Source organism: Phragmites australis, chromosome 12 (genome assembly GCF_958298935.1).
Source record: "Phragmites australis chromosome 12, lpPhrAust1.1, whole genome shotgun sequence".
Lineage (NCBI taxonomy): Eukaryota > Viridiplantae > Streptophyta > Magnoliopsida > Poales > Poaceae > Phragmites > Phragmites australis.
Genome location: NC_084932.1, coordinates 1,575,498 through 1,646,482, shown reverse-complemented (window position 1 = coordinate 1,646,482; position 70,985 = coordinate 1,575,498). Strand labels below are relative to the sequence as shown.

At 44.1% G+C, this 70,985-nt stretch overlaps 5 protein-coding genes across 11 annotated transcripts; 2 read left to right on the top strand and 3 right to left on the bottom strand.

Annotated features, from left to right (window-relative positions):
* Positions 1 to 14,397: 14,397 nt before the first annotated feature.
* Positions 14,398 to 17,435, bottom strand: LOC133886036 (BTB/POZ domain and ankyrin repeat-containing protein NH5.2-like). The gene is made up of 2 exons (XM_062325757.1): positions 16,786 to 17,435; positions 14,398 to 15,977 (listed from the first exon to the last, which is right to left on the bottom strand). The coding sequence occupies exons 1-2, from the start codon at positions 17,245 to 17,247 to the stop codon at positions 15,030 to 15,032; spliced, it is 1,410 nt and encodes a 469-aa protein (XP_062181741.1). The 5' UTR covers positions 17,248 to 17,435; the 3' UTR covers positions 14,398 to 15,029.
* Positions 17,436 to 36,701: 19,266 nt separating this feature from the next.
* LOC133887253 (scarecrow-like protein 3) lies at positions 36,702 to 48,266 on the top strand. Its single transcript, XM_062327195.1, has 5 exons — positions 36,702 to 37,094; positions 41,514 to 41,914; positions 41,981 to 42,534; positions 47,251 to 47,322; positions 48,082 to 48,266. The coding sequence occupies exons 1-5, from the start codon at positions 36,702 to 36,704 to the stop codon at positions 48,264 to 48,266; spliced, it is 1,605 nt and encodes a 534-aa protein (XP_062183179.1).
* A 481-nt stretch (positions 48,267 to 48,747) lies between these two features.
* On the bottom strand, positions 48,748 to 49,730 carry LOC133886852 (probable calcium-binding protein CML36). Its single transcript, XM_062326740.1, has one exon. It carries the CDS (start codon positions 49,667 to 49,669, stop codon positions 48,923 to 48,925), a length of 747 nt encoding a protein of 248 aa, XP_062182724.1. The 5' UTR covers positions 49,670 to 49,730; the 3' UTR covers positions 48,748 to 48,922.
* Positions 49,731 to 52,088: 2,358 nt separating this feature from the next.
* On the bottom strand, positions 52,089 to 55,921 carry LOC133887039 (uncharacterized). 6 transcript variants are annotated; one of them, XR_009903499.1, is made up of 4 exons: positions 55,520 to 55,919; positions 55,350 to 55,441; positions 53,252 to 54,977; positions 52,089 to 52,653 (listed from the first exon to the last, which is right to left on the bottom strand). XR_009903499.1 is itself a non-coding variant. In XM_062326947.1 (3 exons), exons 1-3 carry the CDS (start codon positions 55,783 to 55,785, stop codon positions 54,913 to 54,915), a joined length of 423 nt encoding a protein of 140 aa, XP_062182931.1. In that variant the 5' UTR covers positions 55,786 to 55,914; the 3' UTR covers positions 54,592 to 54,912. The 6 variants fall into 6 exon arrangements, 2 of the variants coding, with proteins under 2 accessions (XP_062182931.1, XP_062182932.1); XR_009903498.1 differs by having other exon boundaries at positions 54,837 to 54,977; positions 55,520 to 55,914; XR_009903501.1 differs by lacking the exon at positions 52,089 to 52,653 and having other exon boundaries at positions 52,660 to 53,746; positions 54,837 to 54,977; positions 55,520 to 55,914.
* Positions 55,922 to 60,475: 4,554 nt separating this feature from the next.
* Positions 60,476 to 64,478, top strand: LOC133886225 (calcium-binding protein CBP-like). 2 transcript variants are annotated; one of them, XM_062325952.1, is made up of 6 exons: positions 60,476 to 60,861; positions 60,928 to 61,439; positions 62,893 to 62,939; positions 63,067 to 63,242; positions 63,924 to 63,942; positions 64,059 to 64,390. In XM_062325952.1, the coding sequence occupies exons 1-6, from the start codon at positions 60,722 to 60,724 to the stop codon at positions 64,161 to 64,163; spliced, it is 999 nt and encodes a 332-aa protein (XP_062181936.1). In that variant the 5' UTR covers positions 60,476 to 60,721; the 3' UTR covers positions 64,164 to 64,390. The 2 variants fall into 2 exon arrangements, with proteins under 2 accessions (XP_062181936.1, XP_062181935.1); XM_062325951.1 differs by having other exon boundaries at positions 60,564 to 61,439; positions 64,059 to 64,478.
* The last annotated feature ends 6,507 nt before the right edge of the window (positions 64,479 to 70,985 follow it).

Sequence of the window (70,985 nt, the reverse complement as noted above, 5' to 3'; positions counted from 1 at the left end):
AAGTGCTCGGGAGAGAGTGCTCGGGGCTGCACGTGGCAGCCCCCGAGGACTCGGAGCCCCGAAGGTCCCACCGAAGTGCTCGGGAGAGAGTGCTCGGGGCTGCACGTGGCAGCCCCCGAGGACTCGGTGCCCCGAAGGTCCCACCGAAGTGCTCGGGAGAGAGTGCTCGGGGCTGCACGTGGCAGCCCCCGAGGACTCGGAGCCCCGAAGGTCCCACCGAAGTGCTCGGGAGAGAGTGCTCGGGGCTGCACGTGGCAGCCCCCGAGGACTCGGTGCCCCGAAGGTCCCACCGAAGTGCTCGGGAGAGAGTGCTCGGGGCTGCACGTGGCAGCCCCCGAGGACTCGGTGCCCCGAAGGTCCCACCGAAGTGCTCGGGAGAGAGTGCTCGGGGCTGCACGTGGCAGCCCCCGAGGACTCGGTTCCCCGAAGGTTCGCGCAAGATCATTCAAAGACCCGAAGGGTCCCGTCGTCAGGGTGTCATCCAGTCAAAGGCCCGAGGCCGCATTTAATAGGCACGCGTGGTCCGACATTCTGACATCCTGACATTCTCGGTTGCCCACGCCCCAGTGTCAGACCCTGCCATGCACTGGCAGGGGGGCGTGGGTCCATTAAATGCACGGGTCCCGTCCCGTTTCATCCAGGTGCCTCGGGATAACGTTGCCAGAATCGAAGCGCTCGGCCTGCCACCCTGCCCTGGCAGGAGAGCGAGACAGGGTGGGCGCACCGGGCACCTCTGAGGCTGCCCGGTGGGCCCCTTTTATGGCGCCCGGAGGCTTCCACAGCGGCTAGTGGTCGAATACGCGCCGCATTTCTCCACCGCCCCTGTCATTTCGCCAAGATGAAATGATTACGCCTTTCTCCGTGGCACCTAAGCATTCGCGTCCCCTCTTTCCCATTCAGGATATGTTGAGGTCGGCGCACCTATAAAAGGAAAGGATGGAGAACACTAAGGTAAGGTCGAAAAACAAGAGAACAACAGCCCCCGACCACAAGACAACCAAGAGACCAGATAGCCAACAATCTCCGGTGAGCCAGGCGAAAGATAGATCGACGGACACTCGAACCAGCTCAAGTTAAGTTAGAGCATAAGAGCCTCCAGCTCTTTGTAAACAGTTCTCCTCTTAGAACCAGATATGTCCTTGAAGAATCCCCTTCAAGGATAAATATAGCACTCATACAGGAGTAGGGTGTTACGCCTCCGTGCGGCCCGAACCTGTCTAAAAACCCGGTGTACCCGCCAGCCATCGCATTTATTTCCGTTCCCGCTCATTTCCCACACAAGCTTTTCCAGGATCATCCCCCCGGCCGAATCTCTAAAAAGGGGTCTCTCGGGATCCCTGCGACAGGAGTTCACTCTCCGACACAGTGGATATGCATTTGCACCTTGTAGTTATTAAATTGAAGTATCACATATCACTGAAGTTATTGAAAAATATCCGTTGCTTCTGTGGATATGAAGTTGTGGTTATTCTAGCGTATTCGATATTGAAGTTAAACTTGCTATCTACATAATATCGATGCTCTCATTCTTAAAATAATACTTAATGAAATTGTAGTTAAACTAGCTGGTTAAAGCAGTTTGTTTGCTGAGATTTATTCTCACCCCCATTTACAATCTTTCTAGGTGGTTGAAGATTTCTTTGCTTGGAGGGATGGGAGTAGCAGCACTTCTCATATGTTATGATCATATTTAATTAATAAGTAGTGGTGATGTAATAATAATGCTAGTTTAGAGTTGTTCTTGTTGCTTAGCGTTGCGAAACTTATATTTTGGTTTACTATGTTTTAAGCAGAAGTTTAAAGCCTTAATATGTTGGTTAAATTGCTAAGATAATTATATGTTACTGTGTTATTTTTTTCTTTATGCATTCTTTATGTTTTTTATGTTGCTTCCGCTATACCATGTTTTAAAGAGATGCTATCAAATTTTTTAGTTGTACGGCCGGTTTGCGAAACTTATATTTAGGAGATCTTGAAGGTTGCGGGCTCAGCCCGAACGACGGAGTCGGGGACGACCTCAATGCCGCTCAGCTTCACTGGGTAGTCCCGCCCCTTTGTCTGCTAAAACCACACAAAATCACCATCACAATCCCGTGAAAACAAACTCCCAATGGAGCACGGTTGTGGGCCGCAAGGCAAGGGCTCCAAAGAGCGCTTATTGCAGTACTCGACGGTGGTGATGGAGGTGAGGAGAAGGAGCGCCGCAACGGCGAGGAGGAGGAGGTGGTGGTTGGTCCGTGGGGTGGGTCGGTGGTTGGCAGAGCCGCGGAGTAGGTCGAGGCCGAGAGCGGAGGAGCCGAGGAGGCGAGGAGCAGAACGAGAGGAGGAGGCGAGGAGCAGAAAGGGAGGAGGAGGCGTGGAGCGGTCAAGGCCAAGAGTGGCCCGGCGACCGGCGACCGGCGATGATAGCGTGGCGTAACGCGCTGGAGCCTGGACTCCCTGGAGGCATCGTCGTTGTGCGGAAGCTGGCAGTGCGGCACTAGGGCCATGGGGTGGTGGGGGTGTGGCGGCCCGTTGGCCGATGGAGCTGCGGAGGTGGAGCAGGTTGAGGCCGAGAGCGGAGGAGCCGAGGAGACGAGGATGGCAAGGAGAAGAATGGGAGGCGCCGAACAATCGAGGCTGAGAGCGGCCCGGTGGCCGACGTGACGGTGTGGCGTGACGTCATTGTAGGCCTGGAGCCTGGAAGCACCGTGCCTCCACAGAGGCTGGGGCCTAGTGCGAGTGGGCGACGAATTCGGGTAGTTATCGGGCGTCGGACGAGTGAGGACCTTGGAGTTGTGGGGAACGAACAAGTTGGGCTGGGCCAGTCAGCCAAAAAACACTGTAGGATCAGTACTACAGCAGTATTGTAACTGATTTGTCCGTCTCAAATCTAACGGTTTACGTAAATTTGAAGTCACTTGACTTTACCAGTTGGTGAAATCAAAGATCTCATTCCGGTCAGGAAGAGAATAAGATCCTCTGACTTCACTAACTAGCGAAGTTAGGTGACTTTAAGTCAACGTGAACCATTGGATTTGAGTGATCGGATCAGATATGATGCTACAGTACTGTTACAATACGATGCTACAGTGTCCTCATTTACAGTATCTGTTGCAGTGCATTTCACTATAATATTTAAAATTACAGGACTGTTCATTTTCTTATATTTTACTGTTCATCGGTAAGTTCACCGGGACAAGGAAGAGAATTTCGATCCGTCAGAAAACGAGGTACCTCAAAAATTTTTTATGATATGCCCCAGTCCACCAGGTGACTCCCTGTTGATGTGGCACCTCCTCCTGACCGGCCTGCCTCCCTGCGGCTATCAGCTCAGGCTTGAGGCTACCTGGTGGCTGCTGCAACCTCTGCCCCATATTATTGGTTCGTTAATCTACCAGAGCTGCGAGTTTAGCAGCTTTACAGAAACTCATGATGAGTGTGTGTTATGAATAAAGTGTAGTATTTCCACACTTCCATATGGCCCTCAAAGTCTCCTGAAATAGTATCATCTTTTGGTGAAATTTGAATTAAAATTAACTTGACAGTCTTTTCATTTGGACAATTGATTTTCAAGTAATTAAAGTGCAAAATCCTGCTGTAGGCTAGACGCTAACGGCTGGCCGAGAAAAAAGATCCCTCATATACTGTACACGGTATATATGAGGATGGCATGTGTTTACACATGTATACATGAGTAAAATACTAGTAGCAGTTCAGTGGTCACTATAGTTTACAATTTTCAGCCATCCGAGTAATTCTATTAGGAAATTTTTTAAAATAAATTAGATACTAAGAATTGAAAAAAATCAAAATTTTCTAATTCATTTCCTCCCTATAATCACTTTCTTCGTAGAATTTATATTAAAAATGACTTTCAACTATAGAATCGTTTTTTCTGAAAAAATCATTTCAAAAAAAAATTTGAATCAAGAGAGTTCTACCCAACCAACCGTAAGATACCCCTCCATTGCTCGAAATGAAAACACAGCATGCGTGCATACATGGTCCATTTTGTGCGCACCCGTGCCCATGAAAACACTTGACATGCGAGCATGTTTTAGTGTTCTTTTCCGTTCCTGTTCTCCCGTTGCTAGCTTTATGGCCCATGCATGGGTAGTCGGGTCAAAGGCTTCAAAACGCCAAAAAAGTTGGATAACTATACCGGCATGGCACGCAGTGTTACTCATATATATGCCTTTCCCATGCTTGAACAGAAGAGGCACCCGTGCCATTCGTTCCTGTTTTGTAAAGTCCACACACGTAATAAACAAAGGAGATGGGAGCATTTGAGTTTTCGAGAATTGAAATAGCACTGTACGCCTCCATCCCCTTGGGGCCTTGGCAACTCACTACTGCATGCACGGGAGACACATGCAAAGATAAAACACTACTCCCTCTGCCCTAAAATGTATTATAATTTGAAAAAGTCAAATTTCATAAATTTTAATCAACAATTAGTTAAATTATATGTATGTTTTAATATACAAAAGTTGTATCTATAGATTTGTATTTCATAAATCTTTTAATATGTTATTAATTTTATAATAATTGATAATATATTATAAAATAAATTAATAGCCAACTATACTTTCAAAAACTTTTATAAATTTCAATGCGCCTTGTATTTTTAGAACAGAATATAAACGGAGGGAGTACCATCCGCGCCATCAGACAGGCCGGAAGGACTGAAGGAGCACCGTTCAACTGATGGGACGTTGGATCACTGTAAAGATTCTCGGCGTGCATGGAGACAGCATGCACGTACTACTATAACCAGCTGCAACCTGCAAATGAATCAAAAGAAATAAACGGAAAAAAAGATGCGCATTGATGAAAAAAAGGAGCTGTATATGCAGCTACTTATGAAAAAAGTCATGCCAACGAACTAACTAGTCGATGGATCATCAAGTTGCATCTAGCTAGTTGTGGCGCCAACATATAAAGGGAAAGTGACAAAAAAGAAGAAGATAGCATCGATGGATTAATTTATCATGTCCACATATACAGGATTCATCGATGCTACTAACTACTGATTAATCTAGAAAAGTATTGTTCCGACTGTGCATCAAATAAAGAGAGTAACTAGCTGCAGGCGGGTTCTTAATTATTAAGATTCAGCCGAGAACACAGTATTACTCATGCAGTTTCGCCAATAATATCGATGGAGAGGCCGGGGAGGGAGCTGAAGGTAGAGGACATCGCTGGCCAAACCATGCAATCCAAGCGCAAGAACAGTTGGAGAGGAGCCCACACCCGGCCGACCGGGGAGGGAGACCACGCCTTTATTGTGAGATGTTTTCAACAGTCGCGAGAGCATAGTGCTATAGTACCGCGGGCCTCGCGTGCACAGGGACGATCAGCTGTACGTCTACTTAGCCACAGTCCAGAGCCCAGCTAGCTAGCGAGCGAGCTGCATATGTGTTGGTCATATATATGCATGGTTATCCACCACGTCGTACTGGTGGTGGTGCAATGTGTGTCACAGCTACGGACGCCACATTGCCATGGCCATGCTCGCTTGCCGATCTCCTTGTTGGAATCTACTGCAGTAACAGAAACAGAGATGGAGGAAGAGATAGCTAGGCGCTCTTATGGTACTGGCATGGGTGAAAGCAAAAATAATTCACGTAATAGATTAATTTGAGGTTATATTAAGTCACTATAATAGAATTGGTTACTCGTGCTAGGTTATGAGTGCCAGCTAGGTTATAATCAATATTAATGAAGTATCAGTACCGATTTGTAACATCTTGTGCTCGATCAATGATTGAGCTAGAGTGAACCGATACTTATACTCAGTATAAGTACCAACTCTTAGCATAAAACAGTACTGAAGTATGCTGGGTCATCAGTGTCAGGTAGGCTAGAACTGACAATGATGAAGTATAAGTGTCGGTTCGTAACATCCCGTGCTCGATTAATGATTGAGCTGGAGTGAACCGACACTGATACTCAGTATTAGTGCTGGATCTTGACATAAACCGGCACTGATACTTCAGTGCCAGTTGGTAACCATGAACCGACACTGATATTTTTTATCAGTGCAGGTTCGTGTTACAAGCCAGCACTGAATATTGGATTGGACCCAGAATTTGGATTCACTCTGGTTTTAGCTCATGTGTTGAGGTCCGGCTCGATCGATCTCTCTCCCTAATCTTTTCCGCACGGTTCCTCTCTCTCTCTCTCTCTCTCTCTCTCTCTCTCTCTCTCTCTCTCTCTCTCTCTCTCTCTTCATTTGCTCCCTCCATCTCTTCAGCTAGCGCATTGCAATGGCGTCTCCCTTTCCCCTCCCCTTCAAAACCGCGTCCTTTCCCTCCCCCTCCCAGTAGTCCTGTAGTAGTAGTTGTAGTTGTAGTTCGCAAACGAAGGTAGGGGCATATCCCATTGGTTTACTACCCAGAGAGACGAATCTGTGACGGGAGTGCAGGGAAGCAAGCAATGAAGGGAGTGTGTAGGGAAGTAAGCAATGAAGTGGGTGTGGAGGAAGGCCAAGAAAGCGCTGGGCATCGACCTATGCATGCACCTCCCTGTCATCCAGTGACTAGGAGGACGGCGCCACCAAGTGTTGTGCCTCAAATGTGCTCTCCTTGGATGCACCGGTAGTGCTCGCGTCAACGCTGAACACGCTGGTGGCGATGGCCAATACTGACTTCGGTGCATTTTGGAGGTCAAAGTCTGTCGATGGACCATGGTGAAGCTAGAGGCCATGGTCAAGTGTGCCAAAATGATATCAGTGGATGCATTTCATAGCAACAATGTGCGGCTCCCAAGGAACGTTCATATAGAGGCAAACCTGCTGCACAACATAGGCAATATCCGAACTGGTGAAGGTGAGGTAATGCAAGGCACCAGCGAGGCTGCAATATTGTGTTGAATTGCGCACAGGGGCACTGGAAGTCAATTAGACCATGGAGTGCATGTCGACTGGTGTGTTGCAAGGCTTGCAGTTGGTCATGTTGGCACGCTCCAAGATATCCAATATGTACTAACGCTGAGAGAGGAACAAGCTGCTAGCTCGGCGATGCACAGACACACCGAAGAAGTGATGCAACTGACCAAGATCCTTCATAGAGAATTCCCGCTGAAGTGCAGAGATCATTCGATGAAGCACATCTTCAAAAGAGGCCATCAGAACGATGTTGTCAACATAAAGAAGCAAGTTGATAGTGTCACCATTCCGATGATAGACTAAAAGAGAGGTGTCTAACTTGACTTCCACAAATCCAAGAGATAATAAGTAGGAGGCAAAATAGTTGTACTAAGCCCGGGGTGCCTGCTTAAGTCCATACAAAGATTTGTTGAGGTGTCACACAAAGTCGGGGCAGGACGATTCCACAAAACCGATCAGCTACGAGCAATAGATTGTATCAAACAAGGTGCCATGGAGAAATGCATTATTGGCATCTAGCTGATGTATGGGACAGTCTCAAGAAAGTGCCAATGTCATAATAGTGCAAACAAAGCCAGCTTCACAACATAATTGAAAGTCTCATAAAAATCAACTCTGGAGTGCTTTATAAAACCACGAAGGACCCAACAAGCCTTGTATCAATCAAGAGTTCCATTCGAGTTGAGTTTGTATCAGAAAATCCACTTGCTAGTGACAATGTTAGCATTAGAGGGCCACTATACAAGATCCCATGTGTGGTTGCCCAAGAGGGTGGTGCATTCTTCCATGGCGTTGTGCCAATTGGGATCGATGAGAGCAAAATGATAATTCTTTGGCATCAGAGATAGGGAAGCGGCATGAATATTCATGCATTGCACGAGTAACCATGTCATGAGAGTTATCAACCAGCGGGATGGGCACCGCACCGACCGGTATGACAATGATTCGAGGATCGCGACTAGGGAGGGAAGAGCCTTATTGGCCACAGCTATAGGTGGAGCAGTAGTGGGAGCCATGGTCGAGGGTGCCGGGGCGAGGAGCACGACAGGCGACATGGCCGATGCCGTGGGAGCAGCTTTGATAAGTGCACCCGTAGGTGGTGCATCGGGCGTGAAGCGGGTGACTCCAGGGGACGGGCTTGCGGGCGCTGGTGCAGGTGCGACATGGGGGGTCACGACGAGTACGTTGGGAGTGGCATCAGGCAACCTAACGATGGCCTTAGACACGTGCGCAGTAGCACCAGAACATGCACCTAAAACAAACCGGGGCAGTCCAATGGGCATCATCATGAACTCAAACTCTGACAAAAAACAAAGTAATTAGTCTAGAGAGGTGGCATTATCTTGGCAAACGGGAATGATGACTCGTCGAATGTGACATGACAAGACACGATGATCCAATTTGATGAGTGATCAAGGCACCGGTAGCCCTTGTGCTCAGAAGAGTAAACACGGTGGAGTGAGGAGAAAGCATATGTGGAGCTATGGCAGAAATGTTAGGGTAACACTTACAACCAAAGACACGAAGTTGAGAATAGGTGTGTGTGTGTGTGTGTTGAGGGGGGGGGGGCACCATGGAGTGCAAAGATGATGTGGAAAAATTTAGGATTCTGTGGGGTGGTAATTTAAATGATATATGGTGGCGTGAAGGGCCTCAACCCAATAGGAGGGATGACTACCCTGAAACATAAGAGAGGATGATGCATTCAGTCCTGCCATTTTGTTGAGAGATATATGGACACAACATGCGGATGCAACGCCTTGTGAGAGGAAGAAGGTGCGTGTGGTGGAGTTGTCGAACTCACACCCATTATCGCACCGAAGGCTCTTAATGGTGGTGCTGAACTGGGTAGCAACAAAAGCAAAAAAGTGAGTGAGAGAGAGAGAGAGAGAGAGAGAGAGAGAGAGAGAGAGAGAGAGAGAGAGAGAGAGTAGGGAATGTGTTGGACTTGAGGCACAAGAGAAAAGTCCACAAAAATTATGACCATCCGGTGAAGTAAATTCTCCTAGGACTTCTCCAATTCAATCAATTTTTGTCCCATCTGCGGTGGCTTCTTGATGTATTGCATTAATGAGACCTACTAACATATATATTCTTGATAAATATATTAGTCCCAATGACTATATTGTCATTAATCACCGAAATCATAATTATAGTCTAATAGGGTCATTTTTGCTATGCATGGCTATTGTTGCAGCTGTCCATTAATGACATCAAGGCCTCCTAGAGGGTTGGGGAGACCCGAGAACGCACTAGGTGTCCCGACGTCGGGATGGCGATGGGCATGCCAGGGGTGTCGGTGTAACCAGTGGTGAGGCCCTGAGTGGCACACACGGGGGCTAATGTGGGTTGGTGCTCCATGGAGGCTGTCCCGCACCCTGGAGCTAGAACTGCACCATGGTCGTCCATGGGTTGAAGAAGGATGACCAGCCTATTTGCCTACCATTGCTACCACTGGGATTGGCACCAGCACTACCCTGGCTACTATTTGCATCTTTGCTGTCGCCATTGGTGTTACGACCACCATGATGATGATTGTTGCCATGATTGTTGTTACGATTACCAAAGTTGTTGGAGCTAGAAGGCGAGCTGTACCCGGTGTTGCCACCATCGCCAAAACTCATGGGTTTACTATTACTGGATGGGGCGATGGAGACGAGAGCCATGGATGAGGAGCCTGGACATGAGGTCATTGTAATCTCAAGGATAAGACATGGTTCGATCAAGGAGGGAAGCAACTTCTGCTGCTTTCAGAGAGGACATGAATGGAGAGGACATACTTGCCCAATGTGGTGAGGTGAAGACCCCACCACTTAGAGTAGCTCAGCGAGCAGAGGTCGAGGATAACAGGAACGAGGGCACAAATGTTAGGGATGACGACTACCTGCACGTGTAGTGTAGCAACAACGGTCTGTGCACAACAATGTTAGGTTCCTCAGCATGGTGGGCGGCATCGGCGTCTTCTATGGCCATAGCATCATCAGGGGACGAGAAGGGGTGGGGTAGTAGCAACAGGCGAGAGGCCAACGGCTAGGGTTTGTGGAAGGGTGTGATCGTAAGAGTGATGATATTTGATAGCATGAAGGTGGAAATAATTCACATGATAGATTAATTTGAGACGTACATGTCATATATAAGCCAAGCTAGTCATATCCTGCCATCTTTAATTTATAAGAGCAACTCCAATCCATTCTCTATTTCTGATTCCCTATTCCCCTGAATAGAGAATTCCCTATTCAGATTTTCTTCCCTACTTTTCAGCGCGCTCCAACCGGTTCCCTAAATTTGCATCCATATAATCCACTGACCTCTATTTTATTAATATCTTGTAACTAACAAATAACCATTTTATATTTAAATGATGTTATTTTCAATGACTATGTTTCTAACTGCTCTTACAGCGTATGTGCTTATGTGGTAATCACTCTTACAAATTCTTACAATGTGTGTACTTATGTGATAACTGTTCTTACAACGTATGTGCTTGTGTGATAACTGCTCTTACAACATGTATATTTATGTGGCAACTGCTCTTATAAATTCTTACAACGCGTGTGCTTATGTGATAACTGCTCTTACAACACGTGTGCTTGTGTGGTAACTGCTCTTATAATGCGTGTGCTTGTGTGGCAACTGCTCTTACAAATTCTTACAACACATGTGCTTGTAAGTTAACTGCTCTTATAACATGTATGCTTATGTGGTAACTACTCTTTCAATATGTGTTCACTTGTCAGCCCTCAGCTGCTCTCTCTCTCCCCTCTTATCTCCTTACCTGTGCAAGGGTAGCAACATGTGGATATGTAACCTCTCTCATTTGTTAGATGTGGGGAGCAAGAGAGGGTATAAACTAAAAATATGGAGTTTGATAGAGAAACTGTTGAAGAGATTTTTTTTTACTATTTTTGCTAAAATTTAGAATAAGGAGTGGAGTAGATAATTCATTGGAGTTGCTCTAAAAATAAGGATTCGAGGGAGGATATTTGGGTGACTAGTACGTAGGCACGTGATCCGTGGGAGGGCCGGTACGGCTGAGTCCAAGTGGAGGAAAATCAGGCGCCGTGATTACCTGTCTAACAATGAGAATGTAGAGATAACTGTGTTATGTGCGTATACATGTTCATGATTAAGGACAATCTGACAGTCGCTACCTAGCTGGAACCTTGGACTACCATTGTTACAAGTTTTCGCAACATGCATGTAGCTTATAAAGCGCTTGAATTGGTCGCAGAACGACGAACAACAGCATAAACAAAAAATAAGAAGGGCGGCCTTTCATGCGACACGAAACAAGATCACTAGCTAGCCTGTGAGTATAAGATAATATAAAGGGACAAATTAGTGACGCAGAGTAAAATGTTTTCATGTGCATGTGACAGGTACAGGTCCTGCTTGGTGACATAATTGTATGTGTACTTGTACAGTATACTAGTCATCTACATAACTATACATGACATTAATTCATATCATCTGGCTCAGTTTATGACATTCATATCATCTAGCTCAGTTTAGTTGGTCGAGAGTGACACGTATGTCTAGACCATTTAAATTAGGGTTCTCTTAGATGCAAATTTAAGTAATTATTTAAAAAAAATAGTTGTATGCATCCATAACGTTTTAGCATCTTATTTGTTCAAGAGTTGCACTTCTATTATCTTAAACAAATATATGGCATTCATATCATCTCTACAGACACGAGATTGAGGGGTACAGCAAAAAAAAAAAGGGGGAATGTGCTTTTATACTATTCGAACAAAAAAAAACTTGTAAGTAGCTACATTTAGACAAGTGATGCTGCTTCAACGGTTTAACTTTGTACAGTACATGTTTTGATAAAACAAACCTTTACCTGTTTCATTTCATTTAGAGATCGTAAGTGTGTGGAAAGATAAAAAAAAATGATCTGCATAATGTGTACTATGCACCTCCAGTCATATATCAAGCCACCTTAAATTTGTTCTTTGACACGTACGGTCTTAAAAAAAAAACAATTTTGACCATCGATTTGCATTGTAACATATTTGTAAAACATAAACAATCTATTATATTGTGAATTATTTTTTATCCAAATTTACTTGCACATTATTTTCTCATTGTAAGATTAATTCTTAAAAATATTTTCGGACAAAGTTCAAATGCATGGATTATATCACACACATCACTTTTTTGTCAAAGGAAGGACAAGGGGTTTCTTGAACCTTTATTTTATATTAGGGAGGCACATCTATGATCTATATGTATGTGAGTACGTATATGTTTAAGTCCACTGTACTATACTCTTGGATGAGTAAACATTTATATATGTTGTATGAATGTCACAAAATATGAAATATATAGTAGGATATATTAAAATACCATCGAGGACTAGTCATATGTCACTAAGTCGTCGAAGTTATTATAATGTATGAATTATTTCCTGATCAGATATTTTATTACCCTGGTATTAAGATTAGACCACTTTAATTACCCTACAAATTAAAAAAAGCGATTTGGGGATATTTTGTTGACTGTATTATTGTGATAAAAAAATTCATGATGAAATGTTGCATGATCATTTATACTTTTCAATGGAACGAGTAGGTGCATGCGTAATCAATTAATCACTACAATATATAGGAAAAACGTATGCTTAATCAAATTAATTTTAAGACATTAAACTTCGGCATATAATTATTTTGACAAGATTTATCTATCAGAAAGCTCACCGATTGTTCTAGTATTGTTTTATTTGAAAATTTATCCTTATCATTTCCTCAAAAGATAAAAGATCTAGTGCTCCAAAATTTGTACCAAACAATAAATCAAAGTACCGCATATATCGTATCAGGACGGTTTTCATACTTTTAATTTACGCATAGGCAATATTCGAAGAGAATTTAATATGGATGGCTGCCATTACAATTTTTCTCTAATTACGGCACCATTCAAACAATTTTATTGATAAATTTGTAAGTATGACGAACAGCCGCAAGATTAGCTACTTACAAACACTACCACATATCACACTATTGTAGACGGTTTTTAACGGATATTACAGACGGAAAATGAAACCGTTATTGCGAAATTGTCTATGATATCGAGCTTGTAACAAACGGATAACCATCCTCTGTAATATGATATGGCACATATGGTTTTCAATAAAAACCGCATGTGTGATGTTATTTTTAGAAAAAAATAATATTTTCAGTGTAGAAAAAATAATAAAATTATTATTGCACCCCAAGCCATCCCACGATTTTTTAATAAGTCACAAGTCACGCGATTTTAGCATGTGCGCAGTTTGTAGGCGTCGAACCTATGACCTAATACCTCGCGCATAGCTTCCTTGCCATCTCACATGTACATCATTGCTAATAGTGATAGGATATTTTATTCTTTTGATGATCGTTGTTGTCTAAATTTTTTTACAATTATTTGTGAACCTAAATAACTTCAAATTAAAAAGTTATAACTACAAAGCTGTAGATCTTGTCGAAAACTACAATTTTCATATAAAAAGTTTCTTCATCCTACTTTGTATGAATATTTTATAAATTTTCAAATATATACTATAGACGGATATTTATAAAACTCCTCTATGTTGATCATCTAGATAAAAATGGATATTTAAAAAAAAACCATCTGTATCTAGAAGAGAAAGAACACACAGACATGTTTACTAAAAAACCGTCTGTGTGTAAACAACTATTAGGCACTGATGGTTTTTCATACAAAGCATTCGACAATACACATATAATTTTTCAGGAAAATCGTCTGTGTCTTGAAGCCATCAATACACAAATGGAATTTTAGTAAAATCATTTGTGTGTTCTCGCTCTCCTAGATGGCTAGGAATATCACACACTTTTTACTGTCAACCGTCTGTGCGTAATTTATCAGTGACGGCTTTTAAGTCATCATCTGTGATGTCTGTCTGCTATTGATGTTTATGTGATAGTGAAAATATATTGTGCATGCAATAGGTACATACAAATTAAGGGTTATATTGGGAATTATTTGTGAGTGATGGATAGCTCTAACCTATGACATACTAAGGTCCTATTTGACATAACTTTAACAGAGAAAAAGTAAAAGCGATGTAAAATGGTAAGATTCTGCAATAGCTTATCTATTAGCAAAAGCTACTTCCCACCAGCTTCGGCAACAAGCTAGATTCTGACAAACAGAAGCAATGGCAAACAAAACCCAAATCGGTTATGCTTAATTACATAGAAAAAATATTGTAAGGCACGCAAAGCAGTCCTTGGCTTAAGCAAGGATGGGGAACGACAAATGAATTAATAAGAGGAGCAATCGCAAACAGTAAAAGTGAGCAAATGAACTCTCATGTTTGACTACCACATGCATGTTGTCCATTGTTTGCATTACTCTCAGCTAGTCAGCTGCCATGCAAAGTTCATTTTTAACCGGGTTGTCGCCGGGCCTCATGTTGGACATAAGTATTAATGTTGTACAGGGACATACCAATTAAATTGCTAAAAGAAAAGCCTGTCCTAGAGAACACTTCAATCAGAACAGAAGGAGACCAATCTTATTTATTAGTAGCGATACATGCATGCTGCAAGATCCCAGCCGTGCAACAACCTCCTCCAGGATGCACAATCTCAGATATGTTAATTCTATCCAATAAAGATTGTGGCCGTAACTGGAGAAAATGTATGTATGTGCAATTCCCATATATATACCATTCAATTCCACGCTTAGATTCGCCTTGTCGAAGGCCACTCGATCCCCATTTCCTGACATGAGCTTGCGCCCCTCTTTCCTATCGTCCAAAAGGCTACTACAGTCTACAGCCCCCAAACGCTGCACTGCATAAAGACATATGTAAAAACACCAACAGCTAAAAATCCCCATGCATGCCGTACACTACTGGAGCTAGCTAGCAATGCAAGCCCTGGACTGGATTGAATTGAAGTACCATTACAAGTTTCATCACAGTGACAGATTTGAAGAAAGCAACAGTTGCTTCCCAATCGATCATGATGCGAAGATCGAACAATCCACACCAAATACCATGAAATTCTTGCTCATATCTCCTAGTTAAATAGTAGCTAGCTACACCAATCTCAACCATGACCTCACAAAGTTCCAAGTTCCAACAGAGCTAGTGAAAGATCGATGGATATATAAAAGGGCAATGCTAGATAAGGATTACTCATGGGAAGCCATTGCGGAAGTACAAGTTGGACGGGCTCCCTCGGCCGCCGTTCCCTTTCCTCGCCTCGCCGGCGATCACCGCCGCCATCTCTTGCCCTTGGTACATGAGCGTTGAGTTCATTGTCAGGCTCACCAAGCTGTCGTCGGCGTCTCTCCTTGGGAAATTCCCGCCGTCGCTTCCCTCAGCCTCGCCACCGGCGCCGGGCGCGCCCTCGTCGCGCGTGGTCACCATCACCGCGGACTGCACGAGCTCAAGGCACAGTCTGAGCTTGTTGGGCTCGATGTGCGTCAGACCCGGCACGGCGCCCCTGAAAAGGAACTCGGAGGTGAGGCTGCGGAGCACGTCAAGCGGGGTGACGCCATCGAGCATCCTGGCGTTCGGGTCGGCGTGGTGGTCGAGGAGGACGGACACCATGTCGGGGGAGACCATCTCCGCAGCCAGGTGCAGGGGTGTTTTCCCCGTCGGCCCAGCGCGGGAGTTGACGTCGGCCGCGCCGAGCTCGAGGAGCGCCTTGACGACGTCGCGGTTGCAGTTCTGGACGGCGTAGTGGACGGCGAGAGCGTCATCGAGGTCGAGGCCCTCGCCCATGACCATCAGTTTGATGAGCTCGATGTCAGCCGCGTCGAGGGCCCGCCGCATGCGCCGGATCTTGTGGTCGCGGTCGGCGGCGGATGACGGCGCGTTGATGGGGAGATAGTGGTGGGTCAGGAACGGAGTGCGCGGCGTGCTCGCCGCGGTAACCGGGGACTTGGCGCGGATCTCTTCGATCTTGGCGACCACATCGATCGGGAGGTGCTTGGCGAGGAGATCGGCGGAGAGGCCCGAGCGCGCCACGAGGTGGGAGCAGGTGGCCCAGAGCTCCTGCATCTCGAACTTGCGCGACGCCATGAGCACCTTCATAACGTCGTCGACGGACGCCTCCTTCACCATGCTCTCCAGCTGCTTCTGCAATATTCCAAATCACTCGTAGTAGTCAGTCCCTGACACGCCAATTAGTCAGACAAAAATGGCAGCTAATTAGCAGCATAAAATGTAGTGGTTAATCGATCAGTGTACTGCGTGTTTCTTCTAGCTTGCGTTGCAGCAGTATGTACAGCACGGTGCTTGACTGTACTTGCATCGGCATGGCATGTTGTACAGCAAGATGTTTCGGAAATGATGCACGGCGGCATCGAGTTATTGGGAGGTGCATGCTGTTGGATCGATCTCCGAGAAACCCTAGCAATGCAATGGATGTGATGTAAGGAAGGGACAGACATAAACAAGGGCGTGACGAGACCCTTCCTAGTAAAGATGAGTCAGAGGCTCAATGACAAGTGATGACAGGCGTTCCGCAGCAAGGCGAAGCGGCAGAAAAGCGAAGGAGACTGTGAGAGACTAGAGACGACTCAATCCTGCGCCTGCCAGTACACTCTCCATCCACACACGGTACAATAAAAAATCGATTTAAAATCGAATAAAGAAAGTGAGAAGAGAGATCGAGCACTGAAATGATTCTGCTGATACTGGTGAAGGCTCAGAGGGCACAGTAGTGCTTGAATCGGAAAGGCAAAGTGGCAACCTAGGGATCTAGTCGAGCATGCATGCAGGAGGACTGGAGGAGCTGCGCAGCATGGGCTCAGGTGTTTCTGACTCCATCTTGATGCCACAAAAAAGATGCTTCAACTTCAATCATGGCAGGGCTAAGCTAACTACCGTCATGCATCCTTAATCGCACCGAGTTAGCAGACTGCAGATCCCAAGAAAATTCCACCTGGACCAGCAGTGCGAGCTGCTCGACGCCGAAGGAGCGCGCGGCGGCGAGCGTGTCGAGGGCGAGGTCCACGGCCGCGCCGCACTGGGTGTGCCAGCACCCGCGGGCGCCGCACCCCGGCAGGGGCCCGCTCTTGGGCGCCGCCACCGACGCCTGGCCACTGTAGAGGAACTGCAGCACGAGCACGAGCACCTCGTACCGGATCGAGCTGACGGGAATGACCAGCTCCGGCGCGGCGCCCGCGGCACGGGCGCCGGAGCTGTTCAAGGGCGGCGGCTGGTGGTTGGGGTCGAGGCCGCAGAAGAGCTTGCGGAAGAAGAGGCTGCGGGCGGCGAGGACGCAGCGGTGGGCGTGGACGAGGCGGCCCTCGACGCTGAAGGCGACGTCGCCGAAGGCCTGGCCGTTGATGAGCAGGTTGAGGTAGTCGAGCGAGAGGGACTTGAGCGAGTCCTCCGAGCTCATGATCTCATGTGCAGGTCGTTATAGCTCGGAGGTAAAGGGGAGCTAGAGCGAATTGGCCCAGCTTTTTGGAGAGATTTGGAGGGGAAAGGAGGGAGGGGAGCAACTGTGTAGGAAGGAAGAGCCGAAGAGGATGACAAGGATAGGGTGAATTGTGAAGAAGCGAGGAGAGAATCGAGGAGAGGCGTGCGCTCCCGGGCCTATCAGTATCAGTTCGGTCCCCTTTGCGCTGCAGCATTACCATCGCTGCGCCGTGGTTCGTGGGCGGGTCCGTCTCTACAGTCTTTGTCTACAGTTCCATTGATGTATGCACTCTGCGCACACAATGGTGAGTAGGGCATTGACCCAGCTGCCAACGAGACAAGCTGGTGTGGTGCGTGTGTACGTGTGTTACTGTGGCGGGCGTTACGTTGGGTTATCTTTTGGTAAAGCGAGGAGATGCAATTCAAACCTGACACAGAGACGTTATGTTTAAATATTCGTGGTAGAATGTTTAAATATAAATGAACGATGAAAATTTGAAATCACAGTGATAATAGTAAATCTAAATAAATAGTAAAAATATAATTATTTTGAAGCGAATGTGTTTTCTGCCACTCTTTTAGATCATTTTATTGCCACAATTTTGAGATAGGGTCATGGTAGGCGACAGGGAGAAGACGGGCGCAGTAGGCGATAGGGAGATGGGGAGCGCGGCGATGTGGTAGGCTGTCGGTGATGGGAGAAGACGAGTGCGGCAGGCACAATATGGGTGTTGTAGGTGATGAGGAAAAGATGGCCACGGTAGGCGATAGGGAGATGGGAAGCGGGGCGGCGCGATAGGCGGTCGGCGTTGCCGCGGTAGGCTATGGGGATGATGGCGAGATCGATGACAGGCCCGAGGGGTAGTGACGGTTGAAGTGGAACCGGTGACCATCGCAAACACTTTGGCCGCCACTGCACGTTGGGGTTGATATTTTGGAGGGGAGTGAGATGAGGATCGATATTCTGGAGAGTCGAGATATTTATAGTATTATCATTGTCGGTTTGAAATACGAGCCGGCAGTGATAAGGATTACACTGTTGGTGTGGAATACAAATTGGCAGTGATATCACCGTTGGATTGAAATACGAAACGGTAGTGATGACACGGCCGGTTTGGAATACATCACTTCATCATTATGACTTCATCATGAACCTACCACTCTGATAGTTGAAATATACTTCAACGGGTAAAAGTAGCAAAAGAGAAGCACGAGTGGCTTCACCACATGAAAGCTTCGCAGTGGTGAGAAAAGATGGTCAACATAGTGATGGAGTTGGGGTTGAGGTTGACGAGCTTGATGCCATAGAATGAGAGGATTTCTTTGAATAAATCCAAAGTGTGGAGGTGAAAGCCTTGAATACTATGATCTTTTCGGTGTTCGAACTTGGAAGCTCCTCCCCCCTGGGGACAATCATCACCTCTTTCTCTAACTTCTAGATCTGAGCATCCGACATCTCTGAAGTCACCCACATGTTGCTTGAGGTAGCCATTAGAAACTTGGGGATTGGAGCTTGAAGAAAGGGATAATTTTTTTGTTCAAAGTCAGAAAGTTTAAGAATGCGAGAGCAAGAATGAAGATGATGTTGAGATCCTTTTCTATTTATAAGGTAGAGAGTTTTTGCAACTACTCTGTGATGGGCGTCTTCATTACCGCTCAAGTTAACGGCGTCTAAAGCGTTTCAAATTTTGAATCACCTTTCCAAATGTCATGATGGTTTGAATTCCGCTCAGAAGTCATGCATATTTAATGCAATATTCCCTGTGGACATAGAAAAAGAGAAAGTGACCTTTGGGCTTCTGCGGTCAGAGGTAATTACCAACTAGGTAAGTCTCTACAAGTAAGACTCAATTCAGTTGGAGGAGGTTTGTTGACTAAAAAAGATTTGCTGAGTTCTAATACGGTTCAATCCCCAACTATGTGTAATCTAGTCGCCCTCTTCTAAGTAGAGTTGGGTGGGGGGCTAGGTGATGAGAATTTAATAATTAAGAATTTACTGGAAATATGATATATCTTGAAGATAGATTTCAATTGTACACGTGTCCTTCATTCGATACGGTAGGATTCATAACCGCGATGAGATAAATAAGGCATGTGTCGATATTTGAGGCAGTTCATCGTGTTCCACATGTAAACCATCCCTGAATTTGGGAAGAGTTCTCCAGATATTCGAAAGTAATACAATCCGAGAAGGTTACAATCAGAGACTCCAAGTACAATACGTATCTCCGACCCGGCTATATAAAGAGGGGAGTGGGGTGGTCAAAAGAAGCCAAGAGTCGAACAAGCAATGCAAAGCAAGCCTTCTATCCAGATAGGCGCAAAAATAACCCATTGAGATCCACAACAAATATGTGCTATAATTATATTCATCTGACAAGGACTTCAGGATTTAGAACACAACTTGTTGAGGTCCTTAGGATTAGATCTTGGCATACCCTCGTTATAATGGTCTTTTCTTGATATTAATCAATGTGAAATAGAAAGTATGGTTGTTATCCTAAGTGAGACCAGAACCTGTATAAAATCTTGTATCCTCCTCTTCAATACGCATAGTTGATGACCAGGTATCTCTATCCCTACTTTAAACAAGTATTTGCATAATCGATTTTACCAATCATCAACAATGCTTTATAGTTGAAATTTCATGTTCGAAGATCATTGTTACATGTTTAAAGTTCCATTTTGTTTTGAGTTCAAAGTTCAATTTTTAGTTCAAAGGTGAATTTTGAGTAAAAAAAGGTGAGTTGAGTTCAAAGTTCCTACTAATTTAGTTCAAAGTTGCATGGAATCTGAGGGGTATAAAGGTGATAAATGAGTGTTCAAGGTTAGATTTTGTTGAGTTCAAAGGAGCAATTCGGTTGTCTTTTGTGTTCAAAGTTTTGTGAGTTGAGATCAAGTTAAGTTAGTGTTGAACTCGGTATGCTTCATAGTTGGGTAAGTGACACTACTACAGAACCAACCTTATATGTCGGCTCATCACTGCTGGTTCCTAATGGGCTGACATTGATGAGGCATCACTGCCGGTTCGTAAGCCGCGCTGGAAGAATCAGTCACCATGGCTTATGAATGATAAGGGTCATCACGGCCGGTCGATGGCTTGAGATGACAGTGATACCCAGCTCCATCATCACTGCTGGATGACGCCAGCGACTAGTAGTGGTAGCAGGATATTACTGTCCGCTGGTTATATAAGCCAACAGTAATGTCTCAACTATATAAAAGTGACCTCTCCTACCCCAGCCCAAGCACAGCAGATTGGAGCTATGTTCTTGCTCGGTAGTGGCCATTTTTGGTCACCTATTTCTTGGAGTTTCAAAATTTTGAGGAATCCTCATGCATTGGGTGTTCCAAGGTATGTAATTTCATCTCCAATCCATTTATAGTTGAATATTATTTGCTAAACTGGTTTAGATTTTGAATTGATGGAGATGAACCTATGACAATGATGTTTTAAGACAATGTAGATGCAATTATACCTCATTTATGATATGGAAGCTTCAATTAATAGCTTATAGTGGAAAGTATCTTTACTATTGATTTACATTAGCTATAGGTATGATCATATTTATTTTTTATTTTTAATGAATTAGAAAAATTAGCCATAAATTAAGGTATATAACAAGCTTTCTATGTTTTAATTAATTAGAAAGCTCCAATATAGAAACTTTAAGTATGAGCATATTTTTTTTAATGAATTAGAAAATTTAACCATGATACTTAGGTACATAGCAAGATCCAATTATATTTTTTATATTTTATTTAATCAACAAACTCCAATATAGGAAATTTATGTATCAGCACATTTATTTTTTATTTTTACTGAATTAGTTCTACATAAGGGTTGAATAATAATGAAAATTTCTAGAGATGGCACCAACAAAAACTCATCGGAAGCAGATGCAAAAGCATACAAAAGACGACTCCTTCAATCTGGGCTGTCGGTGAATCAGGAACCAGGGGTCCCCGAATCCCGAGGCCAAGCCAGCAATCCGCCACGTGGCGCCATCCTGCGGGGTCACCTCCGCGAGGTAAAAAAGACTAAGTCCTGGGAGAGGGCGCTCGGGGCCACAGTCAGTGGTCCCCGAGTACCCAGGTTCCCCGATGATCTGTGAAGACTAAGTGACGGGAAGGAAGTGCTCGGGGAGATAAACGGTGACCCCCGAGCACCCAAGTCCCCCGACGACCAGGAGAACCAAGTACCGGGAGGGGTGTGCCTGGGGCTGCGAGCAGTAGCCCCCCGGGCACCCGAGTACCCCGAGGGCCCACTGAAGGAAGTTCCGGGAGAGAGTGCTCGGGGTGCGAGCCGCGGCTCCCGAGCACTCGGTTCCCCGAGGGTCCGTACAAACATGCCCGGGAGAGAGTGCTCGGGGAGGTGAACAGTAGCCCCCGAGCACTCGGTTCCCCGAGGACCAAGGAGGGGCGTTCTCGGGAGAGAGTGCTCAGGGAGGTGAACAGTGACCCCCGAGCACTCGTTTCCCCGACGACTCAGGAAGCCCCTCCGTCAGTGGCCCCCACAGGGGTCCAGCGATGAGGTGTCAACAGGTGAAAGGTCCGAGGCCGCATTTAAGAGCGCGCGTGGCCTGTCACCTCCAACTGCTCCCGCCACACTCGGTGTCAGTTCCTGCCATATTCTGGTAGAAGGGCATGGGGACATTAAATGCACGGGTCCCATCCCGTGCCATCCGACGCGCCTCGGGATAACATCGCAAGTGCCGAGGCGTTCCGTCTACCGCGCTGTTGTGGCAGGAGAATAAGACAGGGCGGGCACGCCGGGCCGCTCTGCGGCTGCCCGGTGGGCCCTCTCCACGGCGCCCGTTGCCAGTGCCATTATGGCGATTGATGACCGGGCGCGGGGCGCGTTTCAACCCCGGTCACTTCGCACAGAGGCTATGATGACGCCCTTTCCATTTATAGTGCCTTGGAACTCGTGCCCTCCCATTCGGGGCACGCTACTACCAGCGGGTATTTAAAGCAGCCGGCAGCACGGACAAAAAAAGGCGGAAAAGGTTGAATCTCTCTTACAAGCACACAAGCTGAAAAAGCCCGGCAAGCTCTGCACGGTTGAAGAAGTTAAGGAAGTAGAGAAGGTCGAGAGGTCCGAGAGCACCCAAAGCCAACAGATACACACAGACCGAAGAACAAGGAGCCCCAGGCTCTAGGATAGACAGACATTCTTGTAACCAGCAACATCCTTGAGGGACTTTCTCAGGACATTTATAGCATCCATACAGGAGTAGGGTGTTACGCCCCCATACGGCCCGAACCTGTCTAAACCCGCAGTGCATTTACTTCATTTCGTACTAGATCATTCCACCCCGCCAGCCATCGCATTCATATCCATTTATTTCTCCGGCAAACATATTCAGAATCATCCCCCTGACCGAATCTCTAAAAAGGGGTCCCTTAGGATCATTGCGACAGGAGTTAACCCTCCGACACGGGCCAATTGCCGTTAGGAGATGGCGAGGTAATTTATTTGCTGGTAATTGCAAAATCTTCTAGATATTATGAATATAGATTTACAATAATGATATAATTATAGATAGACAGAAAATAGACGTACAATGCAAGCCGTGTGAGTGCAGAGTACAAAAATGGTGTGGAGTATTTCCTTGTAGCAGTCGCGGCGCACAAGTCAAATACATAGTCTCAGTATATGTGCTATCCATGCGTTACGAGAACAAAAAGCAGTTTTCACCACCAAGTAGATACACCCCAAGGGGCTTTATGCCTGGCTATACCCGTTGGACTGAGGACGGTGAAGCTGAGGTCATACAGGAAGGGCAACACATTGACAAAGAAGACGAAGACTTGTGCACCGATATGCCGGCTGACGAATACATCGATATGCCGCATGTCGAAGATGTATTGTTCGATGATGATCTAGAGCAGATGTTGGCTGACGATGATGACAATGATCTAGAGCAGATGTTGCATGATGGCAATGGGAACTTCATCAATGAAAGAGAGTTTCAAAAGATTTAGCGTATGATAGAGGACTCTAAAACACCGTTGTTCTTAGGCTGCGAGAAGGAGCATACAAAGTCGCATATCGTGCTTTCACTGCTACAATTGAAGGCAAGCAATAGGTGGTCTGATACAAGCTTCACATATTCGTTACTTGTCGGTGATCTGGGAACCGGGGGTTCCCGAGTCCCGAGGCCAGGACAGCACAATGCCATGTGGCGCCATCCCTCGGGGACCATCTCCCCGAGGGCCCGAGAAAAGAAAGTTCCGGGAGGGGATGCTCGGGGCCAGGAACAGTTGGTCCCCGAGTACCCAGGGTTAACCAAGGACCCGAGAAGAGCCAAGTCCGGGAGGAGGTGCTCGGGGCCATGAACAGTTGGCCCCGAGTACCCGGAGTTCCCCGAGGACCCGAGAAGAACTAAGTCCGGGAGGGAGTGCTCGGGGCCAAGAACAGTTGGTCCCCGAATACCAAGAGTTCCCCGAGGGCCCGAGAGACCACTTGCCGGTGGACCCTGCAAGGGCTCCGCGGTGAGGTGTCAATCGGTGGGAAGCCCGATGCTGCATTTAAAGGGGAGCGTGACCGGTCACATCCAACCACTCCCCCAACGCCCGTCGTACTGAGTACGTCAGTCCTTGCCACCGCCTGACAGGAAGGCGTGGGGACAATTAATGCGACAGGTCCCATCGCACGTCACCCTGCGAGGCCCATAAAGGAAGACGGCTTGAAGATAACGTCGATGGGCTCGAGGCGTATCTCCTGTCGCCCTGCCGCGTCAGACCGTGTCAGATCTGCTCTGACCGAACGGGCACGCGGGGATATTCAGCGGCTGGCTGGTGGGCCCCCCTGCACTTGCTAAAGTTGTAACATCAAACTGTAGACCCATGATGGTTGTTTTCCATTTATAGCTTACGGAAACTTGTGCCCCCGTTCTGGGCACGCCGAGCCTCCCCCCAGTAGGATAAAAGGGGGGAGCACTTCATAGAAAGACAACTTGAAGCTAACTGGAAGCAGGAAGCAAGACCGAAGCTCAAGATTTAGACCAAAAAACCATGTAACACAGAGATCCAGAGAAAGTTATTCCAAGAGCATTAATAGCATATCAAACACACAGGAGTAGGGTATTACGCTTCGTGCAGCCCGAACCTGTCTAAATCCCTTGTGCATTTACTCCTACTAGCCGACGATCATCCGTCCCGCCTAGATCCCATACATTCACATTAACCCCACGTACAAGGTAGGTCTAGAATCGCCCCCCCGGCCAAATCTCAAAGGGGGTCCCTCAGGATCCCTACTTGCGGTGTTCATCCACCGACATTACTGTTCTTCAAAAAATTGCTTCCAAAGGGAAATATGCTGTCCGAAAACACGTACCAGGCCAAGCAGGTTATGTGCCCATTGGGGTTGGAAGCACAGAAAATACATGCAAGCATGATGTATCGCAAAGAGCATGTAGACTTGGAAGCATGTTTGGTCTGTGGTGCAGCGCGTTACAAGTGTGACAGTGATGATGTCGATGATGAAGGAAAGAAGAAAATGCCTCCTCTCAAGGTGATGTGGTATTTTTCTATAGTCCCTTGTTTGAAGCGTTTATTCGTGAACAAAAGGCATGTCGAATTGATATCACGGCATACTGAGGAATGCAAGTATGATGGAATACTGAGACACCTTACTGATTTTACACAGTGGAGAAATATCGATAGGAAATACAAGAAGCCCTTTGCAGAAGGTGTGAGAAATATAAGATTTAGGTTGAGTACGGATGAAATAAATCCATTCGGCAATATGAGCAGTAGTCATAGCACTTAGCCTGTGACTTATGTATCTACAACCTTTCTCCTTAGTTGTGTATAAAGCGAAAGTACATTATGATACCGGTGCTGATACCAAGACCGATGCAACCTGGCAACAATATCGATATCTACCTGAAACCATTAATGAAACATCTAGTAACATTGTAGAATAATAGTTTGCGGGTACGGGATGAATACAAACGAGATAACTTCACCCTACGTGCAATGCTATTCGTAACAATCCAACATTGGCCAGCCTTTGGTAATTTATCGGGCCAGACTGTCAAAAGCTACCTTGCATACGTGCATTGCGTGGAAGAAACATAGAGCTTGTGGCTGAAGAATTATCAAAAAATGGTGTACCTATGTCATCGTAAATTTTTTCGCAAGGATCACCCCTACCGTAGTAATAAGAGAGCTTTTATAGGAAAGTTGAGACTCGATCACCTCCTAAGCATCGCACTGGGAGACAAGTATATGAGATGGTAAAAGAATTTAGATTTGTCCTTGGAAAGGGACGTGGGAGTACACCGGTTTCGAAATCTAATCTTAGAGCTTCTATGCCCTAATTGGTTTGGGTTCCAAAGAAGACTTGAACTCCCGGACCTGGCTCTTGTCGGATCCTCGGGGCACTCTGGGTACTCGGGGACCAACTGCACTTGGCCCCGAGCGCCCACTCCCGGACCTGGCTCTTCTCGGGTCCTCGGGGCACTCTGGGTACTCGAAGGCCAATTGTTCTTGGCCCCGAGCACCCCCTCCCGGACCTGGCTTCCCTCGGGCCCTCGGGGAGGTGGTCCTCGAGGGAAGGCGCCATGTGGCATGCGCTGTCCTGGCCTCGGGACTCGGGAACCCCCGGATCCCAAATCACCGACAGCAACCCCCGGGCCCATCGGTAGGTGATGGTCCAGAGACTGCCGGTGGGGTCCTATTTCTTTGAGGCCGATCACAGCATTGGTGCCACGTGGCTTTCTGTCGCCCGGTGCCGATATCTTTGCGGGCCTTGCAATTTTTAGGCCCAAGCTTTTGGTATAACCCAAGGAGGAGCCGAAAGGGCGCGTGCCCTTTCAAATTTCGAGGAAGGCGATGATGCAGGATGTCCTTCGGCAGGCGCGAGGCTTCGTGGAGGCGGCCAGGCTCAGGTCCGTGTCTGTGGTTCCCAAGGGCTGGATACGCTAGGCCATCTTGCCCTTGGGTTCTCGGAGATCGTCCGGCGCCTCGAGGCACTCCCCGCCGCTGTCCAAGAGCAGTTGGTCCCCGAGTACCCAGAGTACCCCGAGGACCCGAGAAGAGCCAGATCCGGGAGTGGGCGCTCGGGGCCAAGAGCAGTTGGTCCCCGAGTACCCAGAGTGCCCCAAGGATCCGAGAAGAGCCAGGTCTGGGAGTGGGCGCTTGGGGCCAAGAGCAGTTGGTCCCCGAGCACCCAGAGTGCCCCGAGCACCCGGCAAGCCCCATGCCGGTGGACCCCGTAGGGACTCCACGATGAGATGTCGATCGGTGGGAGGCCCGATGCCGCATTTAATGGGAAACATGGATGGTCACATCCAACCACTCTCCCCCACGCCTACCGTACTGAAGACGTCAGTCCCTGCCACAGCCTGGCAGGAAGGCGTGGGCACAATTAATACGGTGGGTCCCATCGCATGTCCCCTCGTGAGGCCCATGAAGAAAGATGGCTTGAATATATCTTTGATGGGCTTGAGGCTTATTGCCTATCGCCCTGTTGCATCAGACTGTGTCAGACCTACTCTGACCAGACAGGCATGAGAGAGTACTCAGAGGCTGGCCGGTGGGCGCCCCTGCGCCTGCCGAAGTTGGGATGTGAAGACCGATGGGACCGTCCGAGAGATGTATTTTCAACCCTCTGTAACATCAACTGTAGACCCATGATGATTGTTTTTCATTTGTTGTTTACGAGAACTTGTGCCCTCATTCTGGGCACTCCCTGGAGGGCCTCCCCCCCCCCCCGGGTAGATAAAGGGGGGGGAGCACTTCGTTGAGAAGAGACTTCGGACAGCCGAAAGATAGGCCCAGACCTTGTAACATAGAGAAAAACGAGAGAGCTAGAGATCCAGAGAAAGGCATTCGAAGAGCATTGATAATATACTAGATACACAGGAGTAGGGTATTATGCCTCCGTGCGGCCTGAACCTGTCTAAATCCTTGGTGCATTCTTTACTACTAGCCGACGACGATCCATCCCGCCTAAGTCCCACACGCATTAACCCCATGCACGAGGTAGATCCAGGACCAGCCCCCGGCCGAATCTCAAAGGGGGTCCCTCAGGATCCCTGCTTGCGGTGTTCATCCACTGACAGTCACTGAAGCCGAACTCTAAAATGGTTGAATTGGACGAGTTTAGAAGAAAATGCACTCATCTGATGGTTCGATGCTCAGAAATAAGAACTCACCGGATGGTCTGGTGCTCAGTGAAGTATTTGACTTAGAGAAGAAATTGAATATCTCACCGGATGGTCTGATGCTCTGATTAGTACACACCGGAGCATTTTGCCTCAGAAGAGGTTCAGTAGGTCAACACACCGAATGGTCTGTTGTTAAGGAGAAGTGAACACACAAGAGTATTTTATAGGAGAAGTGCAGTTCTCAAAAGACGAATGATGAATTCACGGATGGTTCGGTAATCACTGAGATTGCCTCATCGGAGTATTTTTCAGGAGGAATATTCTCGTGCAGAAGATTTGTTCACACCGGATGGTCTAGTACTCAGAGATAACATACACACCAGAGCATTTTTCAAGAGAAAATCTCAATAGCTAGTTAGGCATGAGAGTACATGCTGGATGATCTGGTGTCTTGAAGATTACACACATCAAACAATGAACAATAAGAAGTGGCTCGTTCAGGCTCAAGTCTACTCATCAGATGGTTTGGTGATGGAGTTGAAGGTTACTTCGGTACCGGAATATCCGGTGTTCACAATAAGTTTGAGTGGGGTTACAATGGCTAGTTTCTTGTTGTACACACCAAATGGACCGGTGTTAGTACTTCTATTGACACTAGATTATTCGGTGTTCGTAGTCTGTTTGAGTCGTTGAAGCAACGGCTAGTTCGCGGGGTTGAGGCTATTTATACCCCCCATTCGGTCATTTGAGTGTGCTAGTGTCCAGGGAAGCTCATTGGTACTTGAGAAGACATCAAAGCCACCAAAATACTTAAAGTGATCATTCAAGATAATTAAACACAAGATTAGTGAGTGATTAGTGCTAATAGACATAGAGAGAGAGTTGTTGCTAGGTGTTGCTGCCTAAAGAGTGGATCAAGGAGTGATCCTACATTGTACAAAGTGGTACGCCGACACTTTGTAGCCTTAGTGACTCGCTGGCACAATAGGTCTTAGTGGCTCAAGTCTGTAGACCCTTCGACTTGGTGTGAAGCAGTGGTAATAATCTTATACGGGGACGCGGAGACCCTTGATTTGGTGCCTCAAGCTCCGACGTGAAGACGACGGCATGTGACTAGAATATAGGTTTGGTGTGTGCCTTGGCTTGGTGGCTCAAGAGCCACGACCGGAAGAACCTTAGCGACTGAGAGCATATCACTGGCGGAGCTCCAACATGGACTAGGGGTGATATTTATGCCATTGATACAATAGGATAAAAATCACTTATACCAAGTTTGCTCTCTCTACCTTATTTACGTTTTCGTATTTACTTCTTGCATTCTATCCTTGCATGTTTATCTTCATTGAGTAGTTTACTAGGATTAGCTATATGTTGCAAACCTTTTGAATGGTAAAGTGGATACACTAGATGAACCTAAAAGCCATTTAGATAGAAATTGATATATGTTTATCTTGTGAAGTTTTTGGAGCCGATTAGTTTTAAGTGACCTAATTCAACCCCTCTCTTAGGTCGTCACTGATCCTTACAGTGACTTATGTATATAGTTCACGTTATATAACATTGTACCTTAAAATTGCATGGCTAACTTCTCTTTTTTAGAATGAAGATCCACACAAGCAGACAAGAATTACATAATAAAGTAAGATTCATCAATTCTGGGCTTATCAATGAGGAACTTGTAAAGATGAATCCAAACTTTATTGAGAACTACTTATTGAAGTGTTTGCTTCACCACCAACACAAGACTTTCATACTCTTACCCTACAGCATTGAGTACGTGTTTGTGTGCCAGGGCATTCTGTTTTTATGAGCAACTCGATTCTAGTACTAATTTTCTATGATGTGACATATTTCTGCAGTTTTCATTAGATTCTCCTTGTCATCCATTATTAGATTGGACTCACAAAAGAGAGATAAATCAACTTACCAAGAACTCATCAACATGCTAAACATGTAAACTCGATCATTTAATCTCCACATCAATTGCATCAAAGTTTAATTGGTATTCATAGTCACGTATAAGGCGTACACAAGATACTGCAAAAAAGAGTGTTATCTACTTTCCATACATGAAATAGTATGATGTAAAAATTGACTTTTCAGTACACATAGAATAATTATATATTGTATTTCCTATTAAATAAAAAGGTTCAATTCATTCCACTAACAAATCATTTCCTCTTGAAGTATATGAGGTAGCTACCCGGCAACAATCTCTGCGGGTTCTATATTTTTACTTTAATGTACGCATTCAGCGGAGACGGAGACGCTGTCATGTTTAATGATGCTAAGGTATGAAATTACATATTTATGCCATCTTTTCAATTTCTATATATGTTCAGGGACTAATTCTTTCGATTCTTTAAATACAACACTTCAATCAATGCATAAGTGTGATACTCCATGCGGAAATACATGCCATTCAAGAACAGATCACTGGATTTTTCATCGAACATGTTATCAACCCAAACAACGAGTTTCATGAACTGATTGTGCTATCTGCGTATGAGAGACCTTCAAATAACATCATATCTTCTAGTAGAGAGTATGCGATAATGAAGAAATTTACCATGGGGTTTGATATCCTATATATGTTCAAATGACACTATATTAAGTATGTCAGATTAAGTAGTTTTATTCACATATTAATGAATGACATGAATTACTATATATTAATGAAGAATATGAATTGTTATGTATTAATGAATGTGTCTTTATTATTGATTTACATTAAATATGTGTCTCATTGTATGTATGTATTGAGAGGAGAGAGACTAAAAGAGGAGAGAGAGGGAGAACAGAGAGGAGAGAGGGAGAGGGAGAGAGAGGGAGGACAGAGAGGAACGAGAGGGAAAAGAGAGGAGAGGCAAAACACTATCGGCTCGAGGCTTCAACCGATAGTGATTCTATATACATCAGTACTGCCGACCGAAATCATCAGCCGGTAGTGATACACGAGCATCACTATCGACTGAAGCCTTTAGCTGATAGTGATAAACTACTTAACTGCCGGTCCTCAAACTAGTCCAATCGTTGCCCACTGTCAACTTTAAAACCGACAATGAAGATGGTTTTGGTGCTCACAATGAAACTCATTTTTTTCGTGGTGTGATGAACACCCGCGGATTAGGAATACCCACACTAAAAATTATTTCTATGATATAACTGTTGGCAGTACGTATGAATTGATTTGTCTCCAATCTAGCTACAAACCCGGCCATAAACTCCAATACAAACAAAAACCGTTTGGATCTTTCTATTCCATTCTTCTTTATGGATAAGCGAGCTCCTGCCCTATTTTCCCGAAAACAAGAATAATAATGTAGAACTGACATGACTTTAATAGTCTTATAAAGATTGCTATGTTCCAAGCACAATATATATTATGCAGAAACAGTATTACATAGGACAAGTCAGTAACTTTTGAATTTTGATCCTTTTCTCTTTCTTTCTTTTTGAAAGAAGGACAGGAGAACTGCCACCATGATTAAGAAGGGGATCCTTTCATTTTGGAAAAAATCCAAAAACCCCCACAAAAATCGTTTGGATTTTGATTTTCCTCCTAAAAATTGTTTTGTTATAAAAAACCTCTAAAAGTTTGACTTTGTTGTAAAAACCCCAAAAAATTTAAAAAAAAATTAAAAAATCATAATAAAATCCTAAAAAAAACTAGAGATAATTCTAAGACCTTCTATGAAATGTTTTTTCAAAAATAATATCTTTTGCATCATATTTTATGGAGAGGAAGTTTGGAAAAAAGAAAAAGAAAAATATACAGCTCATTTATTAATTCATGTTATTTTAACTTTGTCATGTCTACCATTATTTTTCCTACACAAATAACTGTTTAAGTAAACTAATAAACGTGGTTCACTAATTTTGGGGGTGTTATAGATTAGTTATGAATTAATCTTTCTGCAACACATTTACTCAATCCTGCACGCTACTATAACTATTTCAAAATTTCATGTATTTTTACAATATAGAGGATCATGTAAGAAGACTAAAAAAATTTGTTTCATGATTTTTGGATTAGTAAATAATTAACTATGCATTTAACTCGAATTAATAAATGAGCTGCACATTTTTCTTTTTCTTTTAACTTACTGTTCATGAAATATAATGCAAAAGATATTATTTTTGAAAAATAAATTCACAAAAGGTCTTAGAATTGTCTCTAGTTTTTTTTAGAATTTTTTATGATTTTTTCTAAAAGAAATAAATTTTTGGGGTGTTTTTGCAACAAAACCAAACCTTTAGGGTTTTTTCAGTAAAACAATTTTTAGAGAAGTCAAAATCCAAATGACTTTTAGAGAATTTTGCATTTTCCCCTTTCATTTTATCTTCTCTCCTCATTTTGTTGTTTCCTCTAGCTTCCACGTAACACTCTTTCCAAGCACGATATACACGCAATGATTCAGCATGGTCTTTTGATGTTCAGTATACTCCCTGTGTGTCGTCAGTTCACAGAAGCATCGTGCTGACGCTGTGCAACTCTATTTTAACCATCTGAACAGGATGTACAGATACACAGCAAGCGTACTATCCGGTATTCTTTGACCAATATACTTACTTAGACGATACTCTTGTAAAATACTCTCTGTTCTTTCTCTTTGTTGATTCCGGCAGAGCTCCTGCCGTTCCGGCAAAGAAAAAAAGTGATCCACTGCGGACCGTCTATTATCGCTGGACACGTGTCCTCGGCGATGCCTCACCCTGGTTTTGGCCAACCCTAATGCCTTCACAGCACGTGACCCGATCCCACCGGTTGAGCCCTAAGAAAAGAAAAAGATTATGTGATGTCGCTCCTCTCTATCCGCTCTCACCCATTCTTCCTATCCCCATCATCGCTCGCGCACCCTGCTGCCTGCCACTCGCTGCCTCCTCGTTCGGCAAATGATGACGCCCTCTGAAACACCGATACTTTAAGAAAATACCGTATTCGTATCAGATACCATATACAATACCAATATACATCAAATATGTGCTGAGTATCTGAAAAAATAATTCTATAAATTTTGAATACACAATTAGATATTTCTCCGATATTTTAGGAATACAGTTTGGCCTATTTGCGTTTGCATGACCTAACAAGTTACCGCAATTCTGATGCCAGTCGTCGTTAGCACGCTACCCGCGACGCCTTGCCAGCCACATCCGGCGGCGGCGGTGAGTTCCTCTCTGGCTCTTCCCTTTTCAGGTTAATTGGTTAATAAAATTAGCCGCTGGTTATGATTCATATGGAGTGGAAACAATTTTACATATTGTGAAGATGACAAAGCAAATTAGTGTTGATACTGTGAAATTTGAACTACATTTGTCATCTCATACACAAATTACTGATGAGTTAAATATAGATATATGCACTGATTTAATATGACATATTAATAATAATAGCCTCTGAGTGATTAAGATAATATAAATATATCTTGCAAACTTATTACTATTAAAAAAAGTAAAATATATCCATGTATTAGACTTCTAAGAAAATAACTTATCTATATATGGATATCGATTCAATATTGATACACATATTCATATTAGTGTTGTCTTAGATGACGCTAACTCAAGCGGATGGTCGACGCGAAGTGCCACCATGTGATTTTGTGGGGTGCATCCGTCTCTCGCGGTCTCCGCTTACTTCCGTCACCGACCTATCCCCTCGCGCTCTCCTCCCGCACCGTCGTCGTCCTCCTCCTCGCGTATCCATGCACTCAGCCGCCTTGTGGCATGGGAATCACCGGTGCCTCCCCGTGGATTCGGTGAGCGCGGCTAACGAGCTTCTCCCACCCCTGTCCTCACTGCCCCCGCCACTAGCATTGTTTAAGTGTACAGAAGAGCAGCCAAATTAAAGCTTTCGCTGGTGGTTCAAAATTAATTGTGCACGCATGCATTATTTGGTTCTGCCAGAGGCGACCCATAACAGCGTTTGGTGTCAACTGTACAGTTGCGCAGACACGGACAATCATTTGGTACCCGATCATCTGCTGAAAATTTGAGTAAAGAGGGTATCAGAGCATGGATAAGCAGCGGCATTGCGAGTTTGCGACGCTAGCTAGCTGGTGGCTCCCCATGCATACAGCCATACTATTACTACATTAATGTTAGCCGCTGCAGTGCAGTGTAGTGTACCATTTATCGTGTTGATGCATCACTCACTTAGGCACAAAGTTAGTGAAGTACTTGGACTGTTCAGCAGCTAAATGCCACCATCGACTGTCAAGGAGCTAGAGCAGGTGCACAGAATTAACCGGTGGTGAGAAATTCAGCCGAATTCTTCAGAAATTTTCAGCGAGTAGCTTAAGTTGTTCCTATTATACTTTCTTTATGCAATTGTCAAGTAACCGGTTGCTAGTGAAGACTAGGAGACCTATGAGGCTACACGTGTGTGTGCACGCGCGTCCAGAGGTGGCCAGAGGTGGCCAAATTGGTCTATCGGGTAGGTCTGGCACGGACCCGGCTAGGTATGACCCGATAGGTCCAATGAGTTTCACGGGACGTGCCATACCGGCCCATGTGCTGTGCCGGTCCACACGTTGTGCCCTCGGTCCACAGCCCAGTTTGTGAAGTACAGTGCCATGCCAGGCTGGCCCGAGCACAGTTGCGGTATGACGGGTCGTGCCGGGCGGGGTGGTCGGGCGGTAGGGCTGTGGCACGACTAGACGGGGCGGGCGTGGCGTGACTGGGTGGAGGGGTGGCGCAGCAAGGCTAGTCGAGGCTAGGGCGACGCAGGGGTGGGCGACCGGGGCAAGGCGAGGCGGTTGGGCAGAGCGATGCGGGACGGGGGTAGGGTGGCGTGGGGGCAGGGGCGGGGTGGCCGATCGGGGTAGGGGCAATGCATTCGGGCGACGCGGCAGAGCAGCGCGTGGGCGGGGTGAGGCGCGGACGTGGCAGTCGAGCGGCCAAGGTGGGCCGTGCTCGTGCCTAGGTCGTGCCCGTTAGTCAATCTAGGCCGGGCCATGTCGTGCTGACCCATCATCACTACTACAAAATGATTTTTCGAGACACCTAGGGTGCCTTTTCACAAGCGGATCATATGGCAAACCGCCTGGACGATTTTTAGATGCAGTTGACAGAAGAAGCCGTCTGTGAAAGGTCATTTCCACAGATGGTTCCTTAAGTGAATCGCCTGTGGAAATCATATCATTTTCACAAGCGATTCACATAAGAAACCGTCTGAGGAAATACTTATTTTCACATGCGGTTACTTATGTAAACCGCCTCTGTAAATGGTTGATTACCACAGACAGTTCCTTATGTGAACCGACTGTGGAAATAGAGCGCCATCAAATGTCGGCACAGTAACAAATATTTTTATTTTATTTTATTTTTCTCTTATTTTTTCTCACCTCAGCAATACTAGAATAGGAACAAGTCTAATTTTTTGATAAAATTGATGTAAGGAGTGACGGCTATGGACAGAAATGCATGTTACAAAAACGATACAGAAACTTCTAGAGGTAAGAACTCAATCTTTTAAGCTGTTTTTGGTCTCGAAAAATTAATTGAACCTGACAAGATTGAGGAGAAATAGATGCAACTTTTTCTGTAGATATCCGTAGAGTAAAAAAAACGTTCAAATCGGAGTCTGTATGCAAAAGTTATGCCAATTTTACCAAATGCAGTTCAGAAGCGAACCAATTATCACAGGCGGTTCACTTAAGGAACCGCCTGTGAAAATCGGTTTTCAAAATGGTTCTTTATGAGAACTGTCTGTGAAAACTTTTGGCATAAAAGGTTAAAAGGATAAAACTTCCTGTTTCAATCATAGCTACTTGATAGGTGAGGTGGTAAAGGAGTTCGCACGTAGGGGTAGAGGGGAGGGAGGTCGCGGGTTCGATTCCCATGGAACGCAAAGATTGAAAATAATGTGAAAATATAGCGTGGCTTGTGACTAGCAATAGCGCGGCCGCGGGGTTCCTCGGGTAAAAAAATCGCTTTTTTCGAGAAAAAAAACGTTGATTCGGGGACTGATTATCACATACGGTTCACTTAAGTAACCGCTTGTGTAAATCGGTTTCCACAGACGGTTCTTTAAGAGAACCACATGTGAAAACCATTTCTACAGTCGGTTCACTTAAGAAGCTGTCTATGAAAACCGATTTACACATGCGGTTCCTTAAGTGAACTACCTGTGAAAATGGATTTTCACATGCGGTCTATTTTACACATGCAGAAATCGTCCATTTCCATATGCCTTCGATCACAATGGGGTGCACTAAACGCCTGCGAAAACTGGTTACGAACCACCTCTAAATTAGTTTCTGTAATAGCGTGCTGAGACGTTAATCTAGATACGACTCGGCTAACCGTACCATACCGACCCGATCCATCTAACCTCATAACTAGATTGTGCCTAAACTATGTCTACAGTACCGTGTCTTAAACCGATCTAATATATATGGCTCAATTGATCATCTTTACGTGCGCCTATATGTACACACATTCTATGATTGGAGTATCCTAACTGGGCTTTTCTAGTTGGGCTAGTTGGCCTGGCATTGTTGCTGGAGTTGTTCTTTTCGGCCGTCCAAACCTCAATCTACGACAATGTACAACATGATGAATAAATAGAAGGGATCCATAATACTAGTATATATTATCACATTATATGACATAATTTTTTGCCGCTCGAAGTTCACATTGCTTCTCCGGAAGACAACGCATTTCATATTTTGGAAATAAATTTTATGGAACGATGTTACAAACACATCCTCTGCAATATCACATAGATGGCTACTTAGTTATCCCTAACGTGATCTAAAACGATGAACGAGCCTAATTCAACTTAGTATAATTTTTTTATTTAGATCTCGTCCACCCACTTTGAGATCAATGTTAGAGCTAGATAGCGGCTATCCAGACAATGCTAAGAGAGTCATTTGCGGCACCACCGCATAAAATTTATTTCCCATATTTTCCTCGACCTATAGCAGCAAGGCTAGGAGGATTGCTTAGGATCGGGGCATATCTAGTTCCAAGTAGTTGTCTTCCATGGTCTATGGAGACTATTCCAACGTTATTTTGTCCATTGTTGTACTTACCTAAGTGGATACGAAGGAACCAAAGAGAAGAATCCAAGAATATATGGCGCGAAAATATTATCTTGTCCTCGTAAACTCCTTCGCATGCTCATCCGATGCATGCATGGCGTCGGTGACATGCATGCAGGCCTCGGACGATAGTATAAAACAGCAAGGCCGACAACGGAAAGGGCCTGATCCAAGTTAGAGCACTCGACTCCAAAGCCTTCCTAGCTCGAATAGTCGTAGAGAGGAAGAAGAAGATGTTCGCTGCCGAGGTCTCGCAAACCATGCTGACCATTGGGAGGATCCACGGCCCTGTGCTGCAGGAGGAGGAGGAGGAGGAGGAGGCCCTGGCCGTGCAGCTGCGCCCGGCCCTGTGCGAGTGCGCGGCTCACGTCGTGGCGGGGCGCTTCGACGACGCCAACCGGTGCTTCGCGCGCGTCGTGGGCCTCGCCTCCGTCGCCGACGGCCCGCTGCAGCGGCTCGCCGTGGTCATGGCCGACGGCCTGGTGCGCCGCCTCACCGCGGGCATCAACAGGGCTCTGATTGACCCCTCCTCGTACTTCGACCAGAGGTCCATCAGGGCGGCCCGCTGTAACCTCTTTGAACTGGTCCCCTTCCTGAAGGTCGCTTACGTCACCATCAACCGGGCCATCCTCGACGGAATGGAGCACGAAAAGGTCTTTTTATGTCACTTCTTGTCAGCTGAATCTCAAGTAGTCCATTTAGTTATAAATAGTTTACATTTTAGATAAGATTCAATCAAATTTTATAAATTTTAAATATTAATACCTTTTAAAATACTTGATTTGGAAATATGAAAATCATATGTGCAGATTTGGCTCTAAAAATATTTTTGTAACTCATAAATTTGTTAGATTTTAATAATATATTGGAATAAATATAGAGGTTAACAATATATATTAGTCCAAAACGTAAGAATTTTGACCAAAGCGAGTAAAAAAAATATATAGCACTCCCCCATTTTCTGAATACTCAACAACTTTGATCATTTTATTTCTCCTTCACGCTTATTGAAGCTGTGTTACAATTTTGGCCCAAGCATACCGGTTTGAGCCCTAATTGAATTTAGATAGAAAGATAGGCCCACGGGAGCAAGAAAAAAAATGTGGAGACTAAAAAACAAGCAGAAAGGGTACGGAGAAAAAAAAAACAGGGTAATCCTGCACCGTCTAATCCCGTGCCATCAGCAACTTTAAAAGGCGGATTTAATAGTGGGAATTTTTTTTTTTTATGAAAGTTTACATAGTTAACGTATTATGTAAACAACGTTTTTTTTTTGGTTTGGCTACCAGATAAACACATAATTCTTAAAAAATTGTAATATTCCATAAATATTGTAGCATGCTTTAAAATTTCAATTTCAGAATCAAAATGTGTTAGAATAAACAAAAAGATTATTTTTAAAAAACAGTAACATTTATCCTTTATTTCCCCCTTTCCTTTGGATTTATTGTCTTGGCACACACTACCACATAAACAGTAATAGCAGACGCAACATCACAAATAGTTAATTAAAAGTCGTCACTGATAAATTACGTACATACGGTTGACAGTAAAAAATGTATGTGATATTCCTAGATGTCTAGAAGAACGAGAACATATAGTCGGTTTTACTAAAAGATCGCCTATGTGTTGACTCCTAGACACACACGGGTTTCCTAAAAAAATTACCCGTGTTGTTGAACGACACAAACGGTTCTGTATGAAAAATCATTTGTATCTAATAGCCGTCTATATACATATGGCATTTTAGTAAAATCATATGTGTTCTCGCTCTCTGAGACACAGACGGTTTTTTAAAATATATGTTTGTGTCTAGATGATCAACACAGACGAGTTTTATAAATATCTCTATGTAGTATTATAGCGAAATGGCTCTATTAGGCTATGATTATAATTTTAGTTATTAATGACAATATAGTCATTGGGACTAACATGTTTATCAAGAATATATGTTAGTAGGTCTTATGGATACAATACATCAAGAAGTCACCGCAGCCAGGATAAAATTTGATTGAATTGGAGAAGTCTCAGGAGAATTGACCCCACCAGAAGGTCCAGTGTAGAGTAGTTTGCACTCACCAGAGCATTGTGAATACATGCAAATAGCCTCATCGGATAGTCCGGTACTCTATGCGTTGAACTCACCGAAGTATTTCTGAAAAAAAAGGGAGAAGGTTGAGGACTTCACCGTATAGTCCGGTGATCTGCACTGGGTAACACCAGAGCATTTCTTGCAGAGAAGAATGCAAGTGCAAAAGACTGAAGATCAACCCACGGAAGGTCCGGTGCTTGGTTTATGCATACTGGAGTATAGCACCGGAGCATTTCTTACAGAGGCAACTGCAAATGTTGAAGAATAAAGAACAACTCACTGGAAGGTCTGATGATGAATTTGAAGGCACATCAGAATGCTCTGTGTCCACAGAGACTTTGAGTAGAGTTTCAACGACTAGTTTCTGAGTTCGTACTCACCGGATGATCCGGTGTTAGTACTACTATTCTTATCGGATCATCTGGTGCTAACAGATTTTCTAAGCCTTTGGGAAAACGACTAGTTGGCGGGTTTGAGGCTATAAATACTCCTCTACTCAGTCATTTGACGTGTGACATGTGCTATAGCCAAGAGGAAGCTCATACACATTTGAGAAGACATCTAAACCACCAAAATACTTAAAGTGATTATCCGAGATGATTAAGTACAAAATTAGAGAGTGTTTAGTGCTTATAGGCCTAGAGTGAGTTGTAGCTTGGTGCTGTAGCTTGAAAAAGGGATTAAAGAGTGATCCTAACTTGTACTAAGAGGTACGTCGGTACCTTTGAGTCTTGGTGACTCGCTGGCATCTTAGACCTTGGTAGCTCAAGCTTATTAACTCTCTGACTTGGTGTGGAGTGACGTTAAGACATGTGTACGGGGATACGGAGATCTTTGTTTTGATGGCTCAAGCTCTGAAGTGATCACGATGGTAAGTGATCGGAAGAGAGGCTAGTGGTAAGACCTTACCTTAGTGGCTTGGTGGCTTATCATGCTTGAGACCTTGTCTTGATAACTTAATAGCTCAAGAGTCGTGGCCGAAAAAGAGTTGGCGACCGGAAGCATATCCTTTGTGGAGCTCTAACGTGGACTAGGAGTAACATTTATGCCATCGATACCAAGAGATAAAAATTTATTGTGCCGAGTTTGTCTCTCTACCTTATTTACGTTTTCGCATTTAATTACTTACAATTTACTTTGCTAGAGTAGGTTGCAATGCTCTTGAGCGGTATAGTAGACACACTAGATAAATTTAGAGCATATTTAGATATAAATTAATATAGATTTATTTACTGTAGTTTTTAGAGCCAATTTATTTTAGATTTCTAAGTATCCTAATTCAATCTTCTCTTATGACGTCATCATTCCTTACAAGTAGATATTTAAAAATTCATAAAATATTCATAGGAAGTTGGATGAAAAAACTTTTTATATGAAAATTATAGTTTTTGACAAGATCTACAACTTTGTAGTTTATAACCTTTTCATTTGAAGTTATTTAGATGCTTAAATAATTGTATAAAAAATTTAGATAACAAGGATCAAAAGGATAAAATATAATATTAATATTAGCAATGATGTACATAAGAGATGTTAAAGAAGGGGAAAAATACAAAAAACCCTCCCAAAAGTCACTTAGATTTTGATTTTCCCCACAAAAGTTATTTTGTTGCAAAAAACCCTCCAAAAGTTTGGTTTTGTTGCAAAAACACCGCCAAAAATTCAAAAAAAAAAAAATTAAAAAATCACAAAAATTTCTAAAAAAAACTATATACAATTCTAAGACCTTTTGTGAAATTTATTTTCAAAAATAATATCATTTGCATCATATTTCATGGAGAGTAAGTTTGAAAAAAAGAAAAACGTGTAGCTCATTTATTAATTCGAGTTAAATGCATAGTTAATTATTTACTAATCTAAAAATCATGAAACAAAATTTTTTAGTCTTCTTACATGATTCTCTATCTTCTAAAAATACATGAAATCTTGAAATAGTTATTGTAACTGTTGCAGATAGATTAATTCATAACTAATCCATAACACCCCCAAAATTAGTGAAACTACTTTTATTAGTTTACTTAAACAATTATTTGTGTAGGAAAAATAATGGTAGACATGACAAAATTAAAATAACATGAGTTAATAAATGAGCTGCATATTTTTGTTTTTTTTTCCCAAACTTCCTCTCCATGAAATATGATGTAAAGGATATTATTTTTTAAAACAAATTTCACATAAGGTCTTAGAATTGTCTCTAGTTTTTTTTAGAATTTTTTGTGATTTTTTATTTTTTTGAATTTTTGGGGTTTTTTTTTCAACAAAGTCAAATTTTTTGGGGTTTTTTTTGCAACAAAACAACTTTGGGGAAAAAATCAAAATTCAAGTGACTTTTGGGGGTTGCATTTTTCCCTTAAAGAAGCTACACACCATGCATGAGATCACGTGTTTGACACCTACAAACTACACAAAAGCGTATTTCGCATGAGGCATAAGGTCAAAGGTCAGATGCCTACAAACCGCACGTGAGGTGGCTCGGGTACAAAAATATTTTTTATTTTTTCTACAATGAAAATATTTTTTCTAAAAAGAATATCACATCGGTTTTGATTGAAAATTATCTGCTATGTCATATTACAAATGTATGGTTGCACGTATGTGGCAAGCTTAATATCACATACACTTTTGTACTGATGGTTTCGTTCTTCATCTATAATATGTGTTAAAAATCATCTATGATAGCACGTTCTGTGGTAGTGACATATGATAAATTTGAACTTATAATTTGATACAGACATCGAGTAATTCAAAAGTTACGTTTGCATCCCCCAAATAAGGACCGCACAATTGACCCTTGAAATGGTGGTTTACTTGGGATATGTCCCCATGTATACGGCGGAATTCTACATTTGTGAATACTAACACTTGTTTTTTTTCTTTCCTTTAGATTTATCATTTGCTAAATTTTCTAATTTTCTGCTACAATGAATTTTGAATTGGAGTACATATATGCTAACTATTTCGGTTGGTTTTGTTGATGCAGTATGTGCACGTAATCGACTTGTCAGGTCCGGCGGCCCACCCCTGGCAGTGGCTCAAACTCATGCGCAGCCTCCACGGCCGTCCGGAGGGAGCCCCGCATCTCCGCATCACCCTCGTCCACGACGACGGGACTTTCTTGGCCAACATGGAGGCGTTGCTCCGCAAGAAAGCCGATGCCCAAGGCATGGCGTTCTCGTTCCATGGTTTCTTAGGCCGGCTCGAGACCTTGGACTTCAGCAATCTCCACGACGCCCTCGGGATAAGATCAGGATACGCGCGTGCCTTCAGCTGCGCGCTGCAGATGCACCGCCTCCTGCCGGTCAGTGACACGGTGAGCAATACCGGTACGGTGCAGCTCCAGCAGGTGGCGAACATGGCGCAGGTCCAGCAGCTGGCGGCCTCGTTCCCGGGCGCGAGCAGCTTCGTCCAGTACGTCATAGAGATGATCAAGATGAACCTCCAACCCAGCCCGACGACGCCGCTGTCCCCCTTCGCACAGACGCCGCCGTCCCCGCAGCGGATCATCCCGCGGCTGCTGACGAGCTTCCTGCCCGCGGTGCGCGCGCTGTCGCCGAAGATAGTGGCCGTCATGGAGCAGGACGCCGGCCACAATGGGCTGGACTTCATGGCGCGGTTCGAGGAGGCACTCCACTACTACGCCGCGCTGTTCGACGCCCTGGACGAGGCGGGCGCGGCGTACCAGATGCCCGAGGAGCGGCGGCAGGTGGAGCAGGTCCTGCTGGGGGAGGAGATCAAGGACATGCTGATGCGGGAAGGGGCGGAGAGGCACGAGCGGCACGAGCGGCTGCACCAGTGGGCGGTGCGCATGGAGAACGCCGGGTTCGGCGGCGTGCAGCTCAGCTACATCGCCAAGATGGAGGCGGACGAGGTGCTGAGGGAGTGCAGGCTGAGGGGATACGAGAACAGAGAGCAAGGGGGATGCCTCCTCCTGTGCCGGAGCGGGAGGTCGCTCTACTTTGTGTCCGCGTGGCGGCCATGGCCATCCCAAGGCTCGGCTTCTGGGAGCAGACAGCAGCAGATGGTGGTTCCAGGACAGATAGCATCAACCTGGACATGGCCACAGCAACAAGGTCGGGTTCAGAACTTCATGGGTTGGTCACGCGATTCAGTATCTACCGAGTAGTGGCGGTTTCAGAATAAAAATGATTGGTGTCCTGAGCTAGTTTATTAAGAGTCTAGATATTCCAATTGTTAGACGAAAATGTATTACATAGACTACTATATATAATGGATCACTCAAAAATAAAATCTGTGTCCTGTGCACCTGTAGTCACAACGTTCGATCCACCCTTGCTACTAAGGGCTGCTGATCTGCAAGAAAAGCAGAGTGGTTCAACTGATACCTCATGAACACCTATACAAAAATCGTCTCTAACAATTTCTTTGCGCATGTACAACTCCAAAGCTAGCTAGCATAATTCGATCAGTGAGAAGATACTATTAGAGGTACGAAATCTAGACAACAGAAACAAGACTGAAGAATGTGGTTCCATCACTACATGAAGCTCTTGCTGTGTACTCCTATAAAGTGCAGTCAAAGAAATGTCTCACTCGTTTTATCTAAAAAAAATATCTATCTTTCACGACTTGCAAGCGACAGATTACGCACCCGTTCAAAATGTCCTCGTACTCTTCTCCCGTGGCCCTTCTTGTCAGCAAACAAGAGAAGTTCAAAATGCTCCAAGAATGCTACCAATCACCTTTCTTTTTTCCAAATCCTGGCAAATCTGAAGTCCAGCTTCTTGTCCTCTCTGTCCAGGTCTTTTTTGGACTACCACATAACGGGCGAACTTTGCAGAAATGTTAGCTTTGTTTGGACATATGTGGGTGATTTTGGGAGAACAAATAGCTTGCTGTTTCCTGGCAAGGGCAACCTATTTTTTATTAACAACTAGTAAAGCGGTTCTTGCAAATAGATGGGCTACACTCGGCACAATATTTCGTTAATGTATTTATTGGAAATATTAGTATATTTAGATCTTGACTATAAGGTTAGAGTGCCCCTCATTTATGATACCCGTAAAATCCTGAAAAGAGCAAAAAATATTATGCTTAAAACATACTTATGCATAACAAAAGATGAAGCACTACAATCATGTCTGCAAAAGAAGGTTCTGGAGGTTGCACGACACCGAGATCAGTGACGGTACAAGCCACTCGCGGCGTGATCGAGTGGGCACATGGGGCTGTCCCTACCGCTGCCTCCCAGTCATCCTCAATCCCCCACCACCCTGCTCCCTGAAGACCGCAAGGTTGGGGAGACTATTAGAACCCCGTTCACTGAAGATCGTTTGTCAGCACTATGTTCATATCGCAGATCTCAAGGACTTGGTATGAAGTGCTGTGAAAGGTGGTCGCCCATCACCGGTGTGCCCCTATCGTCCAGTTGCACATCATCGAAGAGATGCTGGAGTTTCTCAAGGGTCAGGAGTGTCTGATGCATGTGCCGGATGGTGAACAATCGTAGAATAGGGAGGAAACTCTGATGGACATCTCTGAAGTGTTGTCAGCGGGAAGGAAGGGCCACAGTCAATGCGTCTTAGGGGTATGATCAGGAAGAAGGAGGTCCTCATGCTAATCGATTCCAGGAGTACGCATAGTTTTGTGAGCAGTTAGTTTGTTGGAGTCCTGACTAGGGTTTGTCGTCTTCAAACTCCATTTTCAATCAGAATTGCGGACGGGGGAGTGCTCAGTTGCAGTCAGAAAATCTAAAGGTTTTTTCCCTTGAGTTGTCACGATGTTCTTCTCGGGATGGATTGGTTGGAAGACCATAGTCCCATGACGGTGCATTGGAAACACAAGATCATCTCCTTTGAGCATTAAGGGCGGTGGGTGACCTTGCATGGGAATCAAACAGAGGGACCAAACTTCAGAGCGATTTTGGTGCAGAAAAAGGATGGAGAGTGGAGATTTTGTGTGGATTACAGGCGTTTGAACAAGATCACCGTGAAGAATAGATTTCCACTGTCAATCATCGATGAGCTCCTAGATGAGCTTGCAGGTGCTCGAATTTTCTCCAGTCTAGACATGAGGTCAGGATACTATCAATTTAGAATGGCCCTAGTCTATGAGCACAAAACGGATTCATAACTCACCACAGGCACTACGAATTCAAGATCATGGTGTATGGCCTCACTGGTGCTCTGGCAACTTTTCAGAGCAGCATGTACCGGATACTAACTCTTCATTGACGAAATCTTGGTTTACAATGGCACAACGGAGGAGCACACCCACCTGCTATGCCAAGTGTTTCAGATCTTAGCTTGATCTGAGTTGAAGCTCAAAAGGTCTAAATAGCCTGAGACTGGCTCACATACCTAGGCCATGTTATAAGCGCAAAAGGGGTGGAAACCAATGACAAGAACATTCAGGCAGTGTTGAAGTGGTCCACTCCCAAGACAGTGAAGGAAGTAAGAGGGTTTTTTAGGTTTAGTAGAGTATTATTGGAAGTTCACTGAATTGTTAAAGAAGAATGTCCCATTTGTTTGGTCAGACTCCCAGGAGGAAGATTTTCTGAACCTCAAGCAGGCACTGGTCACTGCCCCTATATTGGCCTTGCCGAATTTGTCGAAGCAATTCACCATGTAGACCGACACATCCGATAAGGGGATTGGAGCAGTGTTGATGTGAGAGGGACACTCGTTAGCATTCTTGAGCAAGGCCTTGGGACCCAGGAACCATAAGCTATCCACCAATGAGAAAGAAAGTCTAGCAATTTTGATGACCGTGGACCATTGGAGGTAGTTCCTACGAGAGGAATTTGTGATCCAAACTGACCGAGGAGCCTTGTACACTTTGATGATTAGAGACTAGCAACCCCATTGCAGCAAATAAAAGTCATGATGAAGCTTCTGGGGTTGAAATTTGATCCATTTGGTCTACAAAGGGGGTCCGACAATAGAGCAGTTGACTCTCTATCCCGATACCCCGACGATGGGGAATCAGCAGCAGTTCACGCAATGTCGAGGGTGGTGCTGGCCTGGTTGAGGAGATTACCAAAGGGTACCAAACTGACAAGGACACTAGAGACCTACTCTCCAAACTAAGCATTGCAGGGTCTTTAGTGAAGAATTTTACTTGGCAGGATGGCCTGCTGAGGTATAAGAGGAGGATTTTGGTGGGCAACAACCCAAAGTTACATATGACCATCATGTTAGCCCTACACAATAGCGCTATTGGTGGTTATTTGGGCTTTGAGGTCACCTATGGCTGCATCAAAATGTTGTTTGCTTGGCCCAACATGAAGCAAGGTGTGAAAAGGTTTGTGGCAGCATGCTCTGTTTTCTTGCAATCCAAATCGAAACATGTTAGGTACCTAGGTCTGCTACAGCCTCTCCCAGTGCCAAGTTAGGCATGGCATGTGGTGTCTTTCGATTTCATCAAGGGCTTGCCTAGTTCATAAAGCTTCAATTGTGTTCTGGTGGTGGTGGATAAATTCACCAAGTACGTCCATTTCTTGGCCCTCAAACATCTTTTTACTGCCTTGCAAGTTGCCCAGACCTATCTCAACCATGTATATAAGCTTCATGGATTGTCAACTATGCTGATCTCAGACCGTGACAGAATTTTCACAAGTGCACTGTGGAGAGAGTTCTTCAGATTGGCAACCACAAAACTTTGTATGAGCTCTGCCTACCACCCACAATAAGATGGCCAGACAAAAAGGGTTAATCAGTGTTTTGAAGGGCATTTATGTTGTTTTGTGCATACTTTCTCCAAAAAAGTGGTCTGAATGGCTGGCATTGGCGGAGTTCTAGTACAATACATCATGCCATTCCCCTTTGGGATGCTCCCCATTTGAAGCCCTCTATGACATTCCTCGAGACACTTTGGCTTAGAAGAATCAGATGTCTGTGTGAACTCGGACTTGGCTCAATGGTTGAAGGAAAGACGACTGAAAACAAATTTGCTCCATCAACACCTAGAACAAGCACGACATCATATGAATCACTGGGTGGATAAGCGGTGTTCAAAGGGCACCTTTGTCGTGGGCGATTGGGTGTACCTCAAGATCCAGCCATATGTACAGGCTTCAATTACTAACCGAGCTAATTACACATTGTTGTTCCTCTATTTTGGTCCTTTTTAGGTGGAGGCTCGTGTTGGTGAGGTGGCCTACAAGCTCAGGTTGCCACGCCTGCTTCACTGCTACCTGGGCTGGGCACGGTGAGGACCAAAGTGATGGACAATGGATTGAATGGGCCGACAGAGTTCAAATGAGAAGCCCGTGTGCATAGGTCCAACTCATTGTACCCTACGGCTACCTGTGTTGTGTAATCCAGAGGCAGGTGTGAGAAACACCTATCACTTGGGGGTATGCAAGTTGTAAACATCTTTTGAACCTTCAATTGGTGGCAACTGCTAAATTTTGAAAAGAGTGAGAAACACCTATCACTACCGGTTGGTAATATCAACCGACACTGATGTTAATTTTTAGTACCGGTTTCATACCTATTACTGATAATCAATGATTATCAGTATCAAGTAATTAATAGTGGTTCAAGATCTGTTACTGATGACGATTTTGAACTGTCACTGATAAAAATTTCTGCAGTAGTGTGAAGAAAGCTCTGCAACTCTTCCCCAATCCCCCTGCTACCTCCCTCCAATCTTTTTCTTCCTTCCGGGCGTCGATGCATGATGGAGGCGAGGAAGCTGCTGCAGAGCTGCGGGTGGGGCGTGAACGAGGTGACTCACGACGCCCTCGGCGAGGGGTTCTTCTTCTGCTGGGACCGGAAGCCGCTCTACTCCATCTCCGCCTGGAGACCGGCGTCGTGCCAGCTCAGCTCGTAAACCATCGTTGCATCGCAGCTGCATGCATGCATGCACGACTGCACGTATGTACAGTACATCATCTCTCGTGCCGTATGTACGTCCGTTCTGAATTCTGATTAAGGTGTGTGTTTGTTGAATTAATTTTTTTTTTTTTGGAGTGTTTGGGTTGGAGAGAAAATCATCCTGTTGATTTCGAGATTCTTGTTGCAGAAATAAACCATCCATGATCATAGTGATACAGCATCCAAAAGCTCATGGCCATTGGTGATTGCTGCACATTGTCAGAAGACGCACGCGACACTTCACAAGTGCGTTCGATCGTAAGAAAGATGGTGGAAAAAAGGCCGTGTGCTTCCCTCTCTTGTCTGTGTCACTCCAAAAAGTGAACGCGATATCGAGTCAACGCGTAGCTAGCTAGCTAGGGTGCAGCCGTGCAATTGATCTACAAAAAGTGACGTGATCTCTCTGTTTTTCCCTCGGTGCCTTTCAGTGAAGTTGCGAGTGTGGTCATCGAAACTCTTGCTTAAAGTTGCGGTAATTTCGTTGCATTACTGCAAATCTGCAGCAGATAACACGGTGCTGCAGATTTGCAGTTTCCCAACTCCTATATATCACCTGTCATTAGCACGGCATGTGGGCCGTTTAAACTTACCTGCACTCATTGCAGATGAAGCAGTTTGACTCCATGGAGTTTGAGTTTTTAGGTCTATGTTTTGACGATTAAGAGTGCCAAATTCAGTCTGCCTTACTGAAATTTGGCATTTTTTTATCAGATTTGGCCGCCGTTCTGTCAGTTCGATGCCACGAGTCTGGTAAGGTAGACCCTTTATCTGTCACTTCGATTTTCAGAGCTGAAATTGATCAAAAAAGAAGTAGCAAATTTGATGGCCAAGATTCTGTTTTGTGCGCTTCATTTAGGCACATACCAACAGGGAACATGCTTTTTGATTCTGTTTAGGCAATTGTTGTAACTTCTCCACTAGCCCAAACCACAAGTTTGGTTTTGCACATGCTTCCTTTCCCATTCTTTTTAACGAAACCAAATATACTGTTTGGTTTACTATAACACAATATACTGTTTGGTAAATGGACATTGGACCCAAGCTCATTCCTAACCCACTTGTGTTTGTTCCGAGCAACATAATTGAAATAAGCTGTATCTTGTCAAAATTATGAGTTGCAAGCCATATTTCACTAGTCCTTTGATCATAAGTGGTGGCTCTATATGGTGATGGATAAAACACTCTTCCTGGACATGATTGCAATGAGGATAGTTGCGCTTGGCTCATCATTAGCGTCTTGGCTCGCCCCTTGATGTGTCTTTGAGATTTTCGCTTGGGGCAGGTGGCGGCAATCTGAATGGTGCTCCAAAATGAGAAGAACGTTTGCGGTACCACTGTATATAATTTTTTTTTTCTGTTTCTGGGGCCAAACAGGGATAGGATAATACATTGGCAATCTCATTTCTCAATTCGTACCAAACATAATTGTGTGCACTTGCAGGATTCATGGAAGGAGATAATAAATACTACATTGATATCGATGACACGAATGAACAACTGCGCACATAGGTACATAAAAAATGTGGATCAACTGCACGTCAACACCTGCATATCACAGCCCATGCATCATCATGCGCGTGAACTCATCGAAGCAGACGAATCCGTCGCCGTCGGTGTCCACGCCGCCGATCATGCGTCGGCAGTCCTCAACAGAGCACCTCTCGTCGCCGAGCGAGGCGAGCACGGCGCGGAGCTCCTCCGCGGAGATCCTCCCGTCCCCGTCGGCGTCGAACACCGCGAAAGTCTCCTTCAGCTCGCCCTCGTCCGCCGGCTCCGCGGCCGCCATCTCCTCCAGCACGACGCCGGCCTCACCGAGCATCTCGGCCAGCTCCTCCTCGCTCGAGACGACCCGCCTCAGCGCCACCTCCAGCTCCTCCCGCGTCACGGCCGCCGGCTTCTTAGCCCCGGAGGCAGACGCCGACGGCAGGACTGTCCTCGGCGTCGTGACATACACGGACTCATCGGACGAGGACGACGTAGTCGAGGCGAAGGAGCTGCTCTTGCCGTTGTTTGATCTCTTCCCCTTGCTCTCCTGCTTCTTGGCAGAGGAGGAACCGAAGAAAGGCATACTGAGCTTCATGGCTACGTTAGCTTGTAGTCGAGGTATCGATCGATCGAATTGACGAGGAGGGGGACTCGAGGCATGAAAGAAGTAGGAAGGTGAGGTTGGAGAAGACGAGGACTTATAAGAGGACGGGACGAAGGCGGTCGATCGAGTGATCTTCCAGGAAGCTTCGCGCCGGGCGCGGGAAAAGAACGGCCGGTTCACATGCACGGGACCTACCTCTGCTGCCATCATTTCGTCTCGTCTCCGCTTTGAAGGTTTCTCGCCTTCATGTACGGCGGATGCGATGGATCATGAGTTTGTATGAGACGAGAGAGAGAGAAAGAGAGATCACTCGTTTATATACTGCACCTAACGCTGGCATCATGGTGATTCATCCATCGGTGACGTCAGCTCATGCGAGGGTTTAACTTGGAACTCTCGGAAATACGACTCGCACTTGCACACATACGGTTTATCTCGATTTTATATCATTCTTATTTATCTATTGATTCTTAATTTATTTTATATATTTTATATATTTTTATTATACGAATCTCAACACTAGTAAACAAACCTGATAAGCTATGCAATTACGTGCTCCTAGCGGAATTTTCGTGTTCGGAACTCTCAGTCGACAGCAACTTGCCACCAATTGCAAATGTGAAACGCGACATCTGGTCATCGGCGTGAGAAGGGAGCTCGAGTGTCCTTGTTTTTGCAGCAGCTTGTAGTTAAAATATATAGAGATCGACAGCGATATCGATCGTGGTAACAACGGTCAATTGGTATGGTAGGCGATATAAAATTGAATTTTACTGACCACTATGTAATCCAAGAGCAGGTAAGTGACACGGGTGCAGCTTTAGAATCATTTCTAGTTCAGAGATAGGGACATCAAATCGGCAGCAAATATCTACTTTAGTCGGAACACTTCACCAGTAAGAAACATCGATGATATTGCAGCAAGGAATACATGACGTGACGATTAAGCTGCACTAACTGGGTAAGTATTTTGGTGTCGTATACGGTATATACTAGTACATCATGGAAATGCACCGAAATGTAGGCTACGTACGTGTGATGTGGATGTGGTCGAAGGAAGGTGCAGGGAAACTTCACATGTTTTTCCCCGTAAAGTTTCAGGAAACTAAACTGACGACGGAGCAACAGCGTGACCTTGATGAGTTTGTTCGATGGGAAACTCGTCAGGAATTTCGGCTGCATTACGCTTGCACTGCCTCGTCGTCCTTGGAAACTGCAAAAGCCAAAGCCAGCCGTTGGTTTGCTATTCTGACTGGTACGGCATCCAGCCATCAACACCCGGATCGAAATCCTCGGATTTCACCCTGCCAAAGTCAAGAAGGAACAGTGATATATGAGTGGTAAATAGTGTCATGTTGCCGAACACTATAGTAACAAGTACGGTAGCAACGGTACCTCTCCTGCTCTTTATGAAATACTGTAGCACAAAAATCCTGACCGTCCATGTGTGATCCAACGGTTCAGACGGAGGATCCCAATCGATCAACACCCACCGGTTGCTTAAACTTTCCTGAGAAGTTGAGCTACAGAGTGAACTGATTTTAAGTGTGCTTGCTGAGCTTACGTTTTACTGTTTTGTAGCACTTAATTACTCGTTTATGCTGTGAAGATTAGTTATTTACCAGTGCAATAACACGTATAAAATATACCATGGTTCCTATATATGTTTGTGCATGACATGGTTCAATTCGGGCTCAGCAGTCAGCACTAGTGTTCCTTTCACACAAGCAAGGATCAAATGCGAGTGACGTCTCTATTCCCTTGTTCCATGGCAGACACCACACCACTGGTGCCGGTCTAGGTATAAATTCCAGTACTCATAGCATTTCAGAAGCTTTTAGATTCGATGCATTGCTGTATTGACTTAATAGTATATTCGTTGAGAGTGATTTATACTTTTGCGTGACATGATTGAATCCTAAGCTCATCGTGCAAATTTAAGGGACAGCATCACCATTTGATTTCACCTCCCCATACTCATCCCCATGCCCATTGAAAAAAAATGCTATATTTTATTTTGAGTAAAAAGACAAAATAGTCGAACAGAAATGACCGAATCAAATGTAGGGCCGACCCAACAGATCTTAGCCAATCGAGCAAGTCAAATTTGTAACTTTTGTGCTTGTCCCTTCCTCACCTATTCTACCCACAACTAGTACAATGATCCCAACGGATCTTAAATATAGTTGCAATGGTTTCTAAATCTCACACATAATATTATTTTACTTCCTACACTAAGAGAACAAAACACGATAATGCTTAGTTCATAGAGTAATAGTGTTGTACAATGTCTAAGATTGTCAAGGGCAATAAAACCGTATCATCTGATATTCACAAATTAAAAATTATCATTAGTGCACCGGTTTAATAATTTTGGAGGTACACTTTTGAGCACCAGGTATCCAATTAATGAACACTCGTTTTAGCAGTTTTAGTAGCTATCAGGTTGGCGTATCCTGGTCAGTAGTTTCGGTGAAATGAATGTCTTTTGGACACAAGGATGAGTATGTAGGAGATACGTAGGTGACATTCCATTATTGCAAAACCATCAATTAATCTTGTACATACTAATAGTAAGGGTGCACGTGAAATCCACACGTCAAAAAAATAAAAATACTTTACAAACATATACCACAAGCTTGCGATCCATTTTGCAAGCCAATAAGATCTTAAAGAAAATTAATAGATAAGTGGGGGAGGGGGTGGGACGAAGCTGACCAAACTCCTACATTATATAGCTGATCTTAACTACATTGCCAAAAGAAAATGGTAGTTGCAATTGTCAGCTGCCTGCTAGCTACTGACCACCTAAGCCCACCTCTGTGAGCTACTGCTGGGCAAGGATCTGACTGATCCACAGCGCGTGATGCAGTTCGAACATCCCCAGGAACACAACCCCATGGCCTCGACCCTCAACAAGGTACATGAGCGCGATGATGAGCTGCTCCTCGGTGAAGCCTGAGACTCCCATCACAATGGGGTACAGGTCGGGGTGCGGTTTGGCTGGAACAGTGGCGCGTATGGCAGATGCAACCTCTTTAAGGGTGTCGCAGAGGGGAGCGAGCTGATGGACGCTGTAATTCCTCACCCTCCTCGATCATCACCACAAGGCAGCACAATGTTGCTGCAGCAGCAGGCAAGCCAGCAGCACAGATGGTCAGGCGTCGTCAATGGAGCTTGATCCAGTCCCATAGCTGTATCAGAGAGGCACATACATTCCCAAAATAGTTTGATAAACTTGTCGACGAGAAAGAAATGTCATTCCAATTTGGTGCATACAAATTCTTTTAGAGATATTACAACATACAGAGAATGCTACAGTGATTGGGTTGACGACAGGGACTCGTGAGATGGGTATGCGCAAATCGAAATGCAACGAACCTGTTGCTCCAACATTCTTTCAAAAATCAGAAAAGGGCATTGCTGCTATCCTCTGACAAATGTCAACTACTATGACTAATACCAACGGACTCCACAAGTGCCAACAGGCTAGGCACATAAATGCATTGAGACAGGCACATGAATGCATTGAGACAATTGCTGAATGCTGAGATATCACTGATTTCTAATCCAGTTGTAAAAATGCCAATGAAGCATTTTTACAATTTTCTAGCAGCGTTTTTGAGATTGCCAAAAAACAAATGGCATTGTTGCAAATGCCCAGAATGCATTACATTGCATTCGCACGAAGCATGCCCAAAAATCTATGTAATAGACCAGCAATCTAAACATGTCATGACAGCATACACATCTATATTTGTGAACATTGAACACTGCACTGCGACGACTAACCTGCCTCGCAAATGTGTATCTGCAACAAAAACACTGGGCCATGCGAAAAGTCAATGTTGCCTCCATACATCCATGGCCTGCACATAAGCCATCAGTTCGATCTGATGAAACACCTCAATTCCACACCATGGGCTCTGCATTATGTTACCCCAAGTCCCAACTGAAACTATGGTATAATCCAATTTTGCGATGCTCAACTGCCCTGAGCGCCAGCATTCGCTGTGGCGTGTAGACTCTACAGGCTGGCATTCTGCAGATTGGCAACAAGAGCCAACTCGCGTCTCCGCGAGACAACTCCAAAACCCAACAACTTGACGAATCTGCAGCAACTCAACTCGGGGGAGAAGAGAAGATGCGAGCAGTTTAGGGGCTCCATGCCCGCACCACCACAGATGACCTCACCAATCACCTAGGATCCGAGCTCTGATCACACACAGTACCTACGGACTACAAATCGAACCCGCTGCTCAAGCTGGGAGACTACAATCGAACCTGCTACATCAGATATTCAGAATAACATCAACTAAATGTCTAAATTGCAATACATATAATGAAGCTTAAATAGTACTCCCTCCGTTCAAAAATAGTAGGCGCATTTTATTTTGGAGAAGTCAAACTTTATGTACTTTGCTAACATTTAATCAAATTATAGGAATGTCTAGTATATAAAAATTATACAACTAGGTTTACAATTCAAAATGATTTCACGCTATATAGGTTTTGTAGCTATAAATGATATATTTTGTGAGAAAACCTTACTCAAAATCCAACTTCGAAGACCGAACCCAAAAAAAATATGCCTACTATTTCCAAACGGAGGAAGTATGTAAGTTCATTTTCATGGCCCTGGCTGGCCGGCATTGAAACCACATACCATCTAATTGAATAAAAGTTGGTAATAATCGTGTATTACGTCACCCAGAACAATATATTCCTGAAGTCATCAAATAAAAATGAATGCCTTCATCCTTCTTGATGGACCATGGTTACAAAAATTAGGACCACATTACATTAGCACTGATTTTAAGTACTGTTCATTCCCCTTCCTGTACTGCCTATTTTAAGAGAACATAAGCAACTCTATTAATAAGGCCCATGAGTAATCAACCGATAATTGAACATCTGGCCCTTTGTATATCTGAAGAGCCAGTTTTAAAACTAATACCAACTACAAGTAATCAATTTGTTGAAAGCTGCAGTCTATGGGTAAAGAAACTTATCATATATATAAGGAATTTGGATGGTTTTCAAAACCAGAGTAAAGCTGCAGTTCTAGGCCTAATTAAGCCACAGTTCACCATTAGCACCTCCACACGCACTACACCCGGGCATGTTAATGCTTTCGACAATCAGAATTGGGATATCTAGGAACCTTGTACAATACTCAAAACTGCTGAAGTATCCAAACTGTTGTTTAAGCAGAATGCATACCTTGATTAGCAATCTCAACTCAACAGCATACCTTGATTATCCATCAAGGCTTTCATGCAACTCATATGAAGAACCAACCTTTTCCATATACATAAGAAGGATTTCCATTTGGGAAAGACAAAGATCATTGAGAGGTAGATAGGCTACAGCTTACAATAGAATGCATCGTAGTTGATATGCTTGTGCTGTTGTGCAATTGTTGCTGCATTGTCATTGCAACACCAAGCATTTCATCGAACAGTCCAATCTCCTCCTTTTGCTTTGCTTTGAGACTTTTCTCCTCCTTTTCTTTTGCCTGCAAATGTAACAATTAATCCATAAATGACTATTCACATACACAATAACAAACAGTCCAATCTTACAATTCAACTAATTTCTGGCCTCGGTGAAAACTACTGCAGTCAGATTTCAATCACCATTATAGGCCATTCGATTACTGATTAACCACTCAGGCAGAAACAAAGAATAAAACAGGGATATATAAGTCTAAAAAACAATCCCAGATGGAATTTAATCAATACCTCCCCAGACCAATCAAGTGAGGCCTATAATGCATGGTTCAAGAGGCCAGAAATTATGCATGGTTCAAGAATTTCATCGAACAGAATGGTTCAAGAAGTCATGCTTTTTCCTAACAGAAAGAAATAGAAATGTTGGGGGCACCAACCTCTAAATCCTAATGACATGACACCTGCATTACAAGGGCCACCTCGCCGCAGCCAACTCCACTGACCTCCATAGCGCCGCCACCCCACCGAGCTAGAGACGGGACATGGGATGTAAAGGACATGAGAAGGAAGGTCAGAGATGCACGGATTGAGTCAGAGATGCACATACGTGACCACCGATGCGACGGGGACGGAGACGCCGTCGAACAGGGCGGCGGCGGCCATCGCTTTCGATCGCATGGCCCTTGCCTCCGCCTCCTGCTCCACGCGGCTGATGTGGCCGGCGCACCGATGCCTGCCATAGCCGTCGGCCGGCCCGCAGCTTGCAGCACTCCAAGCACGGATGGATGGAGGCCACAAAAAAAAAAGCTGCCTTTTGCAGCGAGCCCGCGGATCTGTGGGGGAATCGACAAGGAAGTCACGGATTGGGCTCATGGGGCGGTGGATTTGGGAGAGGTGGCTGCAATTGGACGATGGGAGGAACAAGAGAACAGGCGCTGTCGTTGGATTTGGGAGTGGACCTGGTCAACGGGGCGCCGTTGGGATGTGGAATGGGGGATGGTTGGTCGAACGAGCACGATTTTTCGGCTTTTTTTTATTAGAGATCGGTTTTTTGTGACTTTTTTACGGGTGGGTGTGAGATGAGAAAATGTGAAGCAGAAGCAACTCATGTTTTATAAGTAAACTAGTTTAATGTACGTGATTTGTATGTCGCGTGAGTGTGTACGGTGCTGCAGCGTGAGCTCGGTGTTGCAGCGTGTGGGCGAGAGCATGTGGATCCACGCGTGAGCACACGGTGCGGCAGTGTGTGGGCGAGAGCGCGTGGTGCGGGAGGTCGTAGGACCTACAAGAGGGCAGATCGTGGGAATAAAACACTACGTGCTTTTTAAGTAGTAGAGAAAAGAGATTCGGTGCTATTACTGTGATAACTCAAGCCAGCTACCATGACGACGTCTACTGCTACAACCTCGACCTCTTGCTCCAAGCACATTGATAACAGAGGATATGCTATTTCAATAGTACATGCAGGGAACCAATGCATTTGCAGACTTGTAGAATATTGGTATCATATTACAAAATTGAATACTATATCATTTACATGAACATTTGTCACAAGTAGAGTTTCAATACAGCGCACAAGGTTTGCAGTTTACCCGTAGAGAGTGAGCTTCTTGTTGTCGGCACCATAAAGATTGTCATCTTTCCGGTCATCACAAGCCCTTGCTTTCTCCTGTTCAGCATTCTCATCATCTTGGGCTAAACTAAGGCCATCCTTATGCCATACGAAATTTTTTTCTTGAATCATTTTCATCTCACGCATACCCGCTTCTTCTATGCTCATTGTTAGCATCCTATGATCCAAGTAAGATAGAAATGTAACAGAAAAATGAATCAAAGGGTACTCTCATATGCTCTAACAATGCTTTGTGAACCGTCAAATGACAGACTATGCAAATCAATCCAGGGTAGGATCCGATTTATCAGTATGGTATTGTAGGGGATAATATCTATTGGTCTCTACCAGCAAATAAAAAATAGTTTCACTTCTTACTTGAACCATATCATAACCTATGCACATCTCTAAGTCAAACTTCAAGTGTGTTTCATTAAGAATTGTAGTAATTAGTGGACATTTCACGTTTGACAATGGTAATGTTATCATAATATGGAAAATGGCAAACACTGTAGTGTCCAGGTGTATAAGGCTATTTTAAGGCATACATGTTACCAGGCTGAAAAACTTGTGCTGCCATCCTTTCCCTTTCACTGGTTAATCCCCCGCCAACAAGACTTGCAGGTCCAAACTTTGATTAATTGGTAAAATTAGCAAATAATTATATGCTTTCCGTAGCTTATGTGTTTTCTGAAAGGATGATGATGTCCTATCACCACAACTTGAAGCCTTTTTCTTTCAGGATCCAATTATTGGAGGAAGCTTGTTGTTGACATACACAACCGGCTATGTTGCATCTCTTCTCATTGCAGCTTCTTTTGCTGGAGCATTGCAGGTAAGGATACTGTCTTATTTTTTTTCTTGAGAACTTCATGGTGGGTGTTTAACCCCAGTTGGAAAATTCAAACAAGATTTGAAATTTGAATTGCTCTTAAGACTTAATTAAGAGCACCAGACCAATAGACCAAACTTGTTTGTTCTAATTTTATGCCCCTCATAATTAAGTTAATGGCCTTATGTAGAGTTTGTTGTCATTCAGAAGATATTCGGCATGGATACACCCAATCAGGTATCTACTACTTACTGAAATATGAATGATTCTGTAAAGTAACTGGTTAATCTTGGACTGAATATCCATTGGCATCTTGTGCTTTGTAGTCAAGATTCTGAAATCAAATATTTATATGGCAAGCTTTCATTTATTTTCAGCTTATACACTCAAATGTACATCATATTGTTTAGTTTATAAACATTTGTGAGGTCCTCCTATAACCACTCTGAATCTACTCCTTAAGCTAGCTAACTAAATTCACTATTGGACTTCAGATATATAGATTGGCTGCCAAAAAACTAGCACATCAAATGGCAGATATAGACTGGTTTTTTTGTTTCGACACTACATATGTGAATGTCTTCGCAAACTACTGAACTTACCTATTTGCATAAGAAGTGTCATCTGAGTTCGAGATAAATTGCTCCTTTAACTAGCATTATCTTTCCCTTTTCTAAAGACATGTATTGCACTGGCATTTTCATGGCAGTGGTGCATTTCTACTTGGTGGAGGTGTTTATACCCTACTAGACGGTGTTTCCTGCAACATCAATGGTAATGTAGGCCATTGTTGGACAAGAACTGCAAGGCAACAGCCTGTTCGACACACATGGTAAGATGGGCTTCAGCCCGGGGTGTAGGAATTTCGCCAAGTTATAGCCCAATTAGTAAAAGCCCAATCCGGGATGATATTTTGATATTAATTCTAGGCTATTAAAGGTCCGGCTGGGGCGTGACCAAATCTTGGTTCCGCCCTTGGTTCGACATGCAATAAAAATGTATTCAGATGTAAAGCAGATAATCAATTAATGAATGCTAACAAAGTATAGTCAATTCTCTCTGTATTGTATAGGCATGTGGTATGTACAGCGATTTGGGACAATCAAAACATCTTGACCTCCATAGTTTGTATGAGCCTCGATAATTGGATATCTACTTTGCTAAAATTATTTGTTTCTGCATAGATTGATAGAATACATGGAAACCCATACAAATATTATAGCAAAGAAATATGCCTATGCCCCTATGAATCGGGTTGAACCTATGATCTCAACTATCATTAGGCCATATGGTGCCCCCAAATTCAGTATTCGATGATTTGTGCAATAATCTCTCTTCAGCATGTTTTCTGTAGGGTGCAATAGTGCAGAAAAATTATGTTAGTCACAACAATATCACATGATAAGGTAATCAAATGGTTACACAACCAGTTTGATGGGTGTCAACTTGCTCACGTTGCCCCAAGCTGAGTTAACTTTTGTGCTTACGGTGTTACAGGTTATATCAAAGCATCAACAATCAACTGCGAGTGACATAGCTATATATAATTTAATAGCCAGAAAGATCAGCATGGTAACATAGACTGCTAGTACTCCCTCTAGTCACAAAAGAGTGTCCTTTTAGACATAACAAAGTTGTAATATTATGAAACTATTTTTCAAGACGAATCTAACTATATTATTTCTGAAATTCGATTGAAATATTAAAAAAATGTTGATAGTCAAAGTTCAAACGTGTTGATTACATATAATTCAGAATGACACTCTTTTGTAACTGGAGGGTATATAAGTGAGGTGATATATACACATAATTTATCGTAATGTGGAGGATGAGTGTTGAGTGAATTTTGGGTCGAGGGTATTGCATGTATCATGCTTCCACCACCATTCAACTGTATTTTAGTGTACAAATTGTTCTATTGATCAGTAATGCTTATTTCCTACGAACTATCAACTCTCTTTCCAAAACAAAATAGTACAATAGATCGTAAAAAAATCATGTTCAACCTGGAACCAAATCCTCTGACTTAGAGGAGGAAAAGCCACTGCAAACAGTAGAATAAACAGTGATGTGTAGTAAAACAACGATACTATATCAGAAATTACTGTTTATGTGTACTGTACTGATTTCCTCTGTAGCAACACTGTTCTCTTTACTGTAGCAATATTGTACTGTTGATAAGTCCTAATTACTATTCACGAGTGACTTACCTCTTCTAAGTAAGTCCGAGGATCCGGTTCCGCTTAGAGACTTCAATTTGCTTGCTGCCGCATTTCTTACGGACTGTAAATTACTCCAAGATTAAGTTGACCAATGTCGAGCATCCAAGAAAGTAAAGCTCACTTTGTCTTCTCACCAAGGTTCTAATCACCAAGCTGTGCAATAGCTATTTTGGATCTCAAACGTGAGGCGACGGGCCAATCGCTTAAATAGCTGCGCTATTTGCCATAGCTTATAGCTAGAGACTGCTTTTCTAGGACTGTACTGTGAAGCTGCAAAAATCGTGATTTAAAAGCTTGCTTTTCACACATAAATTCCTAGGGCAACTTCCTTTGGATCAATTCCAAGAAGGCTTACGAATTCAAATGAAGAACATGTTTAGCTCAAAGAAATTGCAATTCAAAATTCAAGCTCCAGAAGAGAACCCCTTAACAAAATACACTTGAAGCAAAATCACAAGGCTCAGATGACCAGAAAAATGGGAAACAAATACAAGGAATTCGTCATGTTCATCGTGTGCTAATTGCTAATTGGGACAGAAAAGAGCAAGAAAGATGGGGGTATGGCTACGGATCGAGGACTTACCGGCGCCGAAGGAGGTTCATGGCGGAGGTGGCGTTGTGTGGGTCTAGGAGGGCGGCAAGGAGGAGGTCGCCGGCGACGGTGCCCCTCGGGTGCGGTTGGGGTCGACGAGGAAGGAGGCCCGGGCTTCATCGCCGGTGACTTTGAGGGAGAGACGGATCTGGAGACACGGCAGCGCTCCGGCGTGTAGGAGGCCGCGGCGACGCGTGCGCGATGACCGTAGCCCTAGCCCATCTGAAAGTGCGAATGCTTCGCGTGTGCAACCGTGTCCATCTTTCCTACGCCGATCCTTAATCACCAAGCACTGTGGAGGTGTGGATGCGATCGTACGCGCCGGAGCCGCCGCAGCCGCGTCGTCGTCGTCCGTGTTGACGCAAGCCGCCTCCGAGCCGTTGACACGCTCCAATTTCCCAACCCGCTTTCGGCCATAAAGCCCTGTCCTGCCCTGCCCCGTCGTCCTCCTCTGCTCGGCTGCACCTACCTGTTCCATTCGAAGCAATTCCCCAAGCGCAGGCGATCGCTCCTGATCTCGTCGTCTCCAAAGTCCAAACCCGAAAACCCCCATGGCCAGCTACCCACCGCCCGGCTCCGGTTACCCCTATGGCGGCGGCGGAGGCGGCTACGGGGCCCCACCGCCCTACGGCTCCTCCCCCGCCCCCTCCGCCCCGCCCTACGGCGAGAAGCCCCCCAAGGAAGGCAAGACCTCCTCGGCGCCCCCCTACTACGGCGCCCCGCCCTACGGCGAGAAGCCCCCCAAGGAAGGCAAGACCTCCTCGGTGCCCCCCTACTACGGCGCCCCGCCCTCAACCCAGCCCCACCCCTACGGCGGCGGTGGATACGGTGCCCCGCCGCCCTCGTCGTCGCCGTACGGGGCCCCGCCGCCCTCGTCGTCGCCCTACGGCGCCCCACCGCCCTCGTCGTCGCCGTACGGGGCCCCGCCGCCCTCGTTGTCGCCCTACGGCGCCCCGCCGCCCTCGTCGTCGCTGTACGGGGCCCCGCCGCCCTCGTCCGCACCCTACGGGGCCCCGCCTCCCTCGTCGGCACCGTATGGGGCAGCGGGCGGGTACGGGAGCCCGTTCGCGGCGCTGGTGCCGTCGGCGTTCCCCCCCGGGACGGACCCCAACGTGGTGGCGTGCTTCCAGGCGGCGGACCGCGATGGGAGCGGGACGATCGACGACAAGGAGCTGCAGTCCGCGCTGTCGGGGTACAACCAGAGCTTCAGCCTCCGCACCGTCCACCTCCTCATGTACCACTTCACCAACACCAACCTCCGCAGGATCGGTAAGTCCATCGTGCTCTTACCCTCGTTCGTCTTCGTCCTGCCTTTGTTTGTTCTAGGTAGAGATGCAAATTTTGTATTTTTTGATCATTAGGTGGATCCAAAACTCAAAAACATGAATTAAAGATTCACCCTTATCTAACTATGGTAAGGTAAAAATGAACTAAGTAGTGATAAAAACTACCTATTGGCTACCCTGTTGAAGTTTTTAGGGTGCGGCGCGAGTTAGTGTGATAATTTGTTAGGCGGGGGTGACTATGGTGCGTGCCGTGCTCTGGAGTTTAGGTGCAAGTCATCGGGCTTGCCTAGAGCTGCCCAAGGTATTTTGACATTGGAATTGGGCGATGAAGGGCTCCTACGGTGCCAACCAGATGTACAGCGCAGCTCTAGATGGGTTTTGTTTACTACCAGTACTTGGACACGGACACATGTGTCGAAATTCGACTCGGATTCGGGTGTCCAATTTGGCAAAGAAAATTTGAATACGTGAAATACAACTTGGAATTCGACTTGGATTCGAGGTGTCCAGTTTGGCAAAAAAGATTGGACACGGGTGTCGAGATAACACTGTTTACTACCAGCCTATGACAGGGACTCAGTGTGGTTTGGTCTCTGCTCTTCGGTGGCAATTTGATCCTTTTTAAAGAAGTGCGTTTTAGGCATAGAACGGGTGGTCAAATATTGAATTGATTAAGTAAATCCATTCTTTATGTGGAAAATAATCGTGTAGAGACGTAGAGTGTAGACAACTTGAGTTGGTCTCGTAGGATTGGGATGTAAGTGGGTATTCAATGGGTAGTTCTTGGTCACTATTTTAGCTCATTTGCATCATTGTCCGGCATTGTGGGAGTGTATCTTTAGTTCAATTGATTGAGTTTTGGGTCAACCCAATGACCCAAAAAAAAGCAAAACTTGCATCCCTACGTAGGATTATTTTCCAGTCCTGAGTAGGTTGTATACACTGTGGATACAGCACCAAGTATTCTCAAGTAACATGACTTGTTAGCGGTCTTATTGAAACCATAGAATTTCTTTGTAGTGTATGAAGTGTTGCTACTGGCCATATCACTCTCTAGCCTTTATCTGTAGCATGGCACATGATTTATTAATGTTAATTTGGTGCCATATGGACATTCCTGTTTGCTGGAGTTCCTAGTTTTGGATTCAGTTCGGTATAGATTCCTTTTAAGTTGAAAGTACTAACTAGATCTTCGCAATTTTAATCACTTTTGGAAGATTTTTCATATATTATTTTTTTCTTTTGTTATACAATATATGGTTCAAATCACGAGTTGTAGATTTTTCAATTAGTCTCAACTCAAAAGATCAGTGCTAAGTGGTGTTATCTCTCTTTTTTTTGGCAAGTATGAAATACGCCTATATTAGATTCAACATTCCCCTTTTATCTTGTGTACCTTCTCTTTTCCTAAGTATCTTTTTTTTTCCATCTTTCAGGGCCCAAGGAATTTACTTCTGTGTTTTACAGTCTTCAGAGTTGGAGAGTGAGATGACCTGCAACTTAATGTTCCTCGTTTTCCCTTACTTTTATGCAAGCAAACCAATATTTGAGAGCTAATTCAGTGAAGTAAAAGTTATCATTGTGTATTTACATTTCTTCGTAATGTGCAGGCAATATTTGAGAGGTTTGACCGTGATCAAAGTGGTAAGATTGATGCATCGGAACTGAATGACGCTCTTCTCAGTCTGGGATATTCTGTTTCTCCAACCGTGCTAGACCTGCTTGTGTCTAAATTTGACAAGACTGGGGGCCAGAGCAGGGCGGTTGAATATGATAACTTCATTGAGTAAGAACCTTCCTTCGATTTAACTAGGCTTGTTATTCCTCGATGAACTTTTATATGTGTTGTACCGTGTTCAACCTTAAGAATCTTAATTAGATTAAATGCCGGTCGTTTCTCAGAATTTCTATTACTCAAGACAAAATTTGGTGAAGTGCTTATCCTTGTTTTTTTTAACAATGTGTGCGTCGAACCTTGTAAGTTTGCAATTGGTGTAAATTGTTCCATATTTTGAAACAAAACTTGTCTTAACTAGCGCAAGGTCAAACTAGAAACTGGTTTGTTCATCAGTTGGCCTCCTAAGTCTTAGGGCTTAGAAGCTAGAAGTCAAAACAAACGGATTTGCTGAGAAGTGGCTTCTGAAGAAGGCAGAAGCTGCTTACGAGGAAAAAGAACTAGAAGCTGAAAAACCCGCTGAGAGTAGTTTTTCTGAGAAATTACGTGCTGAGAAGTCAAAAATTTATTGTAGAAGCTAACAATCTATTTCCAAAAACAGCTTTTCAAAAAACCAAAAATACAACTTTTCAGAAAAGCTAAAAGCAGAAGCTCAAATAAACATGCTCTTAGTCATGTTTTCTAATGCAAGACTGTTGTGATGGTCAATAGTGGAAAAATTGAATATATTCTATTTGCTTTCAGTTTGTCCGGTACTGCAGTCCTAACTGTGTTCTTTTTTTACCTCTGCAGATGTTGCCTCACAGTTAAGGTAATGCCGCCACCATAATTCACAAGTGGACACACACAGTGTCAGCGAACTTTTTTGTACCCGATATCACGAATGCATTTCTGATCTTGTTTGTGCACTTTGGGTTATTTTTGCAGGGGCTAACCGAGAAGTTCAAGGAGAAGGACACAACATTCTCTGGGTCTGCAACTTTTACTTACGAGGCTTTCATGCTGACTGTGCTCCCTTTCCTCGTTGCATAATGGCCGTGTACTTCACAGTTCAGAGCAAGCTTTGAGCATACTATGCCAGTTGTACTGAAATAATTCTGTTCGCAGAATTATTCTTTTATTTTGATCTAAGTTTTAATTCTGAGGATTTTAGTGATGCTGCTGCTTTGCCAATGTGACGCTGGGTAGGTGGCTGGATGCCTCAAAAAATTGTTGAGATCAATTCCATAACTACCTATGGCAGTTAATCGTTCATGTCCGTTGGAAGAGGTGCCTCCTCAATGTCACATCTTCATCTAATATTTACATGTAACAAATGGCAATACAATGAATGAATGAGTTCACTCATTTCATGGTCATTTTCTCTTTAAAATCAGGCTGAGATGCTCCTCTACCGAGTTCATTCCCCCACCACCTTGGGGCCACAGCAACAGGCCAGCGCTACTCTCGGTGAGGAATACCTCATTTCATGGTCATTTTCTCTTGAAATCAACTTCATGGTCATCCTTGTTCGGAAAATTGAGCTGTGTACTTTAGTTAGCCTATGAGCATTATGACTCAGTCGCAGGTTTCGCCTTTTCCGAGTCCATCTCGGAGACCATTTGAGCTCGAGATCAGAAGGATGGGCTAAGAAAACTAGGCTGATTGCTACGTGTGCCCGTGTGACTTTAGTGCTCGGTCATAGCAGAGAAGATAATGTATATGATAATGTTGTCTGAAATTTTGTGGATGAGTTATAAAAGTAATCAATATAATTTTAGTACGAGGTCCTCGAGGACCCCACCATGCTCGTCGACGTCGATGCTATGGAGATTTGGGAGGGGCAGACCAACAACTTCCTTCGCGACATCTAGGCGCTACGGGCCACGGATCTAGCCACCGTCGAGCGGGAACTACGGGTCTAGGTGACGTCGCGCTGCTGCAAGGCCATCGCCACCTGGGAAGGGTTGGAGCATCCGTGAGTTGAGCGCTCACCGACCACGGTCTCGAGAGCGGCGACAGGTGTCGGGGAGGCTGATCCAGGAAGTGGCGGCTCGGATCCGGTGGCGGCAGCGTGGATTTGCGTAGCAACGACGCAAGAGGAGGCGGAGGTGAGGATTTTTGTCCCGGCGGATGGAGTCTGCGGAGGAAGGTGCTGGTTTATTCTGGACTCGCACGGGTGAGAGATGGCGCGTGGCCAGGGCTGGGACCCACTTGTCATAAACTTACTACAGTAACTACAATAACTCGGTGAGCTGAGAAGCTGCCTATTCTTGGCTCGATAGTATATTTACTTGATGAACAAAATTCTTGTAAGGCTGAACACCACATACACATATGCTCCAATGAACAAACACGCTTGTCTAGAAGGGAGTCTGGCACAGCGGGCAAGTTGATTTGTTGGATGTCGAGAACCACTTGCAGAGGCAGGCACCGTGGAATTTGTGCCTACAATTCCTGCGGAAGGCCGTGGTTGCTTGTAGAGCTGGGACTTTGCACCGTGCTATTTCTGGTCGATTATGGTGCAAGTTTTGATACGGTTTAAAGTATAATATGGTATGAAAAATTTTGGATTAGGCTGGCACGGCATGAAAAGGGTACGACACAATCCGTACGATTATTTTTTTTCTTATCCTCTAATATCTTTGATACAAAATGTGAGATATTAAGAGAGATGTGTAAATATGAGAGATATAAGTGTGAGATAATAAGAGATAAATATATAAGCATTATCAGATGATATGGAGTATGTGTAAGCATAAAGGATATAAGTGTGAGACGATAAAAGATAAATATATAAGTATTGTTATACGATATGGAGTAAGAATATGTCTGAACCGGCACGGTATAACGCCCTGAGAACCGTGCTTGAACCTTTCTAGAGTTAACTCATGCCGACACGGTATGACACAATAGACTGATCGTGCCATATTTTAAATATGGCACGACGTGATACAAAACACGACGACTAGTTGCTCGTGTGGAGAATGTTGTAACAATTGGGCATTCCTCCACGCCCTCAAACTCCTTGTCGAAATTGCTTTTCCACGTGCGGATCGCCTCTGCTATCGCGCTGTTCTGCGGAGAAAAATAATTAGCTTAGATAGAGCTACATCAAGTTTATAACAGTATATACAAACATTATTGAATGTATTTGTCATTTCCTTGCATCAAAAGACACCGGTTATTATTTACCCTTTACTTTTATTACGCTCACAAGAAATTACCTGGTTGCGGACGAATGATGTGAGGGAAAGCAACCATGCATTTTCTACACTTTACTTCACTGATACCCAAACTTCTTGTGCATTCGACATCGACATGGCGCAGGGGGTAACATTGGGAAGTCGTATAACAAGATCAATTCCTGTCTCCTCCTTTTTGTATGCAGCAATAATTTCATAAGCCGACCGGTTGACGCTAACTGAGAAATTCTCATCAGCGTAGACAGAGTCCTTAACCTGTAAAAAGGGATAAAATTAGTATTGCACTAGAAATTATAAGGCTCCAAGGATATCATGTCGACTTGGCTTGGAGTAGCACTGTTTGATTTCTGGACCTATACTTGTATGGGTAAACCCGCTAAGCCACTACAGCATGTGGCCAACAAAACTAAAAATTACTGAAAAGTCAAGGAATGTTGGTGCATCTAATGCCGCTAAGTTATTTTACTGCCTAAGGATTATTTGTCTAACCAGCTAATATTTGGTTAGTAAACCTTAGAAAGACTAAAGCTGTTCAATAAATTTATTTGACCAGAAGCTGCTCAATGAATTTCTTTGACCAGAAGCTGTTCAAATAAATTTGAACATGCAGGGCCTTTCTTTGCACAATTAGAAGTCAGTGTATCTTGCCACCAAACCAAAAAGGATCTACAAACCTGAGAAAATTCATCTAGCAGAAGAGGAGGGCTGCAGCATTGTCTGGTAAAGGACTCGATTGAGTATGAAAATGAACGATCTCTCAAGGTAGTAAACCATGTGCGCACAAAGAAAGCAGCAGTCTAAGACCATCTCTAACTATATTTTTTTCATTTCGTTCTCTTCTTGATTCCTTTCACCGTTCTCATTTCCTTTTATTTTCTCTCATCTCTAACAGCTTCTTTTCAAGGGGAATCACGAAGGGAAAGGAGAAAAAATCTCATCTTGAAGAGAATGATCTTGAGAATTTTTTTTGACGAAAACTGTAAAGAGAAATTGTTGAAACGCTGAAGAGAAGAAAATCCTTTCACGATGAGATTTTTATCAAAAAAACCGTTGGCCATGATCTAATCATCATCCCGTACAATGACCCTGCAGGTGAAGCCATTTGCCAGTCCCAACGGACCAAAGTGATTCCACGTATGGAAGCAATGAACAAGTAACTATGGCATTCTTAGAAGCTTTGGCAGCAGCCTCCGCTTCAGGCATGAGTTCAGCATCTTTTTTCTTCCCACTCGATGCAGCAGTCTTTACTGGGATATGCTGGAAAATGCAATCCAATATGCACGGACTGATATTATCTTGTATATATTGAAGTACCTTTTCCCTAGAACTGGAGGATGATGTTGTAACTGCAGGTGGGGCGTTTGCGACGTCATCCTACCCACCGGCGTCCGAGTTTTAGTGAACACAGGTGTGTACGGATGTGCTTGTGTTGTAACCTCTAAAAAATAACACATGTGTAATGAAGATATTAACCTAGTAAAAGAACACAAACAACTGTTACCACGTAGACTATGAAATATAGTTACTGCATTTAAAATCATGTAAATATAGTGTACCCTATTTCGAAATGTCCAGGGGCGGATTCAACCAGAGGGCTAGGAGGGCTTGAGCCTCCTACCCTGGAAACATTTGAGAGCCTCCCAAGTCCTTCCTATATTTTTTTGCTATGGAAGAGGAGCAAGATGAGAAGAGAGAAGAGAAAAAAGAGAAAGGAGCAGGAAAAAGAAGTTGAGCCACTAAAACTTGGTTCTAAATCCGTCACTGGAGCTGTCAGATCTGTTTTGAGAAGTTGAGAAATTGGGAACTCAATTAAGGCTGACAGTTCGTCTCTGCGATACAGGGTCTTTTCTGAATCTGGCACCAACTCGGTACTTTGGCCCATGTCAGATTGCTGAGCAGGTGAGCTATTTTCTCCCAGAGAACACTCTTTGACCAGTGAAAATTGACAGAAGGGCTCAGATAAAAGTAGAGAGAATGCGGCAAACTGTAAATGCAATATTGGCTGTGAGGAGAAAAAAATTGAATATAGTCCACTAACTGAACCCTTGTTAAGTCCCCACAGTTGCATGGACTCCAGTGCAGACATTCTAATATGCGGTGAAGCATTATTGATGCATGATGCTACAAGTTCCCAAAAATGCAAATAAGCATGGCGACTAGAACCTATGACCGATGAAGCCTCTTCATCACACTAAAAGTTATATCCTCAGCACTATAATACAATTTTATATCTCCGTAGTTTCAAAGTTTTTAATTTTGTAAAATTTATCAGGAAAGATAATAGAACAACTAAGGAGCAAGTGGGTCTATTTCTTACACAATTATGTGAAGCTAGTTCCAATCATATCTTAAAAATTAAATTGTTTCTTTTATTATTATTTGGAACTGTTTTTATATGGTTTACATCTCTTGCTCCCAATTCTGTACATGTATGATCTCAGTTGGAAGAAAAGTTTAATGAATATATTTTTTTATAGTGCTGATATTGAATTGAGACTTTCAATTTAACGCCGGTTAAACAAAAATACAATGAACCGGTTGCCGATTTTATTAGACGGTTTAGAGTGCAAAGAACTGATGTTTTAACTTGACGCTTTCAGAAAAGGACTTGGCTGAATTAGCTTATTTAGACTTATTATCTCATCTTAAAGAAAAGCTACAAGGTTATGATTTTTAAGATGTTAGTAAAGTCTTGTAAAGAGATCTGGTATAAGAAAGTCGAGCTAAAGAGTCTAGAAATTTTCAAAGGTCAAGTAATACATCGAGAGTCGAACGTTCTAATGTTCACATGCTAGAATATGAATCTGAAAGTTTGGACGATGACGACGTTGATGTTTGTGTGGCCGAATGGACTTGATCTCCTAAATCTAAACTATTCATTTGCTCAGCTCTTAAGCCGATGCCACCTAAGAATCGGCAAGAAGAGATTAAATTTACTTTTGATTTAGCAAAGTGCGATATAATTTTTGATTACTTGCTACAAGAAAAGCAGATTAAGCTGTCTCATGGTCATGTAATTCCACCATTAGATGAATTAAAGAGGTGAGCTTATTGCAAATGGCATAATTTTTATTCTCATGCTACTAACGGTTGCAATATTTTCCATTGACAGATTCAATCGACCAGTAATGAAGGACGATTGAGGTTTGCGGAGATGCAAGTTGACAAGCAACCATTTCCGGTTAATGTGGTTGATCTCCAAGACAAGATCCTAATTCGGCCAACTCAAGCCGAATCAACTAAAGGGAAGAATATAATCGTTAGTGAAAAAAAGGCATAAACCTTTGGGGGAGAATAAAAACTTGTTAAGAGAAGTGTTACTTGAGAAAACTCCTGAAGATAAAGAATAGATCAATATTGTGGTGAATACTTTGACTGTCGAGGGGCATGTCAATGCTAAACCAAGAATGATCAAACCAAAAAGCCCAGAGGTTGGAAAGTGGAAGGTTAATGAAGCAAAGGGACATGACAAGGTTGAGAAACTCAAGCCCACTTTCAAACAACTCTTGTCCAAATATGAGAAAGACAAGGCTGTCTAAACACAAATGAGTCGGCCAAGCGGGTTTAAGTGATCAAGATCACCTCCAAGGCAGGAAGTGCATGGTTATCGCCAATCGGGAGGAGGTCATGCTACTAACGTTTATCCGCCACTTGGTCTGTCGCTGCCATTGCCTTGGAAGCTCCCTTCAATGCCCTTTCCTCCTTGTCCAATATGAGGCTATAATGGTATGTGGATGTCGCCTCCTCCTATGCACTTTGCTCATTTTCATCCAATGTGGATAGCACCACAGAGGCCGGTATTTGATAGAATATCATATCCTATTTATTACGGATTGAGGCATATAAATCGGTCTAGTGATGTTCAACATGCTAAGGATATGAAGAAAATATATCGGGCCAACGTGAGTACTCAAAATTCAAATTCTAATGTTGATAAGGCAAGTACCACTACTGTTGATATTATTGAGATTGGTTCAATGAAAGTAGTGGCGGAAGAACTTGGTAAGCTCTATTGTTTTTGATCTGTGGATTTTGGATCTCGGTTTCTGGTAAATTTTTTAGACTTATATTTTTATTAGTAATTAAAGTACCAATAGATCTAGGGTTTAATGACATAACAGTAGTTATTTTATATGAGATCTAGAGTTTAGAAAGGTAAGATATGTTGTCTTTTGTAGTATATTGTAAAGATCAATTTCAACATGGTAGGATAGCCATTAGAAGTATAGTAGTATTTAGAGTGTAGTATTTAGAGTATGGTAGTTTCGATTATCTAGATTTACAGAATAATGATGTAAATAATAAGTATAGGTAATTAGAAACTTTATTAAATAGATGGATGGTTAATTAGTTTAAATTGGTTAGTTTGCTTAGAGCAATATTAAATAAACGTATTGTTACGTGATCATCGGTGTCAGTAATTTTGTTAGAGTTTCGATAATCAGAAGTATAGTTTTCCAATATTAACATTAGATATATTCTTGGATGTTTTAAGGGGTGTCCAATGAATTATATTTTCAGATATATTATGGTGAAGATCAAATTAGTTATGGTCCTAATAGTGTAGATCTCTCTGAATTTCAGCATGTCATCAAGGGACTTAGTAGAGCTAATGAGAGGATCATAGTGGGCGTGTGCAAGTGGCTGATATGTCATTTTCAACTGGATC

Excerpts from the sequence above, each read along its gene's own strand:
- LOC133887253 (XM_062327195.1), top strand. The coding sequence starts at position 36,702 with ATGCTGACCATTGGGAGGATCCACGGCCCTGTGCTGCAGGAGGAGGAG. Across the intron at positions 37,095-41,513 it reads ACGGAATGGAGCACGAAAAG|TATGTGCACGTAATCGACTT; the intron begins GTCTTTTTATGT and ends TTGTTGATGCAG. Across the intron at positions 47,323-48,081 it reads GCGTCGTGCCAGCTCAGCTC|ATTTGGCCGCCGTTCTGTCA; the intron begins GTAAACCATCGT and ends TTTTTTTATCAG.
- LOC133886036 (XM_062325757.1), bottom strand. The coding sequence starts at position 17,247 with ATGAGCTCGGAGGACTCGCTCAAGTCCCTCTCGCTCGACTACCTCAAC. Across the intron at positions 15,978-16,785 it reads AGCTCGCACTGCTGGTCCAG|AAGCAGCTGGAGAGCATGGT; the intron begins GTGGAATTTTCT and ends GGAATATTGCAG.
- LOC133887039 (XM_062326947.1), bottom strand. The coding sequence starts at position 55,785 with ATGAGCCCAATCCGTGACTTCCTTGTCGATTCCCCCACAGATCCGCGG. Across the intron at positions 55,442-55,519 it reads CCCGTCGCATCGGTGGTCAC|CTCGGTGGGGTGGCGGCGCT; the intron begins GTATGTGCATCT and ends TCCCGTCTCTAG. Across the intron at positions 54,978-55,349 it reads CATGTCATTAGGATTTAGAG|GCAAAAGAAAAGGAGGAGAA; the intron begins GTTGGTGCCCCC and ends TTACATTTGCAG.
- LOC133886225 (XM_062325951.1), top strand. The coding sequence starts at position 60,722 with ATGGCCAGCTACCCACCGCCCGGCTCCGGTTACCCCTATGGCGGCGGC. Across the intron at positions 61,440-62,892 it reads CACCAACCTCCGCAGGATCG|GGCCCAAGGAATTTACTTCT; the intron begins GTAAGTCCATCG and ends TCCATCTTTCAG. Across the intron at positions 62,940-63,066 it reads ACAGTCTTCAGAGTTGGAGA|GCAATATTTGAGAGGTTTGA; the intron begins GTGAGATGACCT and ends CGTAATGTGCAG.
- LOC133886852 (XM_062326740.1), bottom strand. The coding sequence starts at position 49,669 with ATGATGGCAGCAGAGGTAGGTCCCGTGCATGTGAACCGGCCGTTCTTT.